At 48.9% G+C, this 70,477-nt stretch overlaps 2 protein-coding genes across 3 annotated transcripts; both read right to left on the bottom strand.

Annotated features, from left to right (window-relative positions):
- Positions 1 to 12,650: 12,650 nt before the first annotated feature.
- Ccm2l (CCM2 like scaffold protein) lies at positions 12,651 to 32,256 on the bottom strand. 2 transcript variants are annotated; one of them, XM_028775005.1, is made up of 10 exons: positions 32,196 to 32,256; positions 26,676 to 26,843; positions 23,684 to 23,767; positions 23,402 to 23,585; positions 22,182 to 22,639; positions 19,449 to 19,584; positions 17,598 to 17,661; positions 15,150 to 15,279; positions 14,195 to 14,333; positions 12,651 to 13,442 (listed from the first exon to the last, which is right to left on the bottom strand). In XM_028775005.1, the coding sequence occupies exons 1-10, from the start codon at positions 32,223 to 32,225 to the stop codon at positions 13,138 to 13,140; spliced, it is 1,698 nt and encodes a 565-aa protein (XP_028630838.1). In that variant the 5' UTR covers positions 32,226 to 32,256; the 3' UTR covers positions 12,651 to 13,137. The 2 variants fall into 2 exon arrangements, with proteins under 2 accessions (XP_028630838.1, XP_028630839.1); XM_028775006.1 differs by lacking the exon at positions 17,598 to 17,661 and having other exon boundaries at positions 13,207 to 13,442.
- A 10,093-nt stretch (positions 32,257 to 42,349) lies between these two features.
- On the bottom strand, positions 42,350 to 65,613 carry Xkr7 (XK related 7). The gene is made up of 3 exons (XM_028775012.1): positions 64,867 to 65,613; positions 45,182 to 45,384; positions 42,350 to 44,108 (listed from the first exon to the last, which is right to left on the bottom strand). Exons 1-3 carry the CDS (start codon positions 65,448 to 65,450, stop codon positions 43,153 to 43,155), a joined length of 1,743 nt encoding a protein of 580 aa, XP_028630845.1. The 5' UTR covers positions 65,451 to 65,613; the 3' UTR covers positions 42,350 to 43,152.
- Positions 65,614 to 70,477: the final 4,864 nt, after the last annotated feature.

Genomic DNA, 70,477 nt, shown 5'->3' with positions numbered 1-70,477 from the left:
AGATCAGCAGGATCACTCATTCACTGACCAGTTTGTGAAGTACCTACCACTCGCTGCACTCCATGTTGGATGGCATGGATACAGTGATGAGCAAAACCAATGCCTGCACTCTCATAACTGCCATTCTGGAGGGGAAGATGGCCACGAACAAGAGATTGCTACACATCTTCTGGCTGGGGATGATATGGGCTATAACAAAACACAAGGTGAAGGGAAGAGGTCACAGGCTTTGAGACGTGAAGTCAGGGAAGACTTCTCGGAGGCTGCAGCGTGAGAGCAAGACCTGCTGAAGTGGGGAAGTGAAGCAGGCAGAGGCCAGTGGAGTCCCATGAAGTAACAGGACTAACAGATTCCAGAAGAATCACAGCCCTTGATGTGTTCACTGAGCACAGTGGGTCAGTGTGACCAAAGTGCAGGGGTCAGGGGACAATAGAGAGGTACTGTGATAGAGGCAGTTGGCTGGATGGTGATGAATGGTATCCATATTAACTTTAGCTGATAGAGAAGGGAGATTTGGTAGGGTTTTGAGCAGGGAAATGAGCTAATAGGCTCATTTTGAGTAGGATCCATCGGGCTGCAAGAGGGTGACCGTGCTGAGGTAGTCAGCCAAGGGCAAGATCGTGGTGGCTTGTGGTTGAGTGCTTGCAACTGAACAATCCTGACAGCTCAGAGAGAGGCTTAAGAGGCCTCATGGGCTGTACTGGGGGAACCATAGAAATCTGGAAATAACCCAAATGACTATAATTTAGGGCCTGGGAAATAAAAAGTCAGCACAGTAATGGAATACTAAGCAGTTGTCAAAAAGAGTATGAATTTGTAGGAACCTGAGTGTTTCTATACACTAACTTGAAGAATCTGCAAGAGAAGTTAAGAAACTGCTTAGCCACCGGGCAGTGGTGGCGCACGGCTTTAATCCCAGCACTTGGGAGGCAGAGGCAGGCGGATCTCTGAGTTCGAGAGTTCGAGGCTAGCCTGGTCTACAGAGTGAGTTCCAGGACAGCCAAGGCTACACAGAGAAACCCTGTCTCAAAAAACCAAACCAAAAAGAAAAAGAAACTGCTTAGCCTTTCCCAGTCAGTGAGCGCCAGGATCACGGACTCTGTCTCAAAAAAAATAAAGTGGAGAGTGACTGAGAAGACAGCCATGTCTACCACACACAGACAGACCCCTTACCCCTCATATGTACAAGACATTCATACACACACACACACACACACACACACACACACACACAAATTTAAAATGCCATCTTCCTATTACTGATCCTAGTTTCTTATTAAAAAAAAAGTCACTTTTCCCATTCTGTGGTAATCTTCCCCCTCCTTCTCTCTCTGTTTCTTTCTTTCTTTTCAAGACAGGGTTTCTCTGTGTAGTAATGGCTATCCTAGAACTCCCTCAGTAGACCAGGCTAGCCTCAAATTCACAAAGATCCACTTGCCTCTGCGTCCAGAGTGCTGAGATTGGGGTAAGAATCACCATGCTTGTCTTTGTTTTCCTGAGTGTATTATTCACAGCACAAGTTACTTATTGATTGATTGATTGATTGATTGATTGATTGATTGAAGGTGGTAGGGAATGGAGACAGTCTCTCATCATGCAGCTAGGCTAGCCTAAAATCTTTAATCTTCATGCATTTGTCTCCTTAGCGCTAGGATTACAGGTATGTGCAACCATGCCTAGAGCTAAAAGGTGACATAATTTTAAAATGGGCAAGAGATATAAACAGACAATTCCCTGAAGATGTTATACAAATGACCAATAAACACATGAAAAGATATAGACCAAAACCACAACAATGCTGCAGTGAGAAGATAGACAGAAGCCTGTGAGAGGGCTCAGAGGGTCAAGGTGCTTGCTGCCAAGTTTAAGGGCTTGAGTTCAATTCCCAGGACCCACAGGGTAGGAGGAGAGAGCTGACTCCTTCAAGTTATCCTCTGACCTACATACATACGCACACACACACACACACACACACACACTAACTGTTAAAAAAAGAAAGACAGGATAACAAGTAAAATGGAGACATTAGAATCTTCATTTACCTCTGGTGGTGAATATAAATGGTGCAGCCTTTACACTTTGGTAAAGGATCTAGCAGTTCCACGGTAGGTTAAACATGGACATTCTACAAGATCCAACCATCCTATTCAAGAGTGAAACTGAAAACATATGTTTACATAAGGACCTGTACATGAAGTCTCACAGCAGTGTTATTCAGAACAGCCCAAACCAGAAGCAATGGTCAAACAACATGTGGTATTTCTATACAATGGAATATTACCGGGCAGTAAAAAGGTACAAGGCAGTGATACCTATTTCAGCACAGATAAACTTTGACAATATGATGCTGAGTGATAAAGTCCCCAAAGCCCATGTTTGTGTGATATATTTGTGTGAAGTTCACAGAATGACAAACCCATGGGGATGGAAAGCAGATTAGGGGTTGCATTGAGCTGGTGAATGGGTAGTGCTAATGGGTGTAGTGTTTTTTGGGGATAGGAAAGTTTCTTTTTTCTTTTTTTTTCTTTTGGTTTTTTTGAGACAGGGTTTCTCTGTGTAACCCTGGCTGTCCTGGAACTCACTCTGTAGACCAGGCTAGCCTCAAACTCTCAAACTCAGAAATCCACCTGCCTCTGCTTCCCAAGTGCTGGGATTAAAGGCATGCACCACCACCGCTCAGCAGGATAGGAAAGTTTCAATGGCTCAGGAATGCACCGTGGTGAAAGACACACACCTCTGTGAAAGATGAATGTAAAAGCTAAAAGGGGCGGGGGGTTCTATAGTGTGCAAAGGATGCTTCAATAAAAACACTTTTTAAAAGATTTATTTATTGGGGGCTGGAATGATGGCTCAGCGGTTAAGATCACTGGCTGCTTTTCCAGAGGTCCTGAGTTCAATTCCCAGCAACCACATGGTGGCTCACAACCATCTGTAATGGGATCTGATGCCCTCTTCTGGCACACAGGCGTACTCGCAGATAGAACATTCATATACATAAATAAATCTTTTAAAAATGTATTTATTATTTGTATGTGTATGTGTTTGCATCTGAGTGAGTTTATAAGCACCACATGTATAAGGAGCCTGTAGAGCTCATAAGCTGTTAGTTCTCCTGGAACTGGAGTTACAGGCTGTCACGAGCCTCCAGGTGGATGCTGGGAACTGAACCCAGGTCCTCTGGAAGAGCAGAGAGCAGAGTTAAATCCTCTTAACTGTCCAGTCACCTCTTCAGCCCCAGTAAGACACATTCATTTTAAGAAATAGAATGAGGAGCTCCTTCTGCACTAATAAAGTCTAAAGTTGAGATACACGGGTATCTGGATAAGAGCATAACAGTGTACAGTGGTTACAGGGAAAGAGCTAAGGACCAGGCTGGGTGGAGTCAGGATGGACACTTGAACAGCTGGAGGGATGTCTTCCTCCTGGGAGGGGACTCTTAGGATGCCCTTTCCACTTGTCCCCTGTGAGCCATGTAAATATGTTAGCTACTCTCAGACAGCATAAAGACCCTTTATTTCTTTAATTTTCCTAAAAGTTAATTTTCATTTGCATGCATGTGTGGATGTGTGCTACACGTATGAGTGGCTGAGGAGGTCAGAAGAGGGTGTTGGATCCCTTGGAGCTGGAGTTAGAGACAATTGTAAGCTTCCTGGCATAAGTTCAGTCCTGCTGAGAACTGAACTCGGGTCCTTTGGAAGAGCAGGAAGTGCTCTGTGCTCTTTAACTGCTGAACCATCTTTCCAGTCCAGAGACTTTTTAAAGAAACAGACAAAGTCAAACACTTTTTGCTTAGTGTCATGGCGCACACTTGCAATTTCAGCACTTGGGAGGTTGAGGCAGGAGGATGAAAAGTTTAAGGTCCTCTTTAGCTGCAGAGGGAATTCTAGACTAGCCTGGACTATGAGAGACCCCCATAACAACAAACACCTCAGAGATTTTGTGAGCAGAGTAGAACTGAGGTTGGGCAGGATTTGAGGATGAATAAACAGGAAGGTTGTTCTGATGTTATCCTTGACAGTTGGGCTGGGCGGAGAGGAGACAGAAGCAAGTGAAGGGAGGAGGCTGTGCTCACTGCGCTCAGCAGCTGCAAGCGCTCTGCCTCGGCTAGTGACTTCTAATGAGGTGGTTATAATTGGATGACTTACAGAGGTCATGCCCTTATCAGTGGTCACAGAGTCAAAAGTGGTGGAGTACAGACTCGAACTCTCACCGTCGGTAGGCACGCTTTAGTGTGGCCCTAACAGCTGTGCCTCTAAGCAGGGGTGGAGGAGGGGGACTGGGGAGTGGAGGACTCAGAAATCTCATCCCAGAAGGGCAGGACCCAGGGAAAAACATAGGCTTCACTTAGCGATGGGCTGGATGCTAGCTACTTCCAGAATACTTTTTCCTATGTCCACGGACATTTGCATTTCATATTTTTAAGTTCTTTGGGGCCATTGTTGATTATCTGCTATTCAAAACCAGCTGGGGTGGGGTGGGGGATGCAGCAATCATTACTTCAGACCTCCAGCATTTCCCCTTTTGTTTGCAAAGCAGCCACAGTCATTTTCCGCACTTCTGTGCTGGCCAAAGCTCGCGGCTGTTCTCCTTTACAGAGGGGCAAGTGTTAGGTCTGGAAGACAAGTCTTAAGACATTTCCAGCAACCCCCAGGAACCCCCTGACTCTGCTTCCCCCCAAAGCTCCTCCCTTTTCCAAGTGTCGCCAGCTCCTACCCCCAGTTCTACTTGTTACCAGGAGAACTTGTCACCTGTCACCAGTGGGCATTGCGGCACAGTCACTTGTCTAATCTGTTGGTGGTCTCTCCCCTCCCCTGCTTTGCAAGGTCTATGCAGGTAGTATTCATGCACACATTTCACAGGTGAAGAAACTGAGGCTCAGTTAGGTAGGAGCCAGCAGTGAATGTTTTAGGATGGTATCTCAACTCTTCATTCTCTAATTCTGATATATATTAGGAACTTGTGGTATACATTTCTTTTTTTCAGGTTTCACCACCACCACCACCACCACCATCACCATCATGGTGTGTGCATGTGCCACAGTGTGCACAAATGGAGGTCAGAAGACAATTCTCTCCTTCCTCCACCTTCTTAGGCACTGTCTCCTCTTTTCTGCTGTGCATCACAATCCAGGCAGGCTAGCTGGACCCGAACTTCCAGAGGATTACAGATGCTGTCACTGCCTCCAACTTGGTTTTCTAAAAAAAATCTTTAACATGGGTTCTGGGGGTTTGATTCAGATCACCATGCTTATGTGGCAAGCACTTTTTCCCACTGAGCCGTCTCATTGGCCCCACAGGAACAGCCGTTCCTGCTGGGGTCTGGGAGCACACAGAGGAACAAGGTGGTCTCAGTGCCAAAGCAACCTTCCAACTTTCTATCCAACCTTTCAATTACAGAGGCAGACGCTGAAACCTGTAATTTAGAGTGAGGAGAGAAAAAACCCACAGTGTGTGCTTGGCGGGGTTGAGGGGGGATGGGGCACGGGCACACTATGAGTGATATGGACAGGGAACACGGAGGCCCTGAGTGCACCAAGGAGAGGTGATTTGAGAAGGCGTTCCTGAGGGGTTCTTCTCAGGGGTTCCTAGAAAGGCTGTTACATGAGCTAAGGCTTGAAGGGACCAGATGCTTCATAGGAGCGTTAATCTTGTCAAACTGATGAGATTCAACACCACCACTGAAACATGTATCTGGGCACGTCTGTGAGGAATTGTCTGGATTATGTTTACTGACTCGGGAAGACTCGCCATTTTATGAGCTGGGATCCCAGACGGAGTAAAATAGAAAAAAGGAGCTGAGAACCAGCATTTCTCTCTCTGCTTCTTCACTGTGGACGCAGCGTGACTGGCTGCCTCCTGCTACGGCGCTTTCCCCTGGGATTTTCTTCCTGAAGTTGCCGCTGTTGGATATTCGGTCCCAGTGATGGTAAAAATAGGGTACAGGGTGCCACATTCAGCCTGGGAGGGCGAGCAATGGGAGGGCGTGGCTAGCCTGTGAATTCGCCACAGTGAGGAGGCCATGATGGTGACACGGAACCTGGCCTAGGGATATCTTCAAAGCTTACCTCCCCAGGTGTGGTCCCTGTTCCAGGAACAGTGATCTGTTCAGGGCTGGGTGGGATAGGAGGTGATGGGATGTCCTAGGGGAGCCCTGTGTTTTCTGCCTCCATCTGTGTGGTACCTCCAGCTGATAGGTCCTCCCAGGAGGGTGGGGGAGGGTTGAGTTTCATAACATCCTCTTCCCCCAGTGTCCCCAGAGGGCAAGAAAAGAGGAAGCACTTGTGGACTTCCTCTTGGTTAGGGTATACCAAGCCCTGCTGCTTCTTGCTGAAGGGGCAGAGTCAGGCCTGCCTGGAGGTTCTTCTAGAACAAGGGTCCTGGGCATGGCTATGCCCCCTTCCCCCCACATTCGGCTAGAACATCCTCTGGCAGGGCTGTAAGATGGAGGAGACAGGAGAACAATCTCATCTCTTTGTTTTATTTTCAGGGCTGGTGGTGGAGGTAGAAAACTGGGGTTAGACTTTACTGAGAAGCCCAGATTGGCCAATGATCTTGCCCCGGTCAGCACATCTAATGAGCTGTGTGTGCCAGGTGAGGTTCCTCGCTTCTCTGAGCCTGTAAGCCCCCTCCTTGGCATCTGGCTGATGTGTGTGACTTAACATCAAGAAATTCCCATGGAACACGTGCATGAGAACACAGAAAAGCCTGGGCAGGATGGCTCTGTACCAGCAGGAGGACTGTAGCATGATCCAGGTCAGGCTGGGCTGCAGAACAAGGTCCTTTCTCAACTTTTCTTTCCTCTTCCAGGCAAGGAAGAACATGGAGGGCACAGCCCTGAAAGGGCATGTGACTCAGGAAAAGTCTGGAAGCTCTACCCTCTCAGCCCACAAGAAATAGGGACACTGAAGAGGAAGGAATGTGGGACCAGAGAGGGAAGTGATTTTCTATATTTGGATTTTATTTTTAATTAGACTGCCTTTTTACAATTAAAATAATAAAAAAATAAATTGGTGCATATTGATATTAAATGTTCTGTTTCCCAACTACTTTACTATGTAGTTTAAAAATGTTAACAGCTGGTTGTGGTGGCACATGCCTTTAATCCCAGCACTGTAGAGGCAGAGACAAGTGGAACTCTGTCAGTTCGAGGCCAGCCTGCTCTACAGAGAGAGTTCTAGGACAGCCAAAATCCAAAACCAAAACAAACAAATAAAACCAGGTAACAGAGTTGAAAGAATCTTACAGTACTATACCCAACCACCTCTGTTCTACCGTTAATATGTTACCTTTTTTTTTTGTTACATGTGTGTCCACCAATCTCTCATGTATGTGTTTGTGCATGTGTTGTGTGCACACATCACATGTTGTTCAAGTTCTGTGTACACAGAGGCCACTGGCTGTCCCTTGGGACGATTCTCCATTTATTTTCTTTAGGCAGGACATTTCACTGAACCCGAAGCTAGACTGTCAGCCAGCTAGGCTCCACCATGGTGCTGGGGTCAAAGACACATGCGTAGCTATGCTCAGCTTTTTAAGTGAGCGCTTGGGATTCAGTCTCAGGCCCTTGTGTGTGAACACCATGCTCTCTCACCTGCTGAGTCATCTCCCCGGGCTCTAATTCATCTTTGTTTGCGGAAGAGACTCCTAAATGCCAGGCAAGAGCTCGGCCACTGAGCCAAGCATCCCTTCCAATGTGTCATTTCTTCTTTGAGACAGGGTCTCACTCTATGCCCAGCCAGCTGGAACGTGCTATATAAGCCAGTCTGACCTCAGACTCACAGAGGTCCACCCGCTTCTGCTCCAAGTGCTGGGGCTAATGGCCACTACACCTGGCTTCATTTACTTATTTCTTTCTTGTATGTACGAGTGTTTTTGCCTGCACATGATGCCTCTGGGGTCAGAAGAGGGGACCAGAGTTCCAAGTAGTTGTGAATAGTCATGTGGGTGCTGGGAACTAAACCTGGGTCCTTTGCAAGAGCAGCAAATGCTCTTAACCCCTAGTCATCTCTTCATTCCCAATTTATCTTTCTTACTTTTTTTTATTATTGTGTGTACTATGGGGTTGTGTGTATAGGCATGCCACAGTGAGTGTATGGCGGTCAGAGGATGGTTTTGAGGAGACATTTCTTTCCTTCTACTGTTACTTGAGCTCCTGGGATTAACCTGGATCAGAGTAAGTGCTTTGCCCACTGAGCCATTTTGCTGACTCTGCTGTTATTGTAGTTTAGATGCATTTCATAGTAAATTATTTCTCTAAGCTTAAAATGTTCTTATTTTATTATTTTACGTGTATAGGTGTTTTGCCTGCCTGTATGTGCTTGGTGCCCATGGATGCCAGAACTGGGAACTGACTGTCTTGGAACTGGGTTTACAGATGATTTTGAGCTGTTATGTGGGTGCTGGAAATTGAACCCCTGTTCTCTGGAAAAGCCGCCAATGCTCTTTAACTGCCATTTCTCCAGCAACTCAGAAGATGATTTCAGTCAACACAACCAAGTGCACATCAGTAACTGTTCATTTGCTGAGTTTTTAAAAGTCCGTATACCGCTCTGTAAATTAAACTCATTAAGCTATATACCCTCCTAGACCCAACTAGCAGAAGACAGTTGTGGGATTCAAAGCCATCCAGTCTGATCCTTGTCATAGTGCCCGTGTCTAACCGACTGCCATGCTTCTTTGAGTTTCCTGACCAAGGTCCACACCAAGGTCCCAGCCTGAAGGACTCTTCCTCTCCATTGTCTCTTTGATGCAAGCCTTGTTTGTTCTAGAAGGCCTTGCTCATACATCACCTCTGTTTCAAAGTCCCTTCCAGATTCTCCAGAAAGAGAAAGTTTCTTACTCTCTGATTTTATAACTGAGAAAACTCTGTAATCATCATCATCATCAACAACAACAACAACAACTCCGTAGCCTAGGCTAGCTTCAAATTCATCCTCCTACACCAGTCCCTCAGATGATGAAGTTACTTACAACAATGTGCCACCACGCCCAGCTTGTGTTGAGACCTCTCCCTTCAGACTACATGTCCCACCCCACCCGCTCATCTACACACACTCACAAAACCCATTCACACTCACCCATGCACCCACCCCCACTCACACCCACCCCCATTCACACCCACCCATGCACCCACACCCACTCACACCCACCCATACCCACCCACGCACACCCACACCCAGGAGCTATTGGCAGGAAATGTGCTTTGTCTCCCCCTGGTGTCTAGCACAAAACGGGTCACAGAGTGGGTGTTCTCTAAATGCTTGAGGCTTGAAGGGCAGGGGCCTCATCCCCATCACACAGATGGAAATTCCCAGAAACCATCTGGGAGTCTCTAGCTGGACAGAAGCAGAGGAATAGGAGGAAGTTGTAGGTAAGATCTCCATCTAGGGGACAGTCTCACTAATATTACCACACCGCTTGGATCAAACTCCCCAGAGGTGCCAGCTGGGGATGAAGTTCCACACTTGCATGATCCCCAGAGGACTTTTGGAGCCAGCTGTCCTACCCTAGGGGACTTCCCCATCTTTCGATGCCAGGAACTGAACCATGATAGGAAGTGACCCTGGCAGGATGTAGCATGATACAGGAGGAAGTGTGGCCAGAGTTCCTAGGCTCATTGCCTAGGTCACCCCAGCCAGGCCCACGGGACATCTGACAGCAAATGGTCACATCACTTTCTTACTGTGTTCGTTCTAGGGCGAGTGTGGACTTCCCTGACTATGAGGGAAATTGCCCCATCCTCAGGGCTATGGGGCAAGCACCATCCTTGCACCTCCCACAGCCCTGCTGTGGTATCCTGGCTACGACTGTAAGCAACAATCTGAGTTCTTAAAGGCTCAAGGTCTTTAAGAGAGGCTGCTTCCCTCGGCGACTCCCTAAGACTCCTGGGGCCTCAGGTCCCACTGGGATCTAATATTGCCACATCCCTTAGGGCAGGGCAAGGCAGGCTGGAGGCTGAAAAGAAGAACTTTGTTAAGTTCACACTGCAGATCACTGTGCAACATGGCTTCCTGACTTCCCCTCCTTGAGAGTCCAGGCCACTCACTCACAAGTGAGGAAAGATACCTGATAACGTCAAAGGTAATGAGTGAGCTCAGCAGAATGAGCCAATTTGTTCAACAGAAGGCACCAGGGACTAGCTACTTCCTACATGAGTTCCCCAGATCGCTAACAGCACTAAAGTTCTTGTCAGAACTTTGGGCCCCACCTCTACCCTCCTGAGTCAGGAACTCTGGGGGGGAGGGGGATGTGGCTCAACAGTCTGCTCTAGCAAGCCTTCCTGGAGGCTCCAGCACATACTGAAGTTAGTCAATCGATGCTAGAAGCTGAACAGATGGGCAACATATTGGGAGAAGGTATGTGGAGCACCAACATCAAACAAGGGAGTCGGATCTACAATGGGAGTACTAGTTTTGCAAATGAATGTTTAAAAAACAAAACAAAACGTGGGAAACCCAATGGAAGTGAGCAAACAGTCCAAAGGAGCAGTTCACACATAGCAGGGGAAGCCCAAGGTCCAGTCCGCACGGGAGCAGGCTCCAGATCCCAGGATTAGGCTGGAAGTACTTAGGAGATGCTCACCCGGAGTTCATGATTCTCTGCATCCCATGAACCAGGCAGCAGCAGCTCTCATCTTTGATCCTAGAACTTAGGAGGACCAGAAGTTTGAAAGCAGCCTGGGTTAGAAGAGACAGTGTCGCAACAATAACAATAACAACAACTACAACAACAAAAACAACTACAATAACAACAGAGATCTCACAATAAACACAGAATTGCAAGAATGTGTGGTATATGTGTATTTGTCTGGTGTGTGTGTGTGTGTGTGTGTGTGTGTGTATTTTTTGAGACCAAGTCCTGCTCGGTTACTACATCCAAACTGACGACCACGACTAGAGACAGGCTTTATAGAAAATGTACAAGACAACAGCATTACTCGAAAGCTGTAGATGGGCCATTCTAGAAGGGGTCTGTGAACTTTAAACACATGTGTCTGGGGTCTACTAATTCCATTCCTGGCAGAGCCCAAAGGACTCTTCACGTGGGTCCACAAGGGCTAGCGACAAAGGTGTTCATCTCAGCAGTGTTTGTGGTAAGGGGGAGTTGAAAGCAAACTGGGCTTCGGATTGGGGTCGGATGAATAGAGGGAATGCTAAATGCTTCAGAGAGCTGGTGGCTGTTGAATGCATTGAGCTAGGTTTCCTCACAGTAATATGGCTAAGTCTTAAAAGTGTTACAGAGTGATCCAGCCATGATGCAGCATACCTGTAATCAAGCACTCAAGTGCTGAGGCAGGAGGATCTTGAATTGGGTGTAGCCTGTTATATAACAAGATGGTCACATCAAAAATAAGAACAAAACATGATGCCACACCACTGACCACCTCAGATAGGAAAGCATCAAATGTTATGAAAGGAAGAAAAAGAAGGAGAAGAAGAAGGAGGAGGAGGAGGAGAAGGAGAAGGAGAAGGAGAAGGAGAAGGAGGAGGAGGAGAAGGAGAAGAAGGAGGAGGAGGAGAAGGAGAAGGAGAAGAAGAAGGAGAAGAAGAAGAAGAGCCCATTCCAATACCACTTATGCTGTGTTCATGTGCACATGGCATTGCATTGTGTGTGTATGTGCATGTGTGTGTGGGGGGGAAAGGCTGCATGCATGTGGAGGTCAGAGGTTAGTTTTCTTAGATCTCTCTGTACCTTACCTGTTAAGACACGGTCTCTCTTTTTTAGTTAAAATTACTATTATTAACATATGTGTCTGTGTATGTGCAGGGTGGTGGCGATGCCACCGTGCTCATGTGTGTGGGTCAGAGGACAGCACTATGAGTTGCTTTTCTCCTTCCACCTTTATATGGGTCCGGGGACTTGAATTCAGGTGGCCAGGCTCATGCAGCAAGTGCTTTACAAGCTGAGCCATCTCCCCGGGCTGAGGGTCCCTCATTCATGCTTACTGTTAGCTGGTCACGCTCTCCGTACCCCGCACCCTAGCTAGTGTTCCAGACATATGACCACACTGGCTTTTTACATGGGTACTAGGGACTTGAACTCAGGCCACCATGCTTGAGTGGTAGGTACTTTTCCCACTCACTGAACTATCTTGCAGCCTAGTATCGTGCATTTTAAGTAGACAAGTTTTGGTATGTTGGGGCTAGGGGTCATGGTGTGGAGAAGAGTCTGTAGACAAGCAAGGAATGAAGCAGAACATCAGGGGAACCTTGATGGACCAGTGACTAGGGGATGGTCATCTGCCACGGTCCCAGTGGGAATCTGGAACTCTAAGTCCCAGTGATCACATGATTTGAAAATGTTTGGCTGTGGAAGGCTTAGCAAGGTTTTGCAGACACATTTGGTCTCTTCTAGAGGTCACTGGCCTCTTCTCAAGGCTCACTGTCCTCCCGAGGCTGTGCCAAGTGTTGGCCTCAGTGACCTCCATAGCTTATGCTCTGCCTGCATAGCTCTTTGAGTAGCCCCAGGCTGTCTGTCTGCAGAGTCCTGCCTGTGCTTTGTTTGGGGCTTGGGCACAGAGCCAGACTATAAGACCACTGTGAAAGCCAGTTCTGTTTCCTCTCAAGCTGTAAACTCCTCTAGTCTTTATAACATCTCAATCTACATACTGCTCCAGGAACGACAGGTACATTGAGTCAGAAAACAATCCAAGCGGAGAGAAACAGTATTTATTGAGCATTTACAACATGCTAGGTCCAACGCTAAGGTCTTGCCCTCCATTCTTCCCGATGACCACCTGTGAGGAAGGGCGGAGCTGAAATTATCATAGAGATGTGGAAATTGGTATCGATATCCAAGGACCTGGCGATCCCTCATATCCATTCCCTTAAAAACAAACAAACAAATCCCCCCAAAGAGAGAAGTCTCTGGGTTCTGGAAATGTTTCTGGTTTGGGGTTGGGCAGGGTTGCAGAAAGTGGGGCGTGAATTGGAAATCTTTTCTGTCGGCCAGTAGGTGGAGCGATTCTTTAACTTGAAGAACACTCTAGAGTCTGGCTCTCCCGCCCTCTGCAGGATTTTCTCGGTATTGCAGGGACTGAAGCCCTGCGAACCCACTTGCAGTGAAAGAAGGCACAGATGGGAACCCAGGAGCCTAGGCACCTTGGGGATGGTGTCATATGGGCAAGTGTGCCGCGGAGCTACAGGTAGTTGTCTTCAACCTGGTCGCCCCCGCTTGGGGAGACATCTTCGTAGACGTCGTCGTCGTCGGGGGCCAGTGCCTCGATGTCATGCGTGATATCGGCCAGCAGCTGGTGGAAGGTCTGCACCTCGGGCCTCTGGGCCGCCCCGTCGTAACTGCGCACGGCAGAGGCAGACGTGGAGCTCATGCTGCGTTTGATGCGGCCGAAGCTGTCGGTGAGGATTCCGCCCTCGCGGATACCCATACTCTCCAGGAAGCCCTCGAAGTAGCCGATGTCCTGATCTGGGATGAAGGGCCGCATCCCTAGAGGGGAAGGGCAAGGTGACTCCAGCATCCAGCGAGTCTGCTATGGAATGCTTTCTCTGGAAGTCTAAGTTCAAGTCCCATCTCTGGCGGTGTGGCTTTACCCAAGATTTTTTTTTTTTAACCTCTCAAAACAGCAGATGATACAAGACTACCCACCTGTTTGCTAGCTTAGTATATTCTTAAGGATATACTCCCGTTTACCTTAGTTAAATAGCTACTCAGTCCTCACTTTTCTCACCTGGACAGCAGATCTGTGTGCCTGATTTGGTGCCACTGTACTAACTTACTTCCCACGCTGAGCCCCGTTATCATTAGATTTACTTGCGTCCCTTTATGGGTCTTTGACATTCTTACTTTAATTTGCTACTCTGAGCTTCGGCCTCTCCACATGCAAGTGGGGACGAGACGGCACTATTTACTTCTCAGGAGTGGGGACAGTCTATGAGCATGCTTGGATCATGACAACTGCAAAAACATACATGCTTCTGTGCTATCAGTGCTATTCCTGTGGTACTTAGCAACCCTCTTCAGTGGTGTGTGTGATATCACACCCTGACCAGCTTTGCTACCCTAGGGCTTTGCTCACACCAGCTGTTTCCTGGCAATTTCTTTCCCTTTTCTGCATTCTTTCTTGCTCTCCTTCTCAGGTCCAGGTTCTTAAAATCTTGTGCCTTAAGGGTTCAAAGAACAAAGTGGTCCCAAGTGGTGCCTGGCTGGGGATGACTGGAGCCAAGGGGGAGCCAGCTTACCAATGAGAAGGAACTTCCGACGGTCCCCATAGAGTTTCTGGAGGCCTGCACAGTAGTCCTGGATAGGCAGCCCCAGGCGATAGTCTCGTAGCAGTAACGCAAACTGCTGGATCTCAGGAGGACCCAACTTACTCCGCAGCTGTGGGAGTAAGGGTACCCTTGGAGACCAGATCCAGACTGCAACAATGCCTGACTTCTGCTAAAAATGCTGAGTTTCTTTCTGGCAGCCTGTCAGGCCCGGCCTGCCCGAAAAATCTTCTATTGTCCACTGGAGGGGACAACATCTGCTCTTTTGCATCTCGGAATGGTATGGTGGTTTGTATATGCCTGGCTCAGGGAGTGACACTATTTGGAGGTGTGGCCTTGTTGGAGTAGGTGTGTTACTGTAGGCGTGGGCTTTAAGACCCTCATCCTAGCTGCCTGGAAGTCAGTATTCTGCTAGCAGCCTTCAGATGAAGATGTAGAATTCTTGGCTCCTCCTGTACCATGCCTGCCTGGATGCTGCCATGTTCCCACCTTGATGATAATGGACTGAACCTCTGAACCTGTAAGCCAGCCCCAATTACGTGTTCTCCTTATAAGAGTTGCCTTGGTCATAGTGTCTGTCACAGCAGTAAAACCCTAACTAAGACAAATGAGATATGGGTCCAGCTTCCTGAGCCCCAGTCCTTTGGTGGCCTCCTCTGTGGTGGCAGGAGGTCATTATCTCTCTGACTCTTGCTTTCCTCCTCTGTACTTGGGGTGAGGAAGGAGCCTCTCTCTTGAGGTTGCTGAAGAGATGAAAGACAAGATGCAGGAGAGGCGCTCAGAACATTTAGTGCAGACTGACGCCAGTCAAGGCTTCTCTAAGCTGGCCTCTCCTAATTGCACCTCCTTCCCTGGCCTCTGAGCAGTGCTTGCTTGAGTCAAGCCATGCTCTGCTTGCTGCAGACCTCTGCCGCCCACTCATGCTCACCGTGACCATGTAATCCTGTAGCTGCTCGAAGGCCCAGCTGCTGTGGTCGATACTGCTGCAGCGGGAGCCGTGGAAAGATGGCGTGGATGCACCACTGTAGGACGCTTCAAATGTGTCCTGGGAGCCATTGCTGCAGAGAAAAGAGGAAAGTAGCCTCACCAACCTCTGTTCCTTTCCCTAAGTAGGCTAAAGGTGGCTGGGCCGATATACCCTATCCTTGTCTTGCCCATCAAAGCCCAGAAACCTTTCAACACCCTCCTGTTCTCTGCACTCTGGTCTCCCTTCCTTACCCCAGCCCCTGGGCCTTTGCACATGCTGTTCCCTCTGCCTGGAATTCTCACTTCTCCACTGTCTTTCTCATGTATGGTGTCACAGCCACAGGACTCCCTACCTGGTTATTCTGAATTCTTGCTGTTCCCTCTGCATGGAATAACCTGTCCTTTTTATCGTTAGCTCAACTGTTATCAGGAAGCCCTCCTGGTTCCTAGATAAGGTAGAGTCCCCTTTCTGACTCTCCCATAGCCCAGGAAGCTTCTTCTCAGTGTGGTATCATCACTGCTGGCTGCCACCTGTGCTGAATCATGTGGCCCTTCCTTTCTTCTTGTTGAGTTCTTTTTGTTTGTTTGTTTTTTGTTTTTGTTTTTTTTTTCATTTGTTTTTTTGTTGAGTTCTTTTTATAAACTAGGCTGTCCAGCTCATTGTGGAAGGTTTTGTTTTTGACAGGGTCTTGTATATACTAGAATGGCCTTAAACTCTTTATATAGTGGAAATTAGCCTTAAACTTTCGATCCTTCTGCTTCTAACCTCCCAAAGGCTGGGGTTGTAGGCATGAACCACCAAGCCAGGTTTATGCAGTGACAGGGGTTGGAATTAAAGCCTCTGATATCTTAGCCAATCACTCTCTCATCTCTGGATCTCTTTATTAACTGCTTTTAAAATAAGATGACCACACTGAGCTTGGGCTTTGACCTTTTGACACTCTGGCTTCCGCCTCTGGCAGGCTGGGACCACAGACCCAGCAAGGGTGGAGACTCCTGAGTTCACATTCTTTTGGTCACGGGCCAGGGCTATGCCGTTCACTGTGTTTGACCCTTGGGATGCTAAACTTTGTTTCCCTAGTCTTCTGCATTGGTAAAATGGGATGATGAAGACTGGTGTCACTGTGGAAATGACAGGAACTAACATTTGTAAAGCAATTCAGACTATAGACCCCGTGTAACAGATAACTAGCCACATAGCAACTAACAAAAGCCATTAATGTACAATGCAAGCACATGGCACGCTCAGCAAATGTGTCATTAGTGTCATTTTGCTCTCCTCAGCCAAATCAGGTTGGTTATGGAATGGTTTGTGCACACATGGGTTCAGGAAGCCAAATGTAGTGCCAATATTAACATTAGTGAGTAGGGCACAGGCCACTGGCAGGGGCCACTACTTGCCAACACCAGAATCCTTACAGGAACAGGATATCTTAATACCATAGGTCTACCAAGGGCTTTATTGGATTTAAACTGAAAATCCCATATCTTGGGAAACTCTTCAGTCCTGAGAAAACTGGGATGGGCAATGTTTCTAACAGAATTCTTATAAAAAAAATTTTCAGGCAGGTTTTATATATCCCAGGTTTGTCATGAGCTCATTATGTGGACAAGGGTGAACTTCTGGTCCTCTTGCTTTTACCTTCTGAGTGCAGAGATGACAGGTGTGTATCAGGGTCTGCAGTGCTGGGGATCGAACCAGGGCTTTGTGCGTGGCCAGGGACGACCTCTACCAGTGGAACCGCATCCGCAGCCTCTCAAATGCTGTTTTAGTCTACATATTCCTAGCCTTGCTTGCAGCTAGTTCTGACCAAGCAGCCAAATTTTGACTTCTAAAGTGTAAGCTTGATGGTGTGTGTGTGCATGTGTGTGGGTACACACACATGTGCTGTAGGGTTGGAACCCAGGGCTTTTCTTATCGTGAGCATTCATGGTGATTCTATGGTATTCCCTGGTCTCCATCCTCTCTAAAGTCTTTCAAGAGGCCATTGGTGTGCTGCTGCATGGTTGGACCATGAGGTCACCCTGACGATGGTGAAGATGAAGCTGTGACAGGAAGAGAGGCCCAAGGTCCGTAGGACCAGGAGGTCCCAAACACTTGTATTTTGCATAAGAAGGCAAGATAACCAATTCTGTCTTTGTAAACCTACCCTCCCCCGGATTTTCTATTATACCAACATAGCTTCGAGCATTAGGTGTGACTTTGGACTCTGCAGACCACTAAACCTAGGAGACTTGAAGATCTCTGTAGTCTCAGGTCTCTAGGTCTCCCAGGGTTTAGCCTGGAGCTCTGTTTACTTCCCATCCTCAACACAAATCAAGCTCGGGTCCCTGTCCCCCATGTGCTCTAGAGGAGTTTGGGTGGGGTTGGGGAGGGAAATGTGGCATCCCAGACAAAGCTGATACTCACAAGGAGCTGCAGCAGCTCAGGTCGGCATCGTAGGCAAACGTCCCATCTGTGTGGCAGCTCTCACCTGAGACCAGCAGACGGAAGAACTGTCAGAGATGTCATGCAGGCACCAATATCTCAGGCTCCCTGAACCCCGACCTTGGCAGCACCCTGGGTCTAGTTCTGGTCCAGCCCTGATACATAGCTAGCCTCAGGCAACTGACCTCCCCAATTCTTGCCTTCCCCAGTGCCCAGGTCCATAGCATCTGCCTATCTGATGGACACAGGGAATGACAAATGAGAACCAGTGGGAGAGTGCTAATAAATGCGTGTCTAGATGAGACAGGAAGATGTTGCAAGGAGGAAGAGGGTCAGAAGCTTGAAAGGAAAGCAGTATCACTTGTGGAGAATGTGGCTCCTCCTCAGCCTGGTCCCTCATCTGCCCCGGCAGGACCTTCTCGTGTCAGCTCAGTGGGGGTCATTCTGTCATCTCAGAGGCAAGTTCCTCATTACAGGTTCTCATAACACCATGGTTAGACATTTATCTCTGTGACTATTTATTCCATGCAAGTTGCAAGAAGGCAAGGCCGTGCCTCAGTTTGTCCACCGTCACGATATCTCACAGATTACAGCTGGGCCCGAGGCAGTAAGCACTCAGTTGATATTGGTTGAATGAATGGACTCTCTCATTCGGTTGCCTAGCATCCTGGTGGAGCCAACACGTCTCCAGTAGAGGCTTCCCAACAGCCACAGCTCCTGTGGGCAGCAAGGTCTACAGGAGGCCAGTGCCTCAGCTGCTGGAGCTGCACAAGCTTTGGAACTAGACACACTAGGTTTGGATTCTGACTCTGACCTACTGTGTGACCTGTGACTATTTATTGACTACTCTGAGCCTCAGTGGTTATTATCTGTAAAACTGGAGTCACGGGGCCTTGGAGAGGCTCCTCTGCCCCTTGCCCCCTTTTCTCTATGTAGCCCTGGCTAGACGGGAACTTGCAGTGGACCGGGCTGCCATTGACCTCAGAAATCTTTCTGCCTCTGCTTCCCAAGTGCTAAGCTGAAAGATGTGTATCACCACCGTGCTTAGAGCTTTCTTCCTTTTTTTAAAGATAAGGTTTCTCCATTGTAGCTCAGACTGACCTTAAACTTAGAGCCTTCAGCCTCAGCGTTCCAAAAGCTCAGAACTATTAAGATTGAGTTTGCATATGCCATGGTGCCCATGTGGAAGTTGGAGGAAAACTTTTGAAACTCAGTATCTCCTTCCACCCTGTGAGTCCCAAGGACTGAGCTCAGGTTGTCAAGGTTGGCAGCAGGCACCTTTCCCCGCTGAGCCAGCTCACCAGCCCAGGGACTGAGAAGTTTTCATTTATCTGAAGATTACCTCTCTAGCATCTGTGGAGTGTCCACTCCTGTACCAAGTGAACGAGACAGATAGGATGGCATAAAGACTCAAGAAGACTTGGCACCTGGCTATTGTGCTTTGCACATAAGTGGCACTCAATAAATGTCCCTATTAGTCCCACTTGAATTCCAACCCTTGATTGCATACATGGACTAATCTGGAAATGCCTGCCCTAGGAATCTCATGGGGTAAGATGGCTCAGTTAGCCGACAGTACACACGATGAACTTTCTGCAAAGCAGGGACACCCAAAACAAGAGAGAATTTCAAGTGCCTAAGCTCAAACTCATCCCAAGCTTGACAATCTGGTCATCTCTGAAGAGGACATCAAGAAGAATGACATTCTATCAAGTGGACCCCTAGGACCGGGATCCAGCTCAGATCAGGGTCCAACTCCTATAGGCCTTCATCAGCCCTGACTGTCAGGACATCCAGCCTCTCCCAGTGCTTTGTGGGAGCTTGGATACGCACTGCAGCTGGAGAGCCACGGCCGCTTTGGTGTGGATCTGTAGTGGTAGCCAGCCCGGTCTACACACTCGATGCTCTGGTCCCCGTAGATGATCTGGAAGACTTGACAGATGAGCGCACAGGACTCCTCAGCAGCATCCTGGTCCAGGGGAAGGAAGAGATCTCAGGCTCTTACCCACCCCCAGGGCACTCCTATGACCTCAGATGCAGTGTGAGCCAGTGCTGACACGCACATCTTAAGCCAATTTCAAAGTCATTTCCCCTCAAAATTATATGGCTCCTCTCTTGTTCTTATGACCCTTTTATAGAATCTAGAGGTAACTCAAAATCCTCTGCTGTGAAAGTACATTCCAGGTTTCCAGGGGATTCATGGCCTATCATGAAATTTATCCAGCATAAGGGCTCGTTTAACTAAATGTACAGGCACAGAAGCTGAAGCCCAGTGTGGAGATGGGAGCAGTAGGAGGAGGGACACTTCAGAGAATCAAAATTGTAGGCTCAGTGCTGTCATTACTACTACTGGACATAGGATATGGCTATGAGCTGCCCAATGCCCAATGCAATGGTGGAAGCAAAACAATAATAGTGTCCCTGGTGGAAGGAAGAGGGGCTTGGCCAGAGCTTTGGAGACTGCACATTTGAGGAGGAATCCACTCTTCAAGCGAGAGACACAGAAAGCAGTAACATTGACAAAGGCCATGCTTATGAAGATCCTGCCTTTGGCACCTCTAAAAATCCTGAGGTAAACGTTAAACTGTAACTCAGGGTGGGTATCTGTGTCATCGCAGGTACCACTATTTAAACCAGGATCAAACCTTACCCTGGAGTAGACAGGGCAGAGAGGATCCTCATGTTATAGCTGAATGCTCAGAGGCTTAATGGAGTTGTGTGATCTGTCTGGATTCACCACAGGCCCAAGGCTGTAATTGTAATGCTGGCGTTGGGGGGTTTAACTCTGATCATTGTGTGTGAGATCACTTTGCCTCTGACAGGAGGCCAGAGGCTCAGACACTTGGAAAGCAACTCATTTACTTATTCATTCTACCACCAGGCCAGGACCAACAAAACCCCGGAGCTAAGTGGGAGAGCCAAGGCACAGTGTCGCCTGTCCGGTTTTCCGGCCCTTGGATCTATCCTCGCTTCAGTTTAAACAATACAAACTAATTTTTCCTGTTGAAACTGGGTCTCTTCCTCCATCCCCTGACACACAACTCACTCACCTCTACCAGAGCCAGCACAACCCTCGTGATCCTAGCTTTTCTGCACACCTGGGTGCCCCTTTTCATTTCCTCATCGTCCTGGTCAAGTTTCCAGGATGAGGCTGTGTTGGATGAGGCAGGGGAGTACAGAGTGTAAGGAAGGGCTGAGCCAGTTGGGTGGGGCATGGCAACGTTATCCATGCAGAGAGACCATGGAGCTAGGTATGGACAGTGAACAGTATGGACATAAGGTTTGATTATATTTAAAAATAAGAACAATGAATTTATTGACAGAGTAGACTGAGAGAGAGAGAGAGAGAGAGAGAGAGAGAGAGACAGAGAGAGAGAGACAGAGAGAGAAAGAGGGAGGGGGAGAGACAGACACCAAGGACCACTGCAAGGTTTCAGCCTGAGTCACCAAGGCTGGAGCTGCCGTTCAATGAAACATGCAGATGAAGACACTTCAGGTTTGAGAGGAGGCTGGGGGCTCAGCTTGGAACAAATTCATTCATAATGAGAAGAAGACCCTGGAAAAGACAGGAGGAGCAGAGATTTGGTTAGAGGTGGAATTCAGAGTGTTCTCCGGATTTTAGAAGGCAGCAGAGTAGAAGTCACCTAGAGACAAGTGTGGATAAAGGAGAAAAGACTGAGGATAATGTCTGGACCACCCCGACTTTAAGAGGCTAGAAAGAAAGGAAGTACCAGCTTCTAAGAAGGAACACAGGGTGAGAGTGGGGGAACAGGAAAGGAGGGCTGGATGGTATCTCAGGGTGGGGTTGTAAGCCACTGAGCTGTATTTCCTTGGATTGACCGCCTCTCCCTGTAGACAGGCACACTCATTCTTCAGAAAGAGCCCTGGAACCCAGAGCAGAGGAAACGCTGGGAAGGCTCAAGGCTTGAGAGTACTGGCTAGACTGGGTGCTCCTTAAGGGAGGATGCCAAACGGCCTGCTCTTCTTGCCCACAGCACCTACCAATGTGGGGCACACAGCTGGCACTCAATAAATACCATCAAGCCAGGCATGGAGGTGTGGACCTTTACTCCCAGCACTCAGGAGGCAGAGGCAGGTGGATCTCTGAGTTGGCAGCCAGCCTGATCTACAGAGTGAGTTCCAGGACAGCCAGGACTACACAGAGGAACCCTATTTCGAAAGACTACAACAAAAACAACTATATTATCATATCAAGTGAGTGAGGACAAGGGTGAATGAGGACAGGAAGGTGATAGGCAGGTAGGACAGGCAAGAATGATGGCAAAGCTTTTTCTTTAGTTGGTTACCAAGAGAAAGGCTTTGAACTTTCTGGGTTTGAATCTTGAAGCCACCTGCTTTCCGCAGGACTTCTAGTTACCAAAACTTTGAGCCTGCTTCCCTTCCTAAGGAATGGGACTAGATGTCATATTCGCCCTAGGGGCTGCTGTGGGGATTAAATGTTAATGTTGTCCTCTGTCTGTCTAGGGTCGGGGCTTCACATGTGGTGTGATTAGTGTGATAGTGACTGTCACGGCGGCGGTGGTGCCAACACTGCCTGGCGCTCACCCTGTTTGCCACAGCCAGGATGACCAGGTTGCAGTAGGCGTCGGGGCTGTGGTTCTGGGGGTCCAGTGGGTTGGGGCCGGGGTGGCGTCGCTCCCAGCTGCCGCCGACGCCGCCACTCGCCTGCCGCCGCTCCCAGCTGCCACCCGGCTTGCCCGCGCCGCCGCCCGCGTGCCGCCGCTCCCAGCTGCCGCTGAACGTCTGTCGCCGCTCCCAGCTACCCGACGCCCTCACTCCCGCGCGCTGCCGCTCCAGGCTGCCGCCGCCTCCTGCCGCCCGGGCCTCGGCGCCCGCGCCCCCGCCCCACGCCACGCGCCAGTCCAGGCTGCAGATGGTGTGGCGTCGCTCGGCTGTGCCCACCCGTCGTTTCTCGGGCACGGCGCCTGGAGGGCCGGAATCCCGACCCGTTGAACCTCCGGGGCTGCCGTCCATGCCTGCCGGCACCGGGTCCACGCCCAGACCTAGGGAAGGACGGGGTTTTGGAGTTCAGCAGCAGGAGATCGCGGCTTTCAGGGGCCACTCGGAGGGCTACCTCGCAGCTCCGAGGTTCCTTGAGCTAAGGCCCCGCCCAGCACTAAGCTCCCTCGTGGTTTTGCTAGCTCTAGCTCCTACCCTAAGCCTATGACTCCGCCTCCGGCTTTGGCTCCGCCCCAGACCTCCAGATGGCAGCCACAGAGTTTCCACCCTCCCCAACACACCCTAAAGAGCTTCTCAAACTTGCTTTCTGGGTTGAGAGTGGTAGTCAACTTGTCCCCTTTCTCCGTACCCTTCATTTGAACGGTGACCTTGGTCTAAGCATTCCACCTTCGAGTAGGACTTTCCCTGCTATCTTTAGTCCCGGCTCCAGATTGCTGACCTGAAACCTCCCACAAGACCCGATTCCTCCCCTAGCCAGGGCGCCCCCTACTGTTAGATCAAAGTCAAGCAGTTATGTCTTTTAATCCTACCCCCTTCAATGTTGAATTCTACTAAGGTTGAACTCTTGACTCCAACATCTCTGCCTTATCCAACCTTCTCTATCTGGTCAGGATGCCTACTCCTCATCTTAACCCCCCGGCTCTCTGGTCTTACCTGTGGTTTCTTCTGCCTGCCCTTAGTCTTAGAATAGTGCGCTCAGGTTTTCTTCCATCCCTTTTCCAGCCTCGGATCCCTTCCCTGGTGCCTACATGCAATGATCCTAGCACTGCAGGTTGGCCTCCCACCCGGTCTCCCCAGCACCGCACCGGTCTTAAGCACTAGCAGATGCAGAGCATCGTCCTGCAGGTAGGAGGCAGCAGCAATCTCGTGCGTGGGGATGCGCAGGATGAGCTCCTCGTTGTCGCGCCAGGTGAGCAGCAGGCAGCGTGCAGACAGGCTCAGGATGCTGTCCTGCTCCGGTGTGGTCTTCAGAGGCAACTCCTTCAGCTGCTGCGGGGTGGGTCGGATCACCTGAATCCCCCGAGAATTCGGTGTAGGAGAGGGGAAAGGGAGAGAGACCCCGTCCTCCTCCCTTCCCAGGGCCTTACCCTGGCGGTGTCCAGCAGCTGCAGGAGCTCATCTCGGCTGGAGGGGTTCAGTGAGGAAGTCACCCAGGTGAGGTGACCCAGAAACTGGATGAGAAATGGGAGATTCTAGCCTCCAAGTTAATGCAGGACAGGCTGAAATACTCACATTAATAATAACCTGTATGATGGATAATTTTGCTTGTCAACTTGTCAGACCCAAGTAGCTGGCACCTCGGTGAAGGATTCTCTTGATTGGATGATCATTTGAAGTGAGAGGCCCACTTTAAATCTGAGCCACACATTCTGGTGGCAGCCACTTAGAGGGACATGGAAGAAGGAAGCTTTCACCTTTTGCCTACTTTCTCTCGATCTTACTGCAAATTTGTCTGTTCTGCTGCTGAGGCTTTCCTTCAATGGTGTTACATCCTAATTCTTCCGGATTTCCACAAAGACTGAAGACCAGCTGAGACATAGTCTCACAGACTGAACAATTATCAGATTCTTAACCTTTCTGTTTAAAGACTGCCTATATTGGACTGGCTGGACCACAGCCTGTAAGCCTCTCATCCCCCTCCATCAGTTCTGTCCCCTTAAAGAACCCTGACACCCTGACTAACACCTCTCTCTCTCTCTCTCTCTCTCTCTCTCTCTCATATATATATATCCCCGGTGTGATCTTCAGAGGCAACTTCTTGAGCTGCTGTGGGGTGGGTCAGATCACCTGAGTTCTGGGAAATTTGGGATAGGAGAGGGAAGTGTATACTTTCCCATCCACTCACGTTTACTTTAAGGATTAAAAGGCTCAGAGTGGTATAGTTAACTAAAAACCTGGCTCAGGATTATAGCTAGAAAGAGTATGGCTGGGCAAGTTGTGGTAGAGCATGCTTGTAATCCAGCACTTGGGAGGTGGAAGCACGGAGTTTAGAGTCCAGAGTCAGCCATGGGAGTGGTGATGGTATCAAAGAACTCCTTGAATCCCACCACTCGAGAGGTGGAGGCAGGTAAATCTGAGTTTGAGGCCAGCTTGGTCTACAGAGTGAGTTCCAGGACAGCCAGGGCTACACAGAGAAACCTGTACTGGAAGTTGGGGTGCTTAGACCAAGGTCACCGTTCAAGCAAACAAGCAGACAAAGAGTCCAAGGCTTCATAGCAAATTCAAGACCTCCCTGGGCTACATCAGACTCTTGTGAAGTAGGGAGGAAGCTTGAATGCCTGCGCCAGAGCCCACATTTCCAGCAGTTAGCTTATACACACTAACACATGGCCGCCTCATTGTATGGGGCTCTCCAGGAAAGTAAAGGTCACTAATATAGTGCTTCCCTCCCCCACCCCACAGCCATGTTGAAGATCAGATTTAGAGCCTCTTTGCATGCTAGTTCAGACTCTATCATTGTGTGTGTGTGTGTGTGTGTGTGTGTGTATGTGTGTGTGTGTTCCTGTGAGCGCAGGCATATGCCATAGCACCTGTGTGGCAGTCAGGGGTGAGCTCCTGCCTTCCGCATTGCCTGAGCCAGAGCCTCTTGTCTGTACTTCACATGCCAGACTCAGGCTCCTGAGTTTCCAGGGCTTCTCCCATCCCCACCTCCCATCTCCATACCGCAGGGTTTTCAGGACCACGGGAGCATGCTTTGCATATGCCTGGCTTTACAAGGGTTTGGGGGCGGGCTGGAGATATGGCTCAGAGGTTAAGAGCACTGACTGCTCTTCCAGAGGTCCTGAGTTCAAATCCCAGCAACCACATGGTGGCTCACAACCATCCGTAATGAGATTTGATGCCCTCTTCTGGTGTGTCTGAAGACAGCTACAGTGTACTCATAAATAAAATAAATAAATCTTTCTTAAAAAAAAAACTTTAAAAAAAAAAAAAAAACCAAGGGTTTGGGGGATAGAAACTGTGGTCCTCAAATTTACCAGCGAGTACTTTATCCATCAAACCATTCCCCTCTCCACGCCTGCCCCAGGCCAGGCTCTACTATTAAAACGTGAAGGATCCCCGGGACTTTCCGTGCCCAGTGCCTCTCCCCACCTCATGCCTTATTAATCCTTTTAACAACCTCACTGCAGATTAAATGGAAAGAAGCATTGAATTGACACATCATTAGAAAAAAGACATTCTCAATCAATATACGAGTGCTCATGCATTCTCAGTTATAACAACATTATCATTTAATTGTTATTCAGTATGAGAATTAACTTTTTATTGCTTTAATTGCAAGATTCTGGGTGAATTCACCACTCACATCTTTTTATTCTGTAAACTTTCAGCCCTTGGGTTTTAAACACATTCTTTTTCTAGCTTTTCTTTATTTATAGAGTTGCCAGATAAAATACAAGATGTCAGTTAAACAACAATTTTGTTTTTAGGATTTTTTTTGATACCTATTTAGCTCTATTTAACATGCGGAGCATATTTATGCTAAAGAAATAATCACTGCTGATCTGCAATTCAAATCTGACCAAGTAGCCTGTTTGTTCAATACCTTAATCTCACCTCACACCAATCTTTGGCTGATGAAGATCTGGTAACCTACCCAATGCTCCTTCACGGTGGTTCTAAAATAGAAGTAAAGCTTTTGAGAAGTAAGAGAGTCCATTATGGTGTCTACCTATCTCCACCCTCCATGCCCTAGACCTGCCTCCTGTGCTGGATGTGCAGCCTGGGGCCTCCAGAATGCCAGGATGCTGGGTGAGTGCTCTAGCACCAAGCCACAAGCCCAGCATCTTGCTTGCTCTTAACTTGGACACTGAATAAACAGGAAGCCTTCAGACAGAAGTCTCATGAGTAGGTTGAGGTTTTGGGAACACAGCACAGTTCCCCCACTTGGTCTCCTGTGGAGGTGGCTTCTGAGCCCCATGTTGGGGCAGAAATTTTGGAGCCCACTGAGTGGGTGTCACTCTCCTGCTGAGGGTCTGCAGCCTGTAGCAGTAAGGTAGGAGGCTTCCCTCACATGACACAAGGTGTAGCTGAGCTTGGTGTGCCTCCAAGCCCACCCCGACCCTTTGTCCCACTCACCTTGACCTCTTTCTCCAGGTAATCACACAGCAGGATGTGGGGGTCAATGAGGTAGTCTGGAGGATAAAGAGGCATAGAGTGCAGGGGCCTGCGACTGACATTGTTTCTGAAGGCAGCCTGGCGCGCAGCCTTGGGGAACACCAGCCTTCGGATGGGGGACACAAAGCCCTGGTGGAGACAGGAAAGTCCCAATAACTACAGCACTGGCTTTATGAGTTCAGTTTTACTTCCACAACCTAAGTCAATCCTCCTAAAAACTGTGGGAGGTGCAGCCCTGTGCACTCCCCTTTCTCAGATGGAGAAGCAAAGAAGCTCCAGACTGAGAGCTAGAAAGAACAGCAGCAGGTGGGGTGTCCCAGTCCCCAACCTGCATTTAAGTACCCAGGGAGGGTGAACGCCTGCCAGCCAGATTCAAAGAATGGCCAAGGCCTGGGGCTAAGTGGAGGATGCCTGGGCATGAAGCTATGGCCTGTTTGTGAGTTAGAAATACACAATAAATAAATGTAAGTATAATCCAGAGACACCGATATAAAAACACCCAGGATGGATCAAGAGAATTTGAGAGAAATGCTGTTTCCTGGATCTCATCCTAGACCAATGGAATCTGAAGCCCTGGAGGCAGCAATTGAGTGGCTCCCATCCCCTATGACATTCTAGAACTGCTTTGGCAGTTTCTAAAGCAAACCATAAATTCTGGTGGCACGTGTGGCATGCTACTTAGCTTTGTGGAAAAACAGGAACAAACAAGATGGGCTGTCATCTAGGAGAGCATCTGTCAAGTGGACCTCACTGGGTGATTCTAGCACTCAGGAGGCTGAGGTAGGAGAATTGCTGTGGGTTTGAGGCCAGCCTGAGCTACATAGTGAGTTTTCAAGATCAGCCTGGGTTACCTGGTGAGACCTTGTCCCCTAAATAAACACATAGACCCATAAGAGTGTGTGCATGTCTGCCCCAGTGAGTCACATGGGGCACATATACCTCTGAGCTGTATGCCTCCAGCCCTCTTTGCACTTAAAATTCTTTCTTTTCTTTCTTTTTTTTTTTATTTTGGTTTTTCGAGACAGGGTTTCTCTGTGTAGCCCTGGCTGTCCTGGAACTCACTCTGTAGACCAGGCTGGCCTCGAACTCAGAAATCCGCCTGCCTCTGCTTCCCAAGTGCTGGGATTAAAGGCGTGCGCCACCACCGCCCGGCGCACTTAAAATTCTTATCATCAGTTTGCCGTTTAGGGTATCAACCTGGGACCTAGCATGCTAGATAAGTGTTCAGCCAAGGAATGACACCCACCCAGCCCACATTTTTTTTTAAAAATGTTTTCCCCCTTCCCTTCTCTCTCTTGCTTCAGCCCCACACGCTCCTGGCCCCTGCTTACTCCTATGAGAGCATCAGATCTCACTACAGATGGTTGTAAGCCACCATGTGGTTGCTGGGATTTGAACTCATGACCTCCGGTAGAGCAGTCAGTGCTCTTAACCACTGAGCTATCTCACCAGCTACCCTACCCGGCCCACTTTTAAAATTTTGAGACAGGTTCTTAATAAATTACCCACACTAACTTTAAACTTGTAATCCTCCTGCCTCAGCCTCCAGAATAGGCCTGTACTAGACTCATGTGAGTACCTAATAAAACATTCTGAATCCCATTTCTTGGGCAGAGAGAGCTCTGTGTGGTTGAGGGTACAATGGGAGCTAGGTTAGTACTAAGTGGGAAAACCTCTCAAATTCAGAAAAGGAGGAAGGCGGAGAGAGGACTTGGGATGGCTTAAGCTGAGGTCTCAGGAGTGAGGTTTTTGCACAAAAGTGGGGAGGGCAGGTGTAGCTTGGGAGGCAGCAGGCAGGGAATAGGTGGGAGGCCCCAGCCTGGATTGGGCAATCTGCCAACCTATAATCACCTTGGCTGGGTGAGCAGGGAAGGAAGGTCTGAGTGTCTGTCTGTCCCTTTCTCTGAGAGGCTGCAGGAAGCTACCATCAGAATGTCTAAGAAGCAGATTTCCCAGGAAGACCCTGTCTGTCTCTCAGTACAAGTGTGACAGAGGCCACTAAGACTGAATTTTAGGCTGATTTCTATCTTCACCTGGAGCTGACCCTGTACCACAATTCTCCATAACCAAGTCCCACCGGGAGAGAGCTGGTCTCCCAGGAGTACTGACGCACAGGCTTACAGAGGGACAAGCCACAGTCAGAGACAGCAAGACCAGCTAACACCAGAGATAACCAGATGACAAGAGGCAAGGGCAAGAACACAAGCAACAGAAACTAAGGCTACTTGGCATCATCAGAATCCAGTTCTCCCACCATAGCAAGTCCTGGATACCCCATCACAACAGAAAAGCAAGAATCTGATGTAAAATCACATCTCATGATGATGATAGAGGACTTTAAGAAGGACATAAATAACTCCCTTAAAGAAATACAGGAGAACACAGATAAACAGGTAGAAGCCCTTAAAAAGGAAACACAAAAATCTCTGAAAGAATTACAGGAAAACACAACCAAACAGGTGAAGGAATTGAACAAAACCATCCAGGATCTAAAAATGGAAATAGAAACAATAAAGAAATCACAAAGGGAGACAACCCTGGAGATAGAAAAGCTAGGAAAGAGATTAGGAGTCATAGATGCAAGCATCACCAACAGAATACAAGAGAGAAGAAAGAATACCAGGTGCAGAAGATACTATAGAAAGCATTTACACAACAGTCAAAGAAAATGCAAAATGCCAGGCAGCTTTTGTGGAAATTTATAAGCCTGAGTGGTCATGGACCTTGTAATTAGGTAGCCTTGGCAGATAATACCAGCTTAGATGGGGACAAGCGAGTCATAGGCAGAGTCATAGTGACCTGTCCCCTGAACCTTCACCCAGCCGATACCCGGTTCTGAAGATATCTGTATTCCCCCTGAACACCCACACTTCAGTGTCATTCCCTTCCCCACGTCCTGCCTTTCTGTGTTTATACCCCTGGGTGAATTAATTATGATTTGAGAAAATAAATAAATAAATAAAACTCATCACCAATTCCAAAAAAATAATAATAATTTATGAAAGCTTATTAATCTTTGAATAAAATAATTTTCAATAAAAAAAATGTAAAATGCAAAAAGCTCCTAACCCAAAACATCCAGGAAATCCAAGACACAATGAGAAGACAAAACCTAAGGATAATAGGTATAGAAGAGAAGGAAGATTCCCAACTTAAAGGGCCAGTGAATATCTTCAACAAAATTAGAGAAGAAAACTTCCCTAACCTAAAGAAAGAGATGCCCATAAACATACAAGAAGCCTACAGCACTCCAAATAGATTGGACCAGAAAAGAAATTCCTCCTGTCACATAATAGTCAAAACACCAAATGCACAAAACAAAGAAAGAATATTAAAAGCAATAAGGGAAAAAGGTCAAGTAACATATAAAGACAGACCTATCAGAATTATACCAGACTTCTCAACAGAGACTATAAAAGCTAGAAGATCCTGGGCAGATGTCACACAGACCCTAAGAGAACACAAATGCCAGCCCAGGCTACTATACCCAGCAAAACTCTCAATTACCATAGATGGAGAAACCAAGATATTCCATGACAAAACCAAGTTTACACAATATCTTTCCACAAATCCAGCCCTACAAAGAATAATAGATGGAAAACTCCAACACAAGGAGGGAAACTACACCCTAAAAAAAAAGCAAGAAAGTTATCTTCTTTCAACAAACCTAAAAGAAGATAGCCAGACAAACATAATTCCACCTCTAACAACAAAAATAACAGGAAGCAATAATCTCTTAACATATCTCTTAACATCAATGGATTCAATTCCCCAATAAAAAGACATAGACTAACAGACTGGATATGTAAACAGGACCCAGCATTTTGCTGCATACAGGAAATGCACCTCAGTGAAGATCAAAAACTCAGGTGACAGCAGACGCTGGCAAGGATGTGGAGAAAGAGGATCACTCCTCCATTGCTGGTGGGATTGCAAGCTGGTACAACCACTCTGGAAATCAATTTGGCAGTTCCTCAGAAAACTGAACATAGTACTACTTGAGGACCCATTATACCACTCCTGGGCATGTACCCAAAAGATGCTCCAACATATAACAAGGACACATGCTCCACTATGTTCATAGCAGCCTTATTTATAATAGCCAGAAACAACCCAGATGTCCCTCAACAGAAGAATGGATACAGAAAATGTGGTACATTTACACAATGAAGTATAATTACTCAACTACTAAAAACAATGACTTCATGAAATTTGCAGGCAAATGGATGGATCCAGAAAATATCATCCTGAGTGAGGAAACTCAGTCACAAAAGAACACACATGGTATGTGTTCACTGATAAGTGGATATTAGGCAAAGATTGTGGAATACCCACGATACAACTCATGGACCACATGAAGCTCAAGAGGAAGGAAGACCAAAGAGTGGATGCTTCAGTCCTACTTAGAAGGAGGAACAAAATAATCAAGGAAGTAGAGGGTGGGAGGGACTTGGGAGGAAAAGAAAGGGGGAGGGGGAAAAGAGGAGAAAAATCAGGTACAGAAGGAGATGTTCAGGGTCAAGAAATTGAACAGAGGTGTGTAGCAAGGGGGGATGGGGAACTAGGGGTAGCAACCAGAAAGTCCCAGATGCCAGGAAAACAAGAGACTCTTAGGACCCCACGGGGGTGACATTAGCTGAAATAACCCACAAAGGGGAGGGAGAACCTGTCCAGACCATATCCAGAGGTAAGGCATGGCCCAGTTGAGGGATGGGGCCACCCATTCATCTCCAAAATTGTAACCCAGAATTGCTCCTGTCTAAAGGAAATACAGAGACAATGTGTGGAGCAGAGACTGAAGGAAAGGCCATCCAGAGACTGCCCCACTTGGGGACCCATCCCGCATGCAGACACCAAACCCAGACACTATTGCGGATGCCAAGAAGTGCTTGCTGACAGGAGCCTAATACAGTTGTCTCCTGAGAGGCTCTGCCAGATCCTGACCAACACAGATGCAGATGCTTGCAGCCAACCAATGGATTGAGCACAAGGACCCCAGTGGAGGAGATTGGGGAAGGACTGAAGGAGCTGAAGGGGCCTTATCTGGTGTCAATGGGAGGGGAGGCCCTTGGTCCTGTGAAGGCTTGATGCTCCAGTGTAGAGGAATGCTAGTTCCATAAGGTGGGAGTGAGTGGGTGGGTGGGTGGGTGAGTGGGGAAGCACCCTTATAGAAGCAGGGGGGGAATGAAATAGGGGGCTTGCAAGGGGGAAACCAGAAAGGTTATAACATTGAAATGTAAATAAATAAAGTATCCATTTTTTTAAAAAAAAAAGAACTAAGAAAAAAAAAACAAAAGACTGAAACTTAGACGGAAACCCAGTTGTCTGGCTGTCGGGGACAGAAAGAAACTTCCTTCCAAAGGAGAAGGAAGCCCCCCCCCCCCCCACTCTGTGTGCTGTTTGCTAACTCCATGTCCCTCACCTCTCTACTCCACCTGCAGAGACATTTCTCAAGCCTGGCCCTCTGGAACTCCCACTTACCTTCTTCCCTTTCTTGGCTTCGTATTCCATGGTGAAGCTGCTCCTCGGCTCCTGCCATCCCCCTCTGCCCCCTCCAGACCCCCCTCCATTTCCTTTGTTCTTTTTCCTGCCTGGTCGGAAACTCCACCAGTACCAGAGTTCCTGCCCCTCCCATCTGACGGTGGGGGTGGGGGCAGATAGAGAGCACTGCCTCTGAACTCTGTAACTGAAGGGGTGGGAGCCAAACATGGCGTCCAAGGGGCTTGGCCCTTGAAGCAAACTGAGGAAGGGTCTCCTGAGTTGGAGATCACATTTGGGTCATTCCCTATGTCTGCCACCAACTTTGCTGGATGACTTTGGGCAAGGTAAGACAGTAAAAGCCTCTTTCAAAGCCTGCTGCCTGTTTCTTTGTGTACACCAGGAGAAACCCCAGTCTTTCTCTGAGAAATGAATGAGAAAGTGGGTGGAAAGTGCTTCAGACTATGTCCAGGCAAATTAGGTAGTAATAATAATAATAATAATAATCATAATAATAAATCCTTACTTTTAAGAGATGGTATATGTATGAGGGCCTCTGGGACTGCCTGCCTGCTACTTACTTAACCACATGTGCCTCAGTTTCCAGATTCATCCTGACCTCATAGTAGTTTGACTAGGATACACTTAGGAGAGCTCCTGGAACATATGAAGTGCTCAACACATAGTAACTATTAGAACTGCTCAGTAGTAGAGCACTTACCTAGCAGCCTGCAGGCCCAGGGTTCTATCCTTAGCACTGCAAAGGAATAAATAAAAAAACAAATCCTATTTCCTTATCTGTGGCTCCTGGGCTGCCTGTCTTTTTGGCATATTTTATCTCCCTTACTCCTCTCTATATCTGCAGCCATGATTTCAGCTGCATAAATTTAAAAAATACAGTCTTGAGTGCAGGTTCCGTCAAGGTCACATGAGGGGTGTGCTCGGCAAGCATTCTGCATTGGGGGTGGGGGTTCATGTCATACAATGAGGATAAGAACACGGGGCTTCTAGTCTCACTGGACCTGAAGTCTAGCCTCCAGTGTTGCTGGGGCTCTAACCTCCTGCAAGCCTTATCAGGCACACTTGGGGATGTTCTGAGTGGCCCATGAACACCTCCCACAGCACCTGGGTTCTGGATGCCAGAGCTCTAGAACTGCTTTGCTGATGTCCCTGACTGCAGTGAATATTCTAAGCTCTGGGCTTAGGCTTCCCTACCTTCGCAGTGGAAAGGTGATCCCCAAAGTCCTTCTTTGCTACTGCTCCTCTATGATATGGAAGACACGAGGCCACAGATCGTAAACAGCAGGTGCCAGGGCTTGGGACTCTTTGCATGGTAGTTTTGAAAGGGCGGATATACCACGTCCGGACTCTCATCACTCTTGGGTGTGGGAGCTATAGACCACCCACAGCCCTAGCCATTCCTATCTCTCTCTATGCAGCAGAAAGGAAATGGTCCAGGCAATTTGGTGCCAGACTTACAGCCTCTTCCGCTTAAGGCCCTGTGTCCTGTCAGTCATGTCTGACCACTGAAGCATGAGACCTCCACTCTGCCTGTTGGGCCAATGAAAAGAGATCAGAATATGCCAGCCAATCCCTGACTCTGCTCTGAGCATCAAAACTGCTAAATTACCCCTTGAGCCAGTCTAGTTCTAGCCTTGCCGTTATAGTAGGTTGTGACGGTGGTCTCTGGTGCTTCTGTAACTGGCTGTTAGAACCCCTTTCCTGTCTCTGGGCCTCAGCCTTCTTGGTTATAAATTTGGACCTTATTTTATTCTAAGGATCACTAAGAGGACCAAATGTCACTGCTTGGAATCTCAACTAGGACAAGGAGATGACTAGAAGGAGAAAATGGTCTCCGTGTTGCTTGCTGAACCCACCCCAGAGCCATGATCTGATCAAGTGCTTAGTGTCAGTAAATCATCCAGAGACAGAAGACTAGGGTTCAATCATGAGTGACCTTGAGCAATTTACATCATGTCTCAGAGCCTCAGAGTCCTCATGTGTTAAACGCAGGATAATAAAGGTGCTTTCCTCAGAAAGCTGTTCTCGGGACAAAATGGAACAGCAACATAATAATAACACACATTACTAAAATCAGCCAGTGAATCAAAAATAAGACAAGCAGAGCCAGACCTCGCCACACGGTCAGTATCGTCAGTGCGGCAGCCGGGCTTCAGCCCCAGTTACGTCAGCTGCCTGGACTGCGGTGGTGAGGATTATAAAAGATCACCTCTGCACCTGCAGAAGAGGTTATTGTCAATGGCAGTCCTAGGCAGAGAAGGGAAATGTAACAATTGCAGCTTACCTAGAAGAGCTCTGCTATACAGCAAGCAGCTTGTGTGAGGAGGGTATTCCTGCTCAGCCTGGAAGGGTGAATGCAGGCTAGCTTACTTACTTTAAGCAGAGGGAGCAGCTTGAACAAACATGTGGTTCTGAGTTGTGTGGCTTCTGGCTGTATCAAACAGCCAACTCCAACCCCAGGTGGCTCAGCAGAAGTCTGAGAGTATTTTCAGGGCTGGTTAGCTGAGCAGCTCGACAATGACATCAATGTCCTTATACCTGTCTACTTTGTTGTTTCCCGAGATAAGTTGTATGTGACACTAGATTTGCATATTGAAGCATCAATCCCTGGTACTTCAAAATATAACAGTATTTGGATATAGACCTTTTAATTCAAGTATTTATTTATTCATTCACTATGTATGTATGTATGTATGTATGTATGTATGTATGTATGTATGTATGTCAGGGTTTCATGTAGCCCAGGCTGGCTTTGAATTCACTACGCAAACAAAGGTGACTTTGTAAGTTCTGATCCTCCTGCTTGCTTGTATCTCCCTAGTGCATGGGTTACATTTTGTACAGTGCTAGGGACAGAACCCAGGGCCTTTGTACATGCTAGGTAAGCATACTACCAACTGATCCATAGCCTCAGTCCTGTGATATGTCCCTTAAAGGAATAATTAAGTTGGGCTGGAATGCAGCTCAATGTTAGACCATTAGCCTTGCCTGCAAGGAGCCCTGGGTTCTATATGAAGTAATATAAAAACAAACAAGAATTGGAGAGATGGCTCAGCAGTTAAGAGCACTGCCTGTTCTTCCAGAGGTCCTGAGTTCAATACCCAGCAACCACATGGTGGCTCACAACCAGTCTATACTGGAGTCTGATGCCCTCTGCTGGCACACAGGCGTATGTGCAGGTTGAGCACTCATACGTAAAAAAAAAAAAATCTTTTAAAAACACAAACAAATACTGTTTTGTTTTTGTTTTTGAGACAGGGATTCTCTGTGTAGCCCTGACTGTCCTGAAACTTGCTTTATAGACCAACAGGCTGGCTTTGAACTTACAAAGATTCATCTGCCTATACTTCCCAAGGTCGGGATTAAAGGTGTGCACCACTATGTCCAGCCAAGAAGAAACAATTTTTTAATTAGAAGAAACAATTAAGTTGAAATACCACTGTTACAAGGATCTATATAAGCAAAGGAAGAGATTTGACACATATAAAAAGACGCTAGGGACATTCGTACACACAGAATCCATCTAAGAATGCTGTGGGACACTGGATCTGTAAGCCAAGGTAAGGGGCCTCAGGAGAAACGAGACCAGTTTTTCCAGTCGTGTTCTCCTGTCTGTGGATCATGCCATGAGCACTCTAGCAAGCAATATAAGAGAGCTTCAGAGTAGCAAAGCCGTAAAGCCCATCGAGCACTTCTCCTCTTGTTGTTTATTCTGGAAGAAGACATTTCTAGTGAGTTTTCAAAATACTTCCTTTAGGGGCTGGAGAGAGCTCAGCCGTTAAAGACACTTGATGGATCCAAGTTCATGTCCCAGCACCCGTGTGGGAGACTCACAACCACTCAAAACTTTAGTTCCACGAGATCTGATGACGCCTCTTCAGACCTCTGGGCACCAGGCACACACATGGTACACAGACATACATGCAGGGAAATACACTCATAAAAACAAAAAACAAACAAACAAAAACCTGCTCTTAGGAGCCAGTGGTCCAGACACACCAAACAGGATCCATTTGGCTATAACTGAAAGCTACATAGCAGTGGCCTCAATGTGATAATTTATCTCTTATCCTAATAGTCAAGGCCTACAGTCTAGACAGGAATAGCAGTAATGTGTGTCGGGACCTAGTACATCCTGTCTTGCTGCCTTTGCTCCATACGGTGTCCTCTCTCCATTGTAAAACGTCTATCTATTCAGCCAGAGTCATAAGCTGAGAGCAGACTACCATGCCCTCCTTCAAAAGGATGCCCTCTAAAGTAGCATTAAGTTCTAAGTTCTACCACCCACATCTTGTGGACCAGAGCTTGGTTCGGTTGGAAAGCCCATCTGGTGCCAGCTAGCTTAGGTCCAACCACAAATGAACAGGAAACACCAGACTCTTAACTACTGCAAGTACACTTCTGGGTTTGTCTGTGAACTCCATTCTTGTGGCATCACTACTGAGGGAGAAGACAGCCCAGAAGAGGGGAGAAGAAGCTCAGAAGGAGCAGAAGCCAAAGAGGAGGAAACCAACTCTTTATCTCTCTAGGCCTCTGGTCTGCCACAAGACAAGCCACTGTACTCTCACCAGAGACTTCTGTCATGTATTCTGCATCAGCACACACCAGCCCTGAGACAAATGGAACCCAGTGGCCATGGACATGGTGAGCTGAAATAAACCTTTTTTCCGTTTAGGTTATGTTTTGGGGGCTGGCTTGTTTGTCACAGTGCTGGGTGCCACTAGTTCATGCCTCAAATGGTGTTTAGGGTTTCTCTTCTACAAAGTTGGCATCAGCTAAAAAGGTTGATTTTGTTCTGAAGGCACGAGAGGGTCTACCCCAAGAAAAGGCCACCACCGGGCTTACAGAAGAACATAATGCAGTGGTCCTCAGAGTGAGGTCTTCAGAAACCCCCAGATATCTTTTTGTTCTGGAGTCAGGAGTTCATGTAGCCCGAGCTGCCTTGAATGTCTGATTTTTCTGTTTCCACTTCCCACGCACTGGGATTCTACTACGGTCTGCCACCATGCCTGGCTGAGACCTTTTGAAATACAGAATCCTGTATTTGAAATGAACCACTTTATCGCTTCTCAACCTTTTGGCTAAGATCAAGTGGTTCTCATACTCTGAATTTTGGGAAGCGTTATGCTAGAGTCAAATGCTGAGTTGGGTGCAGATCAGTGGTAGCGTGTCCCCACTAACTGTGTGCATTGTACCCAATCTCCAGCAGAGTGGGAGTAGAAACCCTAACGGGAAGGCATCTCTTCTACCAAGGCCCCCAAGGTCAGCTCTGGTCACAGTGCATAGACTATTTCCTTGGCACACAAATCATAAACAGTGCACATTTCAGTTGAGTTGGGAGCTGAGTCTGGCTTTTGTAAGAATTCTTTCTACAACCTTGGAACAGTATGTTCCCACCTCCCGTCTTTCCCCCTTCTCTGTAAAATGGACTTGGAGAAAATCTCTCGGAAGATTCAGGCTGAGAGTCTGATTGATTGATTGAGGGTCTAGTCAACCAACAGGGAGGATAATGTCCCGCTCTTCCCCACTCATGTGCCTTTAAAGGGATCCTGATGGAAAGTGGTTCTTTCTCTTCCCCTGGCCCTGGCCCAGAATAACCAAACGGGACACAAGCAGAATGTACTGAAATGACTTTTAATATCTCATGTTGCAGCAAAATTAAAAATATACAAAAAGTCTGTGGTGTACAAAAGTCTCAGTACAGAAGTCCCAGCGTGGCCCCTCCCCTGACCAGGGAAAGCTCGAGAGGGCAAGTTGGGCTGCGGGGCTGGGAATGGCACAGATGTAGTAAATACCAGGAAGTGGGCCGAGGAGTAGGCTAAGAAGCGGGCGGAAGTTTGGACTGACCACAGAGGAGAAGGAGAACATGGGGAAGAGTCACGGAGTTGTGCTGACAGGGAAGTCGGGCCCTTAGGCATGGCTAGCGGTTCCTGTGGACATGTGGCAGGTATCAGAGGTGAAGGTATTCTGGTGGGATCCCCCTCCCAAGGGACCTTGGCTCTAGTCCTAGACTACCACCAGCTTGCTGTGTAAGCTTGGGGAGGTTGCCTCCCATCTCTGGGCCTGCCCCTTCTGTAAACTAAGAAGTAACTGGGTATTAAGCCACTGATACCAAATTTGGGGGTTCTAGGCCCTGCCCAAGGGTCTACAGTGGCAAAGCATCCGTGCATATTCTGCATTAAGCCATCCAATATTGAAGTCCTTCACACTTGAGTCTTGGAAGCTGACATCAGTCTTCACTAGGATGCCTCTGTAATCCGCTCAGCTTGTTAGTCTAGGGTGGTGAAATTAATGCTTTATTAAGGTGGCCTTTTTTTGTTGTTGTTGGGGGAGGGGAAAAAGTTCTCAAGCCACAAAATCCTCAGGGAATCCTGAGGGCTCTGGGGATATTTCAGACCCTTTCTTATGTCTGGTTTGGAACAGAGACAGGAAAGTGGCAGGGAAAGAGTCCTGTTAGATCTGTCTAGATGAAGAGTATCCTCCTCCCTTCTGTGGCTACCCTCACTCCCTCTTTGTTTCCAAGACTCCCTCCACTTTAACATTATTGCAGGTATCCTGAGCTTCCACCATCCGGCTTGGCCTGGGGACTCTTAGAGAGTTGTGCATAGAAAAAAGGCCAGAGATGCTGAGCACGGGTGGCCTTTGTGTGAGGTTACAGTGGAAGGGGCCTAGCTTGGGGACAGTTCTGTGTCCTGGGGATTCTGCTGCCAGGAATCAGACCTGGATGGAGTGGTCCTTCCTTACCCCATCTCCTGCAGTGTCCTGACACGGTCCTTCCTCTCCTGCATCTACTAGTGGCAAGCTAGAACTCAGTGTCCCAACCAGAATGGCACACATGTCTTGTTCTCCTAAGCCTCAGAAGTGCCCTTGACTCCAAAGGGGACCCAGGCCCCTGCCCCATGCTTCCTGTGGGAATTGGCACTTACCCTGTTCTTCCATTGGGATGCCACAAAACACTTGCCTAGAGATTTCATCTCCCCTCCTGGAGCCTCATCTGGTTTAGTCTGGAAGGAGGTGGAAGCTAGAGCTGTAAGGCCGCAGAGGATGGGACTGGGGCTCTTGGCATTAAGCTAGAAACCTGTGCCTAGATTCTCCCTCTACTTGGAGAGTCCCTCTGAATCAGGAGCTCCTAAACCAGAAAAAGACTCCAGATCCTAGGCAGCTGACCCCTTAGTATTTGCTAGGAATAGTCAGGGACCTGGAGTCCTCCAGACAACCAGGGTGACATTTAGGGTTAGATACAACCAAGTACGAGAGGCTTCCGACATCCCTGGAGGGGAAGATTCATTAGAAGCCTAATGAATAAACTGGTGGCCAGCAGGTTGCTTTCCAAAGCCTAAACCTTATTGCCTAATTGGCACAGAACACCCTCCTGCCACAGTTCTGCTTTCTCAAACCTCCACCCATCCCACTTTCCTTTCTGGCCATTTCTGAGTTTATGCTCATGCACCCTGTCTCAGGGAACCTTCCTCCCACTGTCAGACCTTTAAAGAGCCCAAACCCAGGCAAGCTGCAAGGGGAGGGGCCTGCAGAACCTTGGTCTTCAGGGGAGTGTTTGGGGATGACTGTCCCAAGCCTCTCTGGTTCTCTTCTGGGAATCTGCACATTCTCAGTCTTACCCTTCCTGGGTCTCTGTTTCTCCAGCCCTCGAGGTGACAAACTTCAGGGACACATAGGTGCAGGAGGGATTTGGCTGGGAATAAGGTAGATTGGGGGATAATAGGCGGAAGGGACCGAGCCCATATTTTTAAGCTGTTCCTGCAAGGGAGGGTGGAGGCCCAAGCTGTCGGCTGGGGTGACCGTTACAAGGCACATGGTACATTGGTGAGTGGAGGTGCAGTTAGGGATGCATGGTGCCTGGGGAGGTCTGAGGAGCACAGCTGGAGTTGGTTTGAGGTTAGAAGCTCACGGAATAGGAGGCATGGTTAGGAGAGGAAGGACTCAGGATTAGATACTAGGCCAGGGCCTGCCTAGTATTTCTGTTCCCAAGATGTCCTATTATCTGCTGTTCCTGAAGAAGACAGAACTAACTTTTATTGATGCTCAGGAGAACCCTATGGGTCCATTTACTTGCTGTGTGATCTTGAGCAAATGTGTGGCCCTCTCTGTTTCTCCTATATAATAGATATGAAGAACAAGTGATTCTGGGGACCTACTGAGCCCCCTCCTTTATGGTTGTGGTTCTAAAGTCCTCTCTCACTGAAAGAACCTTACAGGGATCAAGGGAAGAACTAAGAATCCAGGTTTGGTTGATGGTCTGGGAACAGAAGTGGCAGACCCCAGAGATCCACTTGTGACAGGGGAAAGAGACCAATTGAGGTAGATTGTGTCAGAGAAAGGAACCAAAAAACAGCTCCAAAAAGATGGGACCTTCCTCAACTCGGATTCTTCTGCCCTAGTGAAGCAAAAACACAGGCCAATAACAAGAGGCCTCAAGCCAGGAAGGACAGGGTCCTGAACTCAGTGGTGTGTGTGGGGGGGTAATACTAGGGGCAGATGAACTCTGTCCAGATAATGAGAGGGGTGAGGACCTCTGTCCATGACCTTCCCTGGTGCCCAGATCCTCTTGCAGGCAGGGTCCTGGGAAAAGCTTTGTGAGATTAGAATGATAAACATGGCCATGGCTTCCCAGTGGCCTCCAGCCATGCCTAGCTCTGCTCATCCTGGTCCCTTGCCTGCCCTGGCCTCCTGCAGCAACCAGCCAGAGGATATAGAACCTTTCCTTCTAGGCTGCAGGATAATGGAGCATCCTCAGGGCTATTATTCCTGGGGGCTGGGTGTAAAATAACTTGTCAAGGGCAGCCTAGATGTCACCTCATTGATGTGTGAATGAGTGTACAGCTCTTGTTGGGGTGTCACACACAGAGGAAGAGTGTCAGGTAAATGATGGGATGACAATTCCTGGCACCATGAGCCCTGCAGAAACAAGCGGCTTGGGTTTGGGGCCCATCCTCGATGCTCTGTCTCACAGATTGTGACATGTGTATAGCTGGCCATGGACTTTGTCTCCAAAGCTAGCCCTGGGTAGAGGGAAAAGAGAGTGAATGACTCCCTCAGAGCAGGCCTGGGTTAGGGTAGGGCTACCTGTCACTCTGGAGGCCTCTCAGGGCTTCTGGGAGGCAAGAGGAAAAAAAGCATTCTGCACTGACAGAACAGATGTAGCGCCCGGTGGTGCCAGGCATGATGGTATGTATCCTGGGTGTGATGTGTGCTCGTGTGTGCCCTCTCAGCCTCACTAAGGCTGAAAGTAGAACCCTCCCTGCGTCCTCAGCAGATCAACCATTGCCACATCAGCACTAATGGGACCTTGTGAGAGTAGCTGCCACCCTGAGCCTCCAAGAAAAGCTGAGCCAGGGAGGGCTAAATACTTCTTATTTGCATAGTGTAGGATTCTCATGGCCCACCATACTTCCAGCCCTATCTGTCCCTAAAGTCCCAGGCTGTCCCCTTCCAGTGAGCTTATCTCACTTGGTGTAGGAGAGTGACAAGGGACTCCAGGCTCTGCCTAGAACTCCATCTTCTATTTCACAAAACTCTTGCTCCTCAGTCATCTTGCATCTCAGTCAGGACTGGCCGTCCCAGACCAGGATGAGTGGTCCTTTGTGCAGATGTCTGGACCATGGGAATGGGTCACAGGCCTGGAGCCTTGGCAGATTTGAGGCAAAACAAGTTAGTCTCCCAGATATTGCCCCAGAGAACCTCACTGCAGGGTGGCAGGAAGCCAAAATTTATGTCACATCCCCAGAGCTATTTTTTTTCTCTCGAGCTGAGAACCACTTGGCAGCAGAAATGTCTCAAGGGTCCTGAGGACAATTTCCTTTTAGAGAAGATAGGGCTGGGGACATAGAAGGGGATCTAGAACTCCCAGAAGCCCTGGCAGCCTAGAACTAGAGCACCCTTTCTAGAGCATCCCAGGTGACTCATGCTTCCCCCCCCACACACACACACAGTAGAAGCTAGAATCTTCCACATCAGAGCATCAGGGCTCCAGGTCCTTGATCCTTATAAAAGATCAGCAGCTCCACAGGACATGTTATCAAGAGGTATTCTAGAACCTAGATGTCTCCCCAACAGGTCCTCTCTCAGTGCGACAGAGTGAGATTATGGGTCCTCATCTGTAGTTGAGCTGGACAGAATCTCCCTGGACATGTTATCTGCTGTGCTTAAGACCTTCCTCTAGAGGGCACATCCCATATGCACATCTAGAACAAATGGCACCTTGTGACCTTTCACTTGAGGGGTCTAGACTTCATCCATAATAGAACTCCTCCCAAGGGCACCTCCCAAGCAGAGGCACCTCACTCTTCCTATTGCTGTCAGCCCACACTCCTCAGGGTTCTCTATCCTGCCAACACCTGCGCTGTCAGATCCCCAAGTCCCCTCCCCGACTCTCTGCTCTAATTCTCTTTCTGTCCAGCTCTGCTTCCTACAGGAACTGTGCCAACCCTGTCCAGAGATTCCCCCCAACTTATCCCACACCCCCCACAGCCTTCTCCATCCTTCTCTCAGAGATCCCCTCCCATCACAAGGCAGCCCTTCCCCCACACTCCCTGAGGGGTACTTGGGCCCCAGGCAGTGCCTCCTCTCTTGCAGGCTCACCAGGGATGATGTGAGATGAGTCTAGGCCAGGGAGAGTTAAGACCCCTGTGCCAAGCATTATATGGCATCTCCAAGAGAGCAGGGCAGTCCATGAGGGGTAGCACCAGTTGACGCCCTGTGCCCTGGTCCAGGGGAACTTAGAGAATGGGCCACAGGGCTTAAAATGAGGCCTAGGGCCTCTACGGGGTTGCCCTCTGCCCTAAGGGATCTTAATGGTGGGACCATTCTTGGATCCAAAGATCTACTCCCACTTAGCCTGGTGGCCCTGAAAAATCCAGACTCAACACTGTGGTCAATGTGGGGTCAGCCAAGCCTGTCCCTTTTGGGAGGCCAACTGCGCCTATACTGTGGTCTCATACTCCAGCAGCTCTTGGGAGGTGCCCATGCTCCGGTACTGCAACCGGGGTGTGGCGGGTGAGGAATACTCCAGTGCCAGGATGGTCTTCCGGAGCCGGCGGTCAATAAAATGAGCATCCCATGCTGGGTACTTTTTCCGAGGCAAGTCAATCCGAATGACAGGCCCCTCTGTCCGCAAGGGGCGAGCCACTGGCGTGGGAGGCAAACCGGGTCGCACCTGGAAGACAGGTGGTGTAGGGGTCCCTGCTCTCTCACCTCCCCCTGCGGCCCCATCCCGCTCGGTGCCTGTAGTCCTCGGCAGAGACCTTGGCGGACTTGTGATGGCATCAGCTGGAGGGCCACAAGGCCCTGGGGCTTCAGGGAAGATGCAACCAGGTGCCTGGGGACCCAGCATGGGGCCATTGGGGTGCAGGAGACAGTAATAGACACACATGAAGAATATGCCCAACGCAAAGCTGGAGGCCACCACACAGACCAGGATGAGTGAGTAGAAGTCTGTGGAGAAGTTGCGGCTGGAGTACCAGAAGCCAGTGAGCGCTGCGTTCTCCAGCAGCACGATGCAGTAGTAGAGTGTCACGCGGCGGCGGCTGCGGCCCTCCTTGACGTTGAACCAGCAGAAGATGTAGATGATACCCACCACCATATTGTAAATGATCTCCTCCCACTTGGACATGCAGAAGTCTGTCTCACCCTGGATAACCCAGAAGGTCATGATGCACCAGTGGGCTACAATGAAGATGCCGAAATAGAGCTTGTAGACGCTGGCAAAGAGGGCAAAGGCCAGGGTTCGGGCTGCAATGGTGAACAGGTGCCACAGCACTTGGACCACAGCACCCTTGTAGGACAGAGGCCGCTTGTCATCTCTGGAGTCTCTCAGCACCTTCTGGTAGGATGCCAGCGTCCAGGCCAGGGACACAAGGGAGGCAGAGATGGAGAGAGCTGTGGAGACAGGGTAGGGGTGGGGTGGGCTGGGTTAGGGGTGGGTCCAGGTTGGGGTCTGGAGAGGAGGAGGTGCTGGGTCAGGACCTGGGTTCTGAGCAGGTGTGAAGGTCTGTGGATCAGGTGTGAGGAAGGTCTGGTTGGGGGGGTCTTCAAGGGCAAGGATATGGGGGTGAGGTGGGAGAATGGGCTGGATACTTCTGTGGGTGTGGGAGCATAAAGGGAGAGTGATCCTCATAGGCAGAAAGTCTAGGATTCTAGTATGGGGTGTAGACAGGATTCAGGGGTCTTGGTGGAGGGTGGGAAATGGGGGTCCAGGACTCTGGAAGAGTAGGTCAAGAAGGGATAATTATGTCACAGAGGAGTCAGGACACCATTAGAAGATATGAGGCTGGGTATGGAGGGGCAAGCAAAGCTAGGCAGAACTAAAGGGAGACTCCCACGTGGGACCCTGCATTCTGGGCTGGAGAGAGGGCAGAAGACGTCCCCAAGGGGCCTGGAGCTAGTGATGGAGTCTTGAGACACTGAGGTTGGGCTAGGGAGCCTGTGGGTGGGAAGCCTGTGAGTTGCGTTAGAGATAAGTGACGTGGCTTTTCTGTGACACTGACTCTCTGGGACTGGAGTGTTTCAGAAGGGGCAGTGTTGGTGTGAACGGGACCTGCTACAAGGGTGGAGACCAGAACATCCAGTGAAGGGATAGGTAGATAGATTCTCTGGAAATTGATGGTGATTGAACAGGTCTGTAAAGCAAGGGGTCCCCAGAGGGTGCAGGCTGGGACGCAAACAGTTTGTAGAACATAGCCGGTAGAGGGCTCCCTCAGGGGGCCTAAGTTTTGTTGGAGGGAGTGAAGGGCAGAGGCAGGTCTGCCCTGGAACAAGGGAAGAGAAAGAGGAATTCAAGGCGTCTGAGGGGTGGTATCAGAGTGGAAGAGACAAGTCAGACGGGAGAAGTATGAAGGAGCCCAGAGGGTAGTGAGGACAGTGTGGTTCCCTAAACTCTGGGCAAGCATCTCTGCTTTGGGAGCCAGGAGCAGGGTATCCTCAGGGACCAGCGGGTGGTGGGTGGGGCTCACCCGTCAGCAGTTCGGGCTCTCGGCCGCGGTGGACCAGCAGGCTGAGCTGCAGCACCAGCTGCGGCGCACTGCGCAGGAAGGTCTCCAGCAGACGCAGCATGCTCACGTCCGCGCTCTCGAACAGCATCCGCCAGTAGAAGTGGCGACGCAGCCGCTCCCCGCGCCAGCGGCTCTGCAGCCCCAGGTACAGGGCGCGCAGGTACCTGCAAGGGAGGTGGTACTCAGGTCTAGGCTCCTCCAGTTTCGTGTTTTCCCTACCCCAGCCTCAGCCTGCGCGCCGGGCCAGGTCCTCCACCTCCAGGACCTACACCATGGCAGTAAAGTAGACTCTGCGGGCCGTGGTTGCAAAGCACCGAGTGCACCCATTAGCTTCTCGCCTAGTCCTGTCCTCATCTCAGGTTTAAAGGAAGGGACTGGGAGCCAGAGACCATAGCATTTGCCCAAGATCACACAGCAGAACCAGAACTCAATTCCAGGTAGTAATGAACAGACCACATCGCTTCTTACTGGAAACTTTGAAGAGATTCGTTCATGGTTTTCCTGTATGGATCACAGATGGTGCCAGGCCCGAGTCCTGACCCACTCAGAGAAGCTGCTCACCCAACAAACTTCATAGTTGCTTGTCACAAGTCATGGTCATTTAATGGTCCTCCTCACCACCCGGCTTTTACACCTCTGTTGTTCCTTTTACCTGGAACACCCCCCCGCCCCGCCCCCACCCCATTCTCATCTCATTCCAAAACCTGGGTAAGTCTTGCTCTTGTTTCAAATATCAGGCTTCTATTGACCATGTGCGGGAGTTAGGAGCCTCCCTCAGCCTAGCCCCGCTCCCACCCTCTTCTGCTACAGCCCTCCCCACGGCAGGTTGAACTTCCTGGCTAGACACACATCTCTCCCAGCTGTGAGCTTCAGGCCAGTGATTACAATCACCTGCTAAGTTCAGCACACTCGGCTCTTACCACATGAGGTGCTCAGTTCACGTGTTCACAGATGAATGAATACATAGTTGTAAGTTGGTTGACTTTAATGGCTCCAACAAACTTGGAGCGGGAAGGGAAGGATATAAGGTCTGAGTTCAATTCCCGACTCTATTTCTAATTTACTCTATTGAGTCCTCATTCCTTCTGAAGTAGCAGAGAGGATGGATGATAAAGACCAGTGTCCACGTGGTTTGAGGAACTGAGTTATCCCACTGGGACCACAGAACCTATCTCTCCCCAGTCCAGGAAAAACTTTGATGCATATGGCAGGTTATGCTCTTTGTCCAAACCACAGTGAAATTCTCTAAAAGTGGCCTCCCCAGAAAACGGATGGAGAGTGTCCGACACAGATCCAGTGACCTATTGCCTGATCTTCAAACAGAATCACTAGGGATGGGAAAGTGCTGGCATTTCTAGGACACTGGAACCAGGGGACCAACTCTATACATGCTGTGGTGACAGCCCTCGGAAGGAGCCAGGGCGCCATAAAGTCTCCAGATGATAATGAGAAGGGTGGGCGTGGTGGCTCTGACGCTTCAGAGCTAGTGTTCTAAGTCCTGGGCTCTGTTCCCCAAAATGTGGCCAAGAACATTCAATTTGCGGTCCTCTTGACCCCAATTAATGCTGCTAACTCATCCCCAATATGACACTTGGTAGCCAGGAGGGGAAAGAAGCTGTCTGCATGCCTGCCGAGCGGCCCTAGGTCGGGACTGTGTTTCTTCTGATGAGTCGTGGTAATTCATCTCCCTTTGTCATCCATTTTTCATCCTGCCCCCCCCCCACACACACCAAAGGATTCCTGCGGCCAGCATCATTCAGTCATATAGCAGGCAAGCTTCAAGCTAGCTCTGTATCAGGTTTATGTCCCTACATATCTCACCCTTCCATGAGAGCGAGATGAAAAACTTTGTTGAGGAAGAGGAGCAGTCAAGGGAAGGTTTTCTGCAAGAAATAGTTTCTCCCTTCATCTTCTCTCTTCTTCTTTCTTTCCTGACAGTATCTGTGGTAGCCCAGGCTGGTCTAGGACTAAGTAGCTAAGGATGTCTTTGAACTCCCAGTCCACTTGGCTCTGCTTTCTGAGTGCTGGCTGGCTTTACAGGCATGTGACACCATGCTAATTTTCTATTTGTTTTGTTTGTTTGTTTTTTATTTCTTTTTTTTTTTTTTTTGAGACAGGGATTCTCTGTGTAGCCCTTGGATGTCCTGGAACTCACTCTGTAGACCAGGCTGGCCTCGAACTCAGAAATCTGCCTGCCTCTGCCTCCCAAGTGCTGGGATTAAAGGCGTGCGCCACCACCGTCCAGCTGTTTTGTTTTTAAGGTAGATTCTCATGTAACCCAGGCTGACCTCAAATTCCTTACTTAGCTCAGGTCTTGAATTCCTAATCCCTCTGTCTCCACTGCCTTCCACCCTTCCTATAGGCATCACTGTGCCTGGTTTTGATTTCGGTTTTAAAGTGCACATTGTCTGTAATCCCAATGCTTGAGAGGAGGTTGAGTCTGGAGAACAACAAATTCAAGGCCAGCTTGGGCTATGAAAAGAGATTTTGTCTGGAAAAAAAAAAAACAAGTCAAATAAAGTACAGTGGAGACACTAGTGGTGGTGGGGGGAGCTGGAGAGAAAGCTTGTTGGTCATAAACACTGGTTTTTTTTCCAGACCAAAAAAGTTGGTTCTATCCCAGAACCTGCATAGCAGCTTGTCTGGGCCTTCATTTTCAAGGGATCAAGTGCTTTCTTCTGTGGGTACTGCACAAACATACATGCAGACAATATACCCATGTAGATAAAGTGCAAATAAAGTAAATCACACACACACACACACACACACACACACACACACACACGACAGCAAGGGAGGAGGGCATTCAGAATGGGCAAATGTAATGTACAGAGGCCATGAGGGCCCATGCCCTTCCGGGGGACTAGGCTGAGGTTTGCTGGGCTGGGCCCAGACAGGAGGCTTCCTATGAGACAGGGGCCCCAGGAAGACCAGAATTTTCATAATTCATCATATTGCGAAAGTTCATCAAATTCTGCAACCAGTTCCAGGCTGCAGGGCTAGGGGTCTACTCAATATTGGAGTACATGTTTAGCATACACAAGGCCCTGGGTTCCATCCCTGAAAAAAAGAATCTGGACTGGAGAGTATAGACTTAATTTTTAATCTGAATTCCAGAATTGGAGGTGATAGGATCAGCTCAGAGCTTCCAAAGCCCACTCTGAGGGCTGGCTTGGAGGAAAGCCAAGGAGAGGCTGAGGCTGATCCTCCAGGCTAAGCAATGGCAGAATTGAGCTAAGGGAATGGTGCACCAGAGGGGAAGAGAACAGACCCAGAAGTGGTCAGTGGTGAGGGCTATGGGGTGGGGGGAGGTGGTCTCAGGGCTTCTGGGGGCCCCAGAACACAGATCTTCATTCTAGGCCTCCACTTCTGCCCTCCTCATTCCTGTGGCTCTGACTTCGTACAGGAAGGAGAGGCCAGCTGGTCCAATGTGCAGGGGCCTGGGGAGCTGGGGAAAGAGCAATACCCTGGAAGTTTCTCTGAAGCTAGAAGACCATCTGTTTCCGCCCAGGTTAGGATGAGGGAGGTGCCAGCCCCGCCAGCATCCGTCACCACCTGGCAGGCCTCCTGCTACCTCCCCGCCCACTCCTGCTCTCTCTTCTGCCAGCTTCCAGCTAACCGCAGACAAAGGGTTCACGTTGTCCAGGCCTGGCATGGGGAGGGGTAAAAAGGAGGTTTCTGCCGCCTGCCCATGGAGTTTGGGGGTGTAAGAGTAGCACAGAAACCACGCTGCAGCCTAGGGACAAAAGGCCCAGCCTTTTTGAGCCCAGCCCCACTCTTGTCCTTTTGGCAACAGGACCAAAGCAAGGGTTGTTCCTTCCAGGCAGCGCTAACTGCTCACTGCCAGGGGCCTGTGAGATGTTCATGGGCTTAGGAGAGTGTTTGAGGCTTGTGGGGAAAATTGGCTTTAAAAACACAGGGAAAAAAAACTGCAGAATTGAAATTAATAAATGTTTAATTAAATGCCTGGAAAACAGAACATGATGTCAGCTAGTCATTTGCAATTTTGCTTTTATTTGGTTAGCTATAATTTGCATTTGATGTTTGATGTGGCTGTATTTTAATATGCTTGATAGATGTTAAGCTGCTGAGGCCTTAAAACTGCGCTGTCTAGGACATGCAACCTTATTTCCCTGGCTTCAGTTTCCCTTCCTCTGGAACAGGGCTGTGCATTCTATGTGCACCACAGTCATCAGAATGAAGATTCCAGAGGCAAGATGGCCAAATACCAGCTGTGTGGGTTTGTGTCCCAGCCCTGCCCTGGACCCTGCTTTGTGGCCTTGGGTAGTTTCAGCTTTCCTGAGCCTTTGTTCCTCATTGTAAGCATCAAGCGATAAAGAGTTAAGAGTAATTTACAAACTGTAGAGGGATATGGGCATAGTGTCAGTGGAGAGAAGAGGAACATATGTTGGGTGGGGGGTCTCTGGCTCCTTGTGGCCACCAAGCAACTGCTCTTGAAACCTCCTGCAGGAATCCCACTGCACTCTACACCCTGCTCCATTTGAAAGTTGAAAGAAGCAGATGTCACCATGGATGGGGCTGATAACACCCACGCAAGACACCCACCTCAAGGCAAGGAAACCAGATTTGTTTTTCTTCCAACATGCATCCAGTGCCACTCCCAACCACCTCTTGGGTGGGCGCCACCAATTGGTACAAGCCATCATCTCTTGCCAGGACAACCACATGAGCCTCCCCTTCTCAGTGGGTCTCCTCCATCCGCTCCTGCCCCCTACAGTCCGTTCTCCAAATAGCAACCAGCGGGGAATTCTTAAAGACCTACAGATCTGGTCACTCACTTTCTGGAAGCCTTACATAGGCCTCTTACCACACTTGGAAGGAAACCCAAGCTTCTCCCAACCATCTGGCCTGCTCATCTTCTCACTGTCTCAAACCACTGTCTGCTTGTTCTCCACACCCCAGCTGCAGTAGGAGTTCCCTGCCAGACTCGCTCCAGACTCAGGACTTCTGCACTTGCTGTGTGCTTCCTCAGATCTTGCTCTGCCTGGCTCCTCATCAGCCCCCTAACACATTCTTAGAGGAGGCCACCCATCCCACATTGGCACCTCCCACCTCCAAGGTTCATTCTAGTCCATCCCATCCCTGCCTGACTTCTGGTCCTCCAGCCTTCATCTCCTGGGTGCTGAGATTGCAGGTGTGAGACATCCTGTTTATGAAGCGCTGGGATCAGTCCCGGGGCTTCGTGGATGTTGTGCAAACATTCTGCCAGCTGAGGTCCACCCTCAGCCCCTAGACATTTTCCTTCTACTCTGTCACTGGTACTCCATGAGTCAGGGGCCTTGTTTGTAATGGTCACCAGAGTGTCCTCTGCTTTTGTGAAGGTAGAAGGCAGGTATAAATGTTGAATGAACTGATAAATAAGTCTCAGGTATGTCTCCTTCCTGGTCTTAGGCCCTGGACTTCTCTGTCTCAGTCTGCACAAAGCTAGAACACCTCCCAGAACTCCACTCCTTATTCATTCTGCTGTTCTTCCTTCAGAAGTCTTCCCTGGTGCCCCTCTGTGATTATCAGATGTCAGTGGCCTGAAGCCCAGGATGAGTGGCACTGCAGCCAGTGCTCTTAATCTACAGGCCACCGTAGGCTGTGTCCTCAATTTACAGGGGTATAGAGACATCTTTTGGGACTGAATTTCTGGTTCCTAGTCTTTTTTTTTTTTAGAGTCTTGCTATGTAGCTCTCTGTCTGGACTTAAATTTGCTAAATAATCAAGGATGGCCTCGAATTCATAAGATTGTCCCTGCTTTATCCTCCTAAGAGTTAGGATTGCAGATGTTAATCCAGTTGTGTCATTTCTGACTTCCTGTCTCTAAACCAAACAGAATATTATTGCATTTTTGTTTATTATATGTGTGTGTGTTGACATGTGTATGCCATGTGTGGAGGTTGGTGTGTGTATTTATGTATGTGTGTGTGTATGTGTGTGTGCATGTAGGCATGGGTGTGCCATATATGGAGGTTGGTGTATCTGTTTATGTGTGTGTGTGTGTGTGTGTGAGCATGTGTGTGTCATGTCTGGAGATTGGGGGGACATCCTGTGGGAGTCAGCTCTTTCCTTCTCACATGTGAGACCCAGGGATCAAAATCAAGTGGTCAGGCCTGGTAGTAAGTGTCTTTGCCTTCTGAGCCATCTTGCCAGCCTTCACCTCACTGTCTCATGCTAAGAGAAGGAGCTTGCTCTAGAAGAGAAAGCTGAGGAACCAATAAGCATAAACAGGTGGGGCTGGGAGCACAAAAGGCCTGGACTGAGAAGTAGAGAGGCCAATGTTAGTGTTGGAATCCACCTGCTCTGGATCCATGGCTCCCTCAGGACCCTATGACCTCTGTGAGCAGGCAACAGGGTCAGTAAATGGAGAGAATTCACTCTTTTCCCCTATCAGGTCACTCCTGTGACCCAGCATATTCCAGAGCTGAAGGAATTTGCTTTAATGGAGAGGAGGGGGGTCACTGTTCTTGAGAAACTTCTGAGTTCAGTCCTTGGTTTACCCCATCTCTCTCCTGTGAGGTGAAATTTCTGTCATTGGTTTTAGTCTCCATTCAGACAGGCAAATGTGGCCTCAGAAGACAGATCATTGGTGGTGTCTCCCCACTTGAATGTCATCTCTCTCTATCCCTTTACCATGGTCAGTCAATCTGTGGGCCTCTGACTGAGATCATGCACCATCCCACCGGTCTATGCTGTACCAGCCTGTTCTTCAGATACTACATTCATCTGACAGTCTGACCTGTGCTCTGGGACCAGCCTGTCTGCCCTGTGGACACAAGCTTATTTTTTTCTTCTTGTGGGTCTCTTTGCCTGGGGCTTCCAGTCCTTCACTGACTGGTCCATCTGCTGGCCTGCTGCTCAGCTCGTGGCTCAGCATGACTGCCCGTTTTCCAGCCATCCTCTCCTGCTTGATTCTCTTCTTCCTGACTCTGGGTTCTTCTCTTGTCTGTCTGTGTCTCTCACATCCTCAGCTCTTCCATCTGTCGGTCTCCGAGTTTCTGAGCCTGTGTTCTCGCCCCCTCCCCACTCCCTCTCAGGGCTCTGGGCCAAAACCACAACAGCTTCCAGAGGCTCCCCTGCTCTGCTCGTTCCATCCGGAAAGCAGCCTACAGGCTTGCTAAAGACCCATCTCCAAGACACCTGCAGCCCTGTGACACCTGCAGGCTGAAGGTGGGGCTGGGGAAGCAACAGGACTCCCACCCTCCAAGTCCTTCACCTCCTTGTAGGATGACAGGAGACAGTGTGCAGGGCTTCCTGATAATGACATCAACCCACATTAAGCACTGACCTTCCAGCACAACTGGGAAAACAGAAAGTGGTAATGTGGTACCAGCTAGACATGTAAGCAAGGCATTTTGAAGGAATTGTCTGCTCAGAGACTTTGTCAGGAAAGAAACTTGGTACATGCCAGTGGGAGTGGAGGAGGTTCTACAGTCAGGAAAGATTTTCTGGAAGTTGTGATTGCTGAGGAGTCTGAAGTAGGTACAGGAGCTAAGCAGGTAGAAGGGGGGGGATTTTGGTAGAGGAAACAGCTTGAGCAAAGGTCTTTATCTTATGACCCAGGGATGTTTAAAAGAGGGTAGTAGTTTTAGAGGTAACAGTGGAGAACTCATATATGGTGACAAGAGTGGAGGGTAGGTCAGCTGCCAGGTCAGAGAAAAGGATGGGCTTTTATCAAAAAAGGAGACAGTTATCAGACATTTGGAGGAGGAACTCGGCCCAACTCCAACATCTGGAAAGCAATGGGGCTGTGTCTCTGGACACAGAGAGGTCCCTCATTTCACCAGCGAGTGGATTACGCTGAGTGGGGGATCCCAGACCCCACCTGTGGGTTTTGCAGGCTAGCCTAGGAAGAGTGGCTTCAGCATCCCCTCCCGCTGGTTTATGCCTCAATTCTGAGCACTCTTGCAAGGATGTGAAAATAGGCCCTTCCTGGGGTTGGCTGCCAAAAGAATCCTAAATGTCAGTAAAGAATGTGATTTTACACGTTTGGCTCCCATTTCATGTGGTGCTGGGAGCCAGGCTGTCTCCCTTCTCCTTCACAGCCCCTGAAGAGTCACAGCCCCTCTTCTTGGCTGGCAGCAGGCCAAACAACTTCCGGCCACTGATTTTAGGTCTTAGCTAAAAACCTGTGACTTTCTCCCATCACACCTTCTCTCATCAGCTCCCAGCCAGCGTCCATATTCTTGCTTAGTAGAAAAACAGAAAGCTGCTCTGGAGCAACATGTCTGGGACTAGGCTTCTCACATCCCTCCTTTCTTTGGGCCTCAACTTTGCCAGCTATGTTATGGGTTGGTGATGTGCAAGAGAGACTAAAGCTCTTGTGAAGGTCCTTTGCTCCCCCCAAACCCCATGTCCCATCCTGTCCCCTGGGTGGGGCCCAGAGACAGTGGGGAGGGGCCTGATTCCAATTTCCTGGTCACATCTGAAGGTATCTGAAAACTAATGCAGACAGAAAGAATCACATCTGACTGTTTGTGGTCTCACAGAAATTCCAGAAGTAGATTTGGAATTTCTAATGCCAGTTCTCTGAGGACTGAACGATTTCATTTTGGGGGGCTCTGGGGAGCCATAGAGGGGTACCCTATCTAAAGAGGCAGCCTGTTTCAGCTCTAACCACACACCCTGGGAGAAGATACAGTTCAAGGATAGAGGCTTCCCTTTGGTTTCCCTTCCAACTTCTTCAAGCTCAGCCAGAAATTTAGATATTAATGCAAAAAGGAAAGTCCCAAGTTGGAAATGATGGTGACTAGTTAATGAGATAACACACGATATTAAACAAACAAACAAACAAACAAACAAAAAAACCAAACAAACCCTTCTGTGCTCTCATGAGTTTATATGCACCACATGCTTGGCAGTTAAGAGCACTTGTTGCTCTACCAGAAGACCTGGCCTTGGTTCCCAGCATCCTCTATATGGTAGTTCACAACCATCTGCAACTCCAGTTCCAGGAGAGCCAACGCTCTCTTCCGACCTCTACAGGCACCAGGCACACACATGGTGCACAAATATACATGCATGCAAAACACTTCTATACTCTGGAAAAAAAAAAAGCCAGGCATGGTAGAACGCACCTGCAAGCCCAGTGATGAAAGCAAACTGGGAATCTAAGACAGGCTGGTCCCTGGAAGTTCACTGGTTTTCTTGGTGAACTTCCAAGGGAATGAGGGACTCCTGTCTCAAACAAGAGGAGGGAGATACCTGAGAAATTACTCTGGAGAGTGTCCTCTGACCCATATACACATGCACTCACATACACATACACACCTGCACATGGTACACATATATATCTACAGGCAAAGCACTCATACACATAAAAATAAATTAAAAAAAAATTAAGTTCACTTAAAAATGTGTTCCTCCATCCCTCTGTTCCCATTTCAAAGGCTCAATGGCTGTTGGTGCCTGGGAGCTCCTACATTAGACAGCACAGACCCAGAACACTGCTGAGCCCACAGAGTCGTCAGACGGCACTGAGTGCTACAAAACCAGGTTCGCCAGGAACCAACGACATTAATGATACTCTGTGAAGCTCATCGTGTATGTTTGGGATTTAACATGCTAAAAACTAAAATGCTGCTTTAAAGAACAGGTGACACCAGGGATGTAGCTCAGGGGAGAGCGCTCTCCTGTCATGTGTGAGGCACTGGATTTGATTCCAGCACCACAAAAAAACAGGTGAACTAAAATTAAAAATCAAATCTGTAAAACAAAAGCAATAGGGAGCGGGTGAGATGAAATTATGGGGAACAACCACATCCCAGGCTGGGTCTCCCCAGATGTCACCGCCTGCAGTGCGACCGTCCAGCAGCATGGAACTCGGTATTATGAGACCCCCAAGTCAAGGCTGCGAATTTAAACCACAAGGGTGTTACAGTCATCTTGTGTGTCCCTTAAAATGAAGTGACAGAAATCCCCACTTCCAGCATCTCTAGCCACCTCCTCTCCGCCCTCTGCTGCTGGGTGTCTGTGCCCTGGAGACAGCTGTGAGCTCTTCTTGCACACTACATTGGAGCCACAGAACAGGATCTTCCTCCGTGAGGCTCAATAGGTGAGGGTCACTGAGAAACAGGATCAACCCCCGGGGCTCTTTTCCATCCCCTTCCCCCTAAGCAATAGGATGGCTTAGCCCATAAGGGTAGCAACACTCAGTGCTTTCTAAGGATGTACTCTATGACAAGTTCTGATGTCCCTAAAGGAACCCAACGGCGGAACCATCATCTCTCTCATCTTATAGACAGCCTCTGGCTGATGAAGCAACTGTGCCCAGGATCACACAGCTCCAAAGTGATGAGATCCTGACCTGCCCAGGGTCCAGAGTGCTCCGCTCCTTTGTTTTCTTTCCCAAGTCTTGGGAAAACTCAGGCCAAAACCCTCAAGCCCGCATCTGAACTTTACATACAGAGGGAATGACTCGCCCAGAACTCCGCTCTCAAAGGCTCTCTTCAATTCACGTCAGCATTATTAAGCATCCACTCCACACAAGGAATTATACTTCTTCTGTGTCCTAAGTCAGCTATTCCTTTTTCCTCTGGGGAACTGGACTCTACAGGTTTTCACGTTGACTCTTATCCTCAGCCCACTGGCACCGGGAGGCTGAGGCTGGAGTCTTAGCAAACCTCACTGCTGTGCCCAAGTTGCAGGCTTTTGCTGAGGCTGGAGTCTTAGCAAACCTCACTGCTGTGCCCAAGCTGCAGGCTTTTGTACTGCCCTAGCTCTGATGCCACAGCCATGAAGTCAAAACCGGTGCCAGCAGGCTCCCCATCCAAGAGCTGGCTCGGTGCAAGGCCACCAAAGGTAACAATGACACAGCCAGGCCTCCCTAGGCTTGTGATCTGTGGGGAAATCAGCCAGATGGGCTGACAGGAATGAGTGATGAGCCCAGGGCACAGCTGAGGAAGAGCTTGGAACGTTAGCAGAAGGTACATTATTTTACATTAAAATAAAACATGTTAGATGCTTTTCTGTTTTTTTTCCTTCTCATTCTCAAAATAATGCCTGATTGATCAATCTAATAGAAAACACTAACCAGGCCAGGGGGATAGGTCAGCACATAAAGAACTTGTGCAAGTGTGGAGACTAGCATTTGAATCCCCGAACCCATGTAAAGTAAAGTGTGTGTGTGTGTATGTGTGTGTGTGTGTGTGTGTGTGTGTGTGCCTGTAATCCCAGCACTCCCTTGGTAAGATGAGAACAGAAACAGGAGAATCCCCAGACATTGGTGGGCCAGCTAGCCTGGTATATACAAATGCAAAGCAACAAGAAATCCTGTCTCAAGGTGTAACGCTAGGACTGACTACCCAATGTTGTCCTTTGACCTATACATGCTGATAGCATATACCCTCTTGCACTCACATATGAAGGCACAAACACACACACAAACATGATATATATCTGGAAAGATGGCTCAGCACTTAAAAGTACTTGCTGCTCTTACAGAGGATCTGAGTCTAGTTCCCAACACCCATATTGCACAGCTCTCAACTGACTGTAATATAAGGCAGGATTAAGTGACTTCTACACTAGCTTCTGAGGGCAACTGCACTCACACGCACACCTCCCCTCACATGTACACATATACCTAAAAATTTTTTTTACTGAAGTATACACTTAGCTAGCAGAAGGCAAAATGGCTTAGAACTCACACAGGTGGGCTCGGGATTTTCAGCCCTGGCTTTGCTATCAACTGGGAGCCTAGTCCTTTCTGTAACCCAGCTTCACATCTATAAAATGGGTCAATAATACTAGCTAACATGGAGCACTGCCATGTGCTGGACAATACTTAGTAATGTATAAAACATGTTCCATGTATTCACTCAGTACACAGCACATAGGGCTAATATACCTACACACAGGGACTGTCATCCCTTCCTCAAAGATGAGAAGAAACCCAGGCTTAGAGAGGTGACGTGGCTCATTGAAAACCTTATGTCATGGAGTGCTTGCCTCCATGGCCTAAGTCCTAGACTCCATCTGTACCCAGCACCACATAAATCAGGGTGCTGTGTACATGCCCTGCAATCCTAGCTCTGAGGGAACTAGAAGTTCAAGGTCACCTGTGACAACTTAGTGGCCATCGGTAAAACCTGTCTCAAAACACAAACAAACCCAAAATCTAATTAGCAGGTGGAAATCTCCCTTAATCGCACACCTTCTCAATGAGATGCTTTTGGATGGCTGGAATGCATAACTCTTCCATCAACAAAACTGCCAAGAAAATTTCACTTTAGGAAAATATAAAGATGGTTTTTGCCCGGTTGAATAAACAGAAGATGGTGTGAGGGGCTGAGGGTGGTGCTGGGTTTGTTCAGAGAAAGCTTTCAGAAAGAGGCAACGTAGGAGTGTGGCCTTCAAAGGTGACTTTGGGTTTCAATTGCTGAATCGAAACATCATGACCAAAAAGTTTGGGACTAAAGGGTTTGTTTGGCTCACACTTCCTCATTGCTGCTCCACATCACCAAAGGAGGTCAGGACAGGAACTCAAACAGGGCAGGGACCTGGAGGCAGGAGCTGATGCAGAGGCCACGGAAGGGTGCTTGTTCCCTGGCTCCTTCCTCATGGCTTTCCCAGCCTGCTTTCTTATGGAACTCAGGACCAGCAGCCCAGGGATGGCACCACCCACCATGCGCTGGTCCCTCCTCCATTGATCATTGTTAAGAAAATGCCTTACAGCTGGATCTTGTGGAGGCGTTTTCTCAGTTGAGGCTCCTTCCTCTCTGAGGACTCTAGCTTGTGTTAAGTTGCCTTAAAAACAGCAAGGACAAAAGGCGAGTGTAGGTTCCCTGGTGGGAAGCAAGAGAGGATGCAGATGGAGGAGGCAGGCCCTGGGTATCAGTGGAGCCAAATGCTCTGTTGTAGGGTTGAGAAGAGGGGAGCCAGGGGTGCCCTTAGGTTTCTGAGTATCAGATTCATGATTTCCATTTGCCTCTGGTTGTGAGCAGGGTGGGGTGGGAGAGATGTGATGGAGGAGGTCCATAGCAAGAATTTGAACACCTTCACAAAGGCAGGGTGGCAAATGGAAAGGCCAGAGTAGGTCTCAAACCGACTCCTCCCCTCCCCAGGGACCTTTGCCCCAGCTGCTGGGGTTCAAAGCCATTTCCTTGCAGCCCTCCTTCCCCCTGGGTCCCCAGGGTTTCTTGCCTGTGTGGTCTTTATAGATCAGAGGACAGGGCCTAAGTGCCGCTTCTGTGTCTGTTAGGAGTGGCTCTGGTGGACTGTGGCTGCCCTGAGGCAGGGGAAGGAAGGGCGGAGTGCAGAAAGCATCAGGGAGGGTCTCCCTGGAGGAGGGTGGGGAGGCCACACTGGAACAACCCTGCCAAGTCAGCACAGGGAGGACCATTTGTGAAGGGGCTGTAGCCAAGCCCAAGTGGTTGTAAACATGTTTCAGATGTGGGTGTGATGATTCAAAATCCTAGACTCATAACCAACACAAGAGAAACTGGTCCCTGGGTTGAAAGGATGAAGAGAGAGGATCGAGACACTGTCTAAAAAGACTGTGACTTGGGACTGACATTACACATACATATGTAAACAGCAAGGGCTAATGACAATCAGCTGCTTCTGTGTTCTAGGCAAGGCGCCGAACATGATACTACATATACTGTTTAGCTCGCGACACCCCAGGCCACACATGACAGTGCTATTGTTACCAAGACACAGGTTAAGTTGTGACCTTTGCCCAAAACCACAGAAAGTGGAAGATGCAAGGGTACTGCTGTTTCTAGAGAGAGGGTTGTGGACATTACCCATATGAATGAGGAAACTGAGGCAGGGCTAGCGAAAGACAGAGATCCTGTTGGCCCAGGTCTGTTTCCCTTTGCCTGCAGTTCCCTTCCTAAGACCACCCTATGCCCCTCACTAGCCCAGTCATCACCCACATGCCACCTCTGTGGTGACACTGCCCTCCCCAGGTCATGTACTCTGCCACTCGCTAGCTCCTTGCTCTGTCTCAGTTTTGTGTGTGCGGTGTATCTACCTGTGTGCATGTGCAGGTGTGCACACGGAAGCCACCGAAGGGTACTGGGTATCCTGTTGTTTCACTCTCTGCCTTATTTCTTGAGACATGGTCTTTTACTGAATGTGGAGTGAGACTATTGGCCAACAAGTCGCAGTCACCCTCCTGTCTCCATCCCTCCGCCAGCACTTGGGTTACAGACACATGTGGCTTTTTTTGTGGGTACCAGGTATCAGAGCTCAGCTCCTCATGCCTGTGCAACATGGCTGTCCCCCACTGAACCATCTACCCAGACCCTACTTCATCTTCTCACAAAGTTTACTACCATGTGACACACAGTCGTCCACAATGCCATCTTCATCACTTCTTTATCCTTGGCACTCAGAACAGTTCCAGGTATACAGCAGGTGCTCCATAAATGTTTGCAGAACAAGTAACTGAAGAGTAAGTGCAGTTACTGAGTGCCGTGTCACTGTGGCTCACAGCCCCCTCTCATCATGGGCTACTATTCACAAAACAACAATGGTGCTAACCGCTGCTACCAGGTTTTTTATGTTGTTGTTGTTGGGTTTTTTTTTTCCAAGACAGGGTTTCTCTGTGTAGCCCAGGCTAGCCTGGAACTCACTCTATAGACTAGGCTGGCCTCAAACTCAGAAATCCACCTGCCTCTGCCTCCCAAGTGCTGAGATTAAAGGCGTGCGCCACCACTGCCTGGCCAGTTTTTTTTTTTAATTACATTTAAATTTTTATATTTGTGCACCGGTGTAGGGGTGACATATGTGTGCCACAGCTCACATGTGAACCTCAAGGGTTCTGTCCTTCCACCATGTGAGCCCCTTGAACTGATCTCAGGTTATCAAGCTTTGTGGCATTCTCCTTTACCTGTCAGGACATCCCACTTGAACAGACACCAGGTTTGGAAGACGTAAATGATGGGGGCAGCCCTGGCTAAGTCCTTGGGATGTGTTACCTCATTAACCCCAGAACAACACAAGAAGCAGATAGGTGCAATTATGTTCTCTCCTTTGGAAGGCGTGGGGATTAGGCGGCTTGATAGATAATGGGTGCAGGATTCGACTGGACACCCTGACTGAAGAGTTCACACTCTTCACATTACACCAAAGATCGAGCTCCTCAGAAGGGACCAAGAGCTTGATTTCTCAGCTGCACCGACTCACTGCGGAAGTTCTCTGGCATGTAGGGCTCGCTGGCACACACAGGCAGCAACAGTACAGCTGGACTTAGGGAGCTGTAAGAGGGAGGCCCCAGAAGCTCACTGCCACCTCCTCCTCCCCACCTCAGGGTGCCCAGATTCTGACAGCTGGGGAGGAATCCCGTGCCAGGTCTCCTCACACTAATTGGCTTAGGAAGCCATGCTTATCTGGGCAAAGCTGGGGCCCATGAGTTCAAGATTAGGGAGAGCAGGATTCATGGCTTACTGCTTTGCTGCCTACAGGGTCAGAGGAGGCAGAGTTGGGACTTTAATTGGCTTAACAGCCCTTGGTGGCTTAACGGCTCAGAGGGCTGGGGTGGGAGGTAATAAAGATTTGCCGGTGTCCAGGCCACAGCCAGATTCATGCCCTACCAAAGGATCTGTTTGCGGCTCTCCCAGGGACTCAGTCTGTTACTGCTTCAAGGCATTTTCTTAGGATCCATGCCAGGGATGGAGCTGGGTCTGAGGATCAGACAAAGCTGGAGAGGAGCCTCCCCTCCCCCACCCACTCCTGTAACCTCAATCAAGTTCCTTGACCTCTCTGAGCTTTGCTTCCTTGTCTGGTGAATGAATGTATCACTAACCACGGAGGGAAGGTTTTAATACAAGATGCCTGGGACCTCTCACACAGCTCTTGCTACAACATGGCGGGTGTCCATGAGCTCCTTCCTTTTATTTTACCTTCTGACTAAAGGACCTTATCTCTCGGGAAGTGATTGTCCAAGGTTATATAAAGAACACCCAGCCCCAATGTTTCCTTTGGCTGATGCTATTTTTTTTAAGTTGTGTGTGAGTGTGTGGTTGAGTGTGCATGTGTGTGTACCACTGCACAGGTGTGTAGAGGTCAGAGAACAACTTGTTGGGGTCAGTCTCTCCTACCACATGGGTCCTGGAGAGTGAACTCAGGTTATCTGGCAGGCTTGGTGGCAGGTACCTTTACTCACAGAGCCATCTCATTGGCTCTCACTGACATTATTTTTTTTTTATATAAAAATCTTAGAATTGGATTTTCCAATTTCCCATTGCCCTTGAAAAATCAAGACCTGGCAATGTTGGACCCATGATTTCTCAAGGCACCATTAGAGAGTGACTAGGTGGAACCTTTATCTTGTCTAGGACACTTGTTTACCATAATATCCCTTCCCTAGTCTGACACCCCATGCACCCTTGTCTGTGTGACCCCCTCCTGGATTTTGAAGGCACTGTACAGACCTGAAAAGTCAAAATTATCTTTATGAGTGAAATTCAGAACTCGGGTGAAGGATCAGGAAGAAAATGACCAGCATTCTCTCGGGGGTCACCCTGGAGGGCTCAGTTTTCTCTGGTTCCCCCAGCCTCACCGCTCAGAACACCTTCTGGAACACTTCATGTGGTGAAGCATCATGTTGTGCCATCACCATTTAATTTCTAGGCATGCCAGACTGCACGTGTTCTTTCTACTTCCTCTAAATGTTCCTATTTATCCAGGCCCCTGGCAGTTTAAGAATCCAAAGCTTGTGGGACAAGGGGCCACAGAATTCAGTGATAGCAGACCCAGAGTCAGAGCTGTAGCCTGGTTAACGTGGCCTGGTGGGCACGTTTCATTCCCCATAGCCATTTCTACGAGATATTTCCTAATTGACTGCAGAGTCTGAATTTACTGAACAGTCAAGCTGGCAGTAATTGCTTTCTAGTTCTCTATAGACCCCAGCCTGGTGCACGGAACTGAGTACCCAGCAGGTGACCAACTCATTTCAAAACCTATCCAAAGGGCAGGTGTATTAGGAGGCAGAGGAGACAGTACTACAACCTAGATATAGGAAGGGTGTTGGGGGAGGACCCCAAATTGACCTTGATGACCTTAAGCTGTTCTGGGCAGCAGGTGGTCACATGGAACTGTACCGCATCATTATGGATCACAAGAACAATATCACATCTTAGGATCACCACATCAAATTATGCTGTTTCACACACAGGGCAACTAAGGCTCAGAAACGGAAAGAGCCTGGCCCAAGGTCACTCTCAAACCAAGATGCAAATGTAAGTCCTCTGAAAGTACACCCTCCCCAAATCCAGCATTTCCCCACAGTACACAGTTTCCTCATCGCTACCCACTCGGTTTGACTGCCTCCCCCTCTCTTCACATTCTTATCTCCATGAAACAGAAGCCGGACTTTCTATCAGCGTGCAATCTCACAATCTCAGACTCATAATTCTTCAAGCTTTGGGGAACACTTTGGTGGCAGAACTGCAAGGTGGATAAATTGAACTTGGGTTTTGAAGATGCAGAATCTTGAGTTCCAAAGCTCCTGGTTGATCACTATGTGACCTTGGGCAAGGGTGCCCCTCTTTCTCAGCCTCCCTTTCCTCATCTGCCAAGCGAACATTATAATACTAACCACAGGATAGAATTATTAAAGAAGACACAGGATAGAATGAAGGTTTTTTAAAAGGCAATCAGTAGGCTTGGCAGAAATGGTGTGCTTAATAAATTAATTACAATAGCATTGTAAATTAGGGTTTGAGTGCTTAAGTCAATGTTTTTAAAAATGTGATCAAGAGGAAGAATTCAAAAAGTAGGACCATGCAAACCCTAAAATCTGAGATTTTTACAGGCTTGATAGTACTACAGTCAATTTTTTTCCTTTTCCCAGAGAGATTCTGAGTTTTAAAAATACTGTGCAGTGGACACAAATGGCTTCTCCAGGTCAGGCCTCCCAGGTCAGGCTCCCCACTCTTGTATGATTGTTCTCCTTTTCAAGTCATCTTATACCAACTCTCACTTTCCCTCCCAGTGTAGAACAGTGGAAATACTGGAGAGAACTATTTGTACTCAGAACCATGGAGTTCAGTGGACCTCATCCACACCATTCCCAGACACCACCCCTGCCTGTCTGTGGTCAGTTCTTCTCCCTACTGGAGGGAAACTCAGTCTCTGCTCAAGAAAGAAGATTACTATTAGCTTCCTGTATGTGGATTCTCAATGGGGAGGAGGGTGGCCTGTGAGTTGTGGGGCAGCTGGCCCACTTTAGGCTAAAGGGAAAGGGGGGGTGAAGCTTTGGCTACCCAGAATAGGAAGTTACCATTTCAGAATCTAAAAATAACTCACCATCTGTCCACTTGGGCACAGAATGGTAAATGCAGATTAGTTCCTGGATGTAGACATGAATATTTTTATGTGTCAAGCTAATAATAATAATAAGACCACGAAGAGTGTTTTCCCCTTCCCCCGACTCTGGGGCAAGAGAAGTGGAATACCCGAATCATCTTGGCTGGAGAGGATGGGGAAACTAAGGCAGAAAGAGAGCGAACAGAACAACAAGGGTGACACACAGTAAGTGAGCAGCTGGGGCAAACGCCAGGGGTCCAGTGTCCAATGCTCGTCTCAGAACAATGTCTTCTGACTTAGACAGAGTAATTCAAATGCAACAGAGTAAATAACCATCTTCTGTATCTGAAGAGTGGTTTTCCCCATGCTTTCTACACCTCCGTTATAATCTCGGCAATCCCTGACATTCCCAAAATATGTTCCAGTCTCAAGAGTCCCCACACAGATCTCCTCTTGCCTGCTCATCCCAACAGGTTAAAAAAAATAAAAAATAAATAAATAAAAAAACAGCGAGATGAGAAGAGTAGAGATTCCCCTCATTTCACAGGTGAGGAAACAGACTTGGAGGAAGGAGGAGTTGTGCCTACGATCACACAGTAAGCAGCCCCATTTTGTCACTGCAGAGTACAGCCCAAGGAACTAGAGTAATTCTGATTTGAGAGGAGCTGTGGTTTAGATTTCCCCCTCTCTCCAATTAACTCAGCCCAGCAGGCACCCTACTTGCTGGCAAAGGATGAAGCCTGGAAGTGAACAATTTGAATGAAGCCTCAGCGTTGTTTTCCGGTCTGAGGACTAAGGGGCAGCCAGTAGCCATCTAGTGTCAGAATCAAGATTCCAAATCTCCTTGGTCCCTTTTAGGGGATGGGAGGGCACTGTGGAAGTAGGAGCCAGCGAGTGCTGAACTGGGTTCACCTCAGGCCCTTTCTCTACAAAACCAGGAAGTTTGGGCGGGATAGTCATTTAGCTGCCTTTCCCAGGATGTTGAGGTGGGCTGCAAGTCTGAACTGAGTGCCTGTGAGCTGTAGAGAGGACTTCTGAGTGGTTTCCTAAGTCGACGCTTGGTACCTGGACATGGAGGAAGGGTCAGGACCGGAAGGATCCCTGTGGTCCTAACACTTGTCCCCACTCCCTGACTACTCCTTGCTCACACATCACTAAGGATCTCTGACCCCATCTTGCCGCGTTAGCGAGATCAAAGCTATGGATCTGGGGTCCAACAGAGTTTGGCAGAGGTGAGGAGCTGACTGAGAAGAAATCAGAGCTGCAATGGAGTGGGTCGGGGTGAGTGTCAGGACAGGAGCAGGACGAGCTAGAAAGGCCACAGCAGATCTGGGGCGGCATCCCACTCCCAGGACTCAAGCTTCCTTCACCTGCTCTTTTCCTACCTCCAGACCTGACCGAGTTGCAGGAGGTGAACGAGGGTCTGCAGTAGCCAGACGCAGAGGCGGCAGCAGCGGCGGCGGTAGGTGCCGGCCGAGGATGGTGCGGGCCGGGGGACCAGCTCCGGGCTACCTTCTTTGGTCCGGAAGGCGATAGCACTGTCCTTGGTGCTGATGGCGGCTCCGACTATGTCGCTGTCCTTGGTGCTGACGACGGGTCCCGGGGTCCCCGCGGGCTCCGAGTAGTCGTAGACAAACCAGCGGAAGCTGAGCAGCTGCACGACCAGCGAGGGCAGCAGCACGAAGAGCAAGGTGAGGCCGAAGTAGGTGCTCTGACCCTGCAGGTAGTAGGAGGCCGCCAGCCACAGGTCGGTGGCGCCGTCGGAGAAGAACACGAGCAGCGCGCACAGCACCCAGCAGCAGTCCCGCAGCTCGTAGCGTGGCCCCGGGCACCCCACCTCTACCGGTCCCGGGCCCGCGATCCCCGCCGCAGCCTCCCCGCGCCCTCCCTCCCCGCCCCGATCTGCTCCCGCCGGCCCCTCGGGCCCCGGGCCGGCCACGGCCGCCGCTCCATCCGACTTCGCGGCCATGTTGGCGGAGCAGGAGGCGGGGAGCGACTTCCGGGCGGCGGAGCGGGTGGGGTGCGGAGTGGGGAGGACCCTGCGCGGGCGGCTCCCGCCTCCCGCTCTTCCTCCGCCGCTCCTCTTCCTCCTCCCCTCTCCCTCAATTATTCATCCTTGCGGGCGCCGCCCCGCCCGGGCTCCGGCCTGGATGTGGGCCGCCCCCTGGGAAGGGAGGGGGCCCGGTAGGGGAGAGCATCCCAGGTCACCCTCGCATGGCTTCTTCGGAGGCGTGGAGCCCAACCACATGCTTTCTGCCTCTGGCCTCCCCCTTTGATGGCCCCCGCCCTATCCTCTCCTTTTCCATTGATCTCCTGCGGTACCTCCGGTGGTTTGGGTCTTGCAATGTCCCTGGAGGGTGGGAGGCTGGGGTCTGAGAATAAAAAGACAGGGGTGGGGGCAGCTGCTTGGGCACCTGCCATAACCCGTTAGCAGTCACTCCTTCCAACGCCACTTCCTAGTTCCCCCGTGTTCACTTATTGTTTCATCCCCTCCTTTGATCTTGAGAGATCTCTTGTCTCATTGTCTTTTTCAAGCTGAGAAACTGCAGTTCTGAGTTGCGGTCTCTTGCTCACCCTTCTTTCAGGAACCGCGTTCATCTGGCCACTAGCCGGATTAGGGAAGGCAGAGGAAAGGGATGGGAGGGAACCCCTTGGGGAGGAAAGAGCAAGTGCAAACAGCTACTCCTACCATCACTGGAGGCCACGTTTTCTGGGATGTCCTGTTGGGGGTGGGGGTGCAGAACGATAGAACTGGCGATTTCTGATAGATAGGACCCTGAGGGGCCAGAAGCTGGCAACGGGGGCAACTGCTGCAAAATGTAAGCTGAAGAGTTAGGTGACTAGGTCAGGGTTTAGCAAGAAGCCTGGGCAGCCAAAGTGGAGCAGGGATCACAAAGCAACAGCCTGGAACTGGAGAGACCAGAGGGACGGTATAAACACAGGCCATAGGAGGAGGTAGGGGTCTCTCATGTGCCTGAGTACTCACACCCAACTACACACGTTGGCTTGAATGGGATATCCTAGGACACTGAACCGTTTCTTTCATTTTTCTAAGCAATGAGGAATCACTAATCATTTTAGTCCCAATTTATAGGGTCTATATTGTTCTGCCCATTTTATTGACGAGGAAACAGAGTCAAAGAAATACATTTAGTGGCTTAAAATCACATAGGAAGTGTTAGAAATGAATTCAAATGTGGATCTTGAATAGGCTTTGGAAGCTCAAGGGAATGAGGAACAGGGAGGAGGGGAGGAAGTGAGGTGGAAGGACCACCCTGCCTCAGAGTGACAGGGAAGATGGAGGAGACAGCTGCCCTGGGCTGGGTGGAGCAGCCATCTGCTGTCCTGCAGCCTGGCTTCCCTTTCATGTCCAGGGACCGTTTTGGTCTCAGTGATGCTTGGGAGGTTGGGGTACCAGCTGTTGCCTAAAGCTAAAAGCAGAGGGGAGGTGTGAAGGGCTAAGGGAGTTTTCCAAGCTGGATCTGAGGCCAGCAGCCCATGTCTAGACTGACAAGAGGTGAGGGGTCTGAGTCAGAAAGACCCATCACTTGTGTTTTGTCTCCTACATAGAAACCAGTCTAATATATAGAACCTTAGGTGGGGTCAGAAGAGTCTGTCTGGCTCCTGCCACCCTATTGCTTGTCCTTAGTGATCTGTATCACTGCCTTCATAGGTGCTTGGGACTGGCAAACATAGGATCCCACTTTGGGTCCTACCCAAATGGAAGCCTTCATATATCCCATAAACAGTTTGATCAGTCCAGTAGCAGAAATCAGGTTTGCACAGTCTGATACTCTGATGCCAGAAAATCTGTGTTGAACACCCATAATCCTTGCATGATTCCACAGCTTTGGGTAAACCACTCAGTTTTTCTTGGCTTCATAGAACAACAAAATAGAGGATACTCCATGCCTTCCTGCTAGGACAACAGTGAGGACAATTATTAATGGGACTTTTAAGAGGGTCTTCCCACAGAAGCCCTCTGACCCTCAGGAATGTCTCCCTAATACTCCAGTTATTACTACCACAGCACCCTGGCCTCTCCCTTCTTCACATTGACACACCAGCAAGCAGTTTATTTTCTCTTATGTGTCTGTTTAGAGATGCCTGGGATCTTCCTGAGGGAAATTCACCTACTTTTCCTCATCCTGAGACTTTCTAGTGCTCTGTGCTAAGTCTGGTACTTAGTTGGTAGCCTATGAAAATATGAAGATAGCCTTATATAACTCTAGATAATAATATTTTAAAATAAAGAAAATAAAAGCTGGACAGCGGTGAGGCACGCCTCTAATCCCAGCACTTGGGAGGCAGAAGGAGAGAGATCTCTATGAGTTTGTGACCAGCCTGGTCTACAGAGCAAATTTTAGGACAACCAAGGCTGCAGGAGAAACCCTGCTTCAAACAACAACAACAACAACAACAACAACGAAAAACAAAGATAAAAAATAAGGAAAAAAAACCCAACCAAACATCATCCAATGAGACCCAGGCACTGCGTCAAGCACCTGTGATCCTGGCACTCGGGGTAAGGGGTAGGGGTGAAAGCAAGAGAATTGTTGTGAATCCAAAGGCTATTCTGGGGTTCATAGTGAGCAGCAGACCAGTCTGAGCTACATAGCATGACCCTGTGTCAAAAACAAACAAACAAACAAACAAACAAACAGTTTAAAGCCCCCTCCAGAACATTGGACAACTTAATTAATGAGTGAGTGATGAACTCAGAGACCCAGTGACCATTTTCTCCCCAATTATAAAGGTGACTTACTCACAGAAGCAATGGCTTGTGAGGCAATGGCTTGTAAACCAGCAGTGGCTTGTGAGCCTCACAGTGTTGGTAGCTCTAAGTAACAACATTGCTACTAGTTGTGACTTACAAACTGGCTACAAACCTTTATTTAAAAACTGAGCCACCAAGAAATGGTGCCTCAGGGCCATTTTTTTTTTTTTTTTTTTTAGGAAGTATCAACTTTGGCACTCAAGAGCCCTGTATGGTTTCAGCAACTAGACTAGATGAAATGACACAGAGGAAAAAATTTCTGGGAGATCTGAAGCATGGGTCTGGTGTGGAGTTAACCTACCTATCAAGGATGCTGTAGAGGGGATTCTGTCTGTCAGGCAGGTTTATACTGCTGTGTTTATACTGTGTTCAGATAGCAGCATGGTGAGTTTCAGAACCCAGAGACAAGATACTATGTTTCAGAGGCATCTGGGTGGGGCCGGGGAGAGCTTGGGCAAAGACTACACAGTGGGGCTGATCTAAGTACAATCAACTGGGCTGAGTCTGGCTGGTGTGGAGGAAGATGGACCACAGCTGGTCAGAGCTGGATAGGCCCTTTGACAGCTCACCGGCTTCCCTAGGCCTCTCTCACTTCACAGATGGAAACTCTGGGGCCCAGAGAGATAACCTAAGTTAGCCAGCAGCAAAAGTAAATCTGGAGCCTCCCCCTAGCCTCCAGAGACATGATAGTCCCTAAGCTATGTGGGGAGTTGCTCTTAGGAATCATCCTTGCCACCTTTCCTTATTTGGCCTTGGATGCCACAAAATAAATAAATTGTAATAAATATATTTTTTTAAAAAAAGAAACTTTGCCGGGCAGTGGTGGCACATGCCTTTAATCCCAGCACTTGAGAGGTAGAAGCAGGTGGATTTCTGAGTTCAAAGCCAGCCTGGTCTACAGAGTGAGTTCCAGGACAGCCAGGGCTATACAGAGAAACCCTGTCTCCAAAAACCAAAAACCAAAACCAAAAACAAAAAAGAAAGAAAGAAAGAGAAAAAAGAAAGAAACTTTGGAATTACATAATAAGGATTGCGTAAGAGGACACTGGGAATCGGGCATAAGGATGGAAGAGGAAATTCATTATTTGTTGTGTATATATTTTTGCAGTCATGTGAATGTATTTGCTTATTAATAAAATAAAATTATAATGGGGACAGCTGCTATGTAAATCTGGCCGGATGTTATAACACAGGAATAGGCATCAGTATGGTCAGATTTTCTAGTTATTCAAGAGAACACAGAAACTGCAATTTTACTGTAAAATGTCCTGAATTTTAGACATCAGCTCTAGGTTTCTTCAAACACCTCTCTGCTTAGTAAATTAGCCAGTGGGGCAGATGTGGCCAATCTTCTGCCTCAGCCCTGATGACTTCCTGCCCCTGGCCTGGAGCACTCAGCATTCCAGGTTTTTCCTCTTATGTGGGCAGCTGCAGGATGAAAATTGGCTCCTCCTGCCTCTCTTTTGACACCCTTCAATCCCTGCCCCTTGGGGCTGTGACGCTAAGGGCTTTTAACTCAAGCTCTAGAAGGCAGAGAGAGACTGTGAACTCTCAGATAATTCTCTCCCCTGGGATGCTGTAGACATCAAGGCCCACTTGCCTCCTGCTGTATACCCATCTGTCCCTTAGAAGTGGGGACAGGAGTGAGGCTGGCAGGGGATGGAAAGGGCTCACACCACAGGGCTCTGGTCAACCTTGTGCGGATTGGATCCAAGAGGGGGAAACCTAAGTGACTGTCAGAAAAGAAGAGCCAGCCATACACAGTTGCTGAATGTTGAGGTAACTCGCCAAATTCCAAATCCTGGGGTAACCAAGTTCCAGTCCCAGAAAGACCCGTAAGGACCGTCTCCTTCAGCACCTTTGGATAGAGGAGGAGACAAATGGCTCCCAGCCCCAGCGCCCATCTCAAGACCTTGTTACATTTTTCCTGGCTGACTGGCTGACCCAGCCTCTTCCCTGAACTCTCTGTACACCTCTTGCATATTCCTGAGGTCCAGTCTCTACCCTGAGCCAGAAAAAGCCCTTAACAGGAAAATGTGATCAGGCCTCGTGTCCACTGAGTGCCTTCCGACTCTTCCCTAAGTCATCGGGGCCAGACCTCAGCCTTGTGAACATCTCTGCCCTGTTCATCTCTCCTCTTCCTCATCGGCTTCATCTCTTACCGTCTTCTCCTTATTCCCCCTGTTCCAGCCACACAGGCTGCTTGCTGTTCAATTACT

Source organism: Grammomys surdaster, unplaced genomic scaffold (genome assembly GCF_004785775.1).
Source record: "Grammomys surdaster isolate TR1022 unplaced genomic scaffold, NIH_TR_1.0 251, whole genome shotgun sequence".
In the NCBI taxonomy this organism is placed as follows: domain Eukaryota; kingdom Metazoa; phylum Chordata; class Mammalia; order Rodentia; family Muridae; genus Grammomys; species Grammomys surdaster.
This window is presented reverse-complemented; position numbering and strand designations above follow the sequence as displayed.

What these genes read in the sequence shown, in the direction of transcription:
- Ccm2l (XM_028775005.1), bottom strand. Translation starts at nt 32,225, where the DNA reads ATGGAATACGAAGCCAAGAAAGGGAAGAAG. An exon ending in AAGCCAAGAAAGGGAAGAAG is followed by an intron (nt 26,844 to 32,195) that starts GTAAGTGGGAGT and finishes TGTCTCCACCAG; the next exon opens with GGCTTTGTGTCCCCCATCCG. An exon ending in CTGAGCTGCTGCAGCTCCTT is followed by an intron (nt 15,280 to 17,597) that starts GTGAGTATCAGC and finishes TTTTCTCTGCAG; the next exon opens with CAATGGCTCCCAGGACACAT.
- Xkr7 (XM_028775012.1), bottom strand. Translation starts at nt 65,450, where the DNA reads ATGGCCGCGAAGTCGGATGGAGCGGCGGCCGTGGCCGGCCCGGGGCCC. An exon ending in CAACTCGGTCAGGTCTGGAG is followed by an intron (nt 45,385 to 64,866) that starts GTAGGAAAAGAG and finishes CCTCCCTTGCAG; the next exon opens with GTACCTGCGCGCCCTGTACC. An exon ending in AGAGCCCGAACTGCTGACGG is followed by an intron (nt 44,109 to 45,181) that starts GTGAGCCCCACC and finishes CTGTCTCCACAG; the next exon opens with CTCTCTCCATCTCTGCCTCC.